This window comes from Mustela putorius, unplaced genomic scaffold, assembly GCF_011764305.1.
Source record: "Mustela putorius furo isolate JIRA1106 unplaced genomic scaffold, ASM1176430v1.1 tig00000585_pilon_pilon_pilon, whole genome shotgun sequence".
Lineage (NCBI taxonomy): Eukaryota > Metazoa > Chordata > Mammalia > Carnivora > Mustelidae > Mustela > Mustela putorius.
The window spans coordinates 12,260,419-12,332,245 of record NW_025421424.1 but is presented as its reverse complement, the minus strand read 5'-3'; the positions used below and the strand labels follow the sequence as shown (position 1 = coordinate 12,332,245).

Here is a 71,827-nt window from a genome sequence, read left to right as displayed (position 1 = left end):
TTTTCTAAACTGTGTATTTTAAGTATTAAACTCAGTCACTATTCATATTAATTTTGCTTTTGGTCCCTAGGGACCCAAGAAATAAAAACTGTAGGAAAAAAATTAAAGAGAAAAAGTCAAGACTATAGGAGAATAAAAATAGAGTAATTCAGATTTTTCTTTCAGAAAGTCATACTTGTGTTCTTTCTCTAAGCACACCATTTCTTGAAGTCGCAACTGCATAATTTGCAGGACCCAATAGAAAATGAAAATGAAGGGCCTTTTGTTAAATGACTAACATGTACAAGACAACCAAGAGCAATAAACCAAGTGTGAGGTTCTCCTCATTTGGGGTTCTGTGAGACTAAGTCGCACAGCCATGAAACCTACTACTTAGGTATTTTCCACATAATTGCTTCTGATTGTAAAATCACTTGTCAGTTCTTTGCCTTCTTCCATTTTAAAACCACACTAGCTCATATTAGAAAGCAGACAAATACTGATTAAAAACACTAAACGTGTTTTCAATTTTTGATGTGAAAGAAGAATAATGTTATAATACATTTAGTGAGTTTATTGGTTGGCAGATATATTCAAGAAAATTATCCTTGGTTAATTCCTTATAAATACTGGCTTAAGTAAAGTCAATGATGAACTTCCTAGTTGAACTGATGTAGGTTGCTCTATAATTGATTTATTTAGATAAAATCATTTAGCTCTTGTCTATTGCACTGAAGATAGTATTTTATCTAATATCACTGCAATGTGGACTAAGTTTTGTTAAATACTCACTGACAAATTGAGACCAATTAAATGTAATAAAGAAATGAACACTATAGTATTTATATGCTAACTGTTAAATTTGAGTACAGGCAGAACATGTGAGTAAATTGAGAGTGAGTAAAGGTCACTACTGAAAATGATAGATTTATTATAAATTAACACAGGAAAATTATCCCTTTATGGCCCATAATAAATTTCACCTATATTTGATGTATATCTATAATAAGTCATTAATTTCATAATTACAATTTCAAAAACAGACATGTATACAGTGCATTGATTTGGTTTTTTTTTTTGTATTTAATATACGAAGGGGATATGCATGGCACACAAAAAATGAGGGATCATAATTGAAAGCCAGAGTCCTAGCCAAGTCCAGTGCTAATTCTCACAAATCTGTTACCTCCATATCACTGAGTAACATGGTCCGTGTTGTTTATCTTTAGAAATTTTCTCAGGACTTGCTGCTAGGATGGCTAAGAGTGCAGATCAAATTCACCATCCTGTCACTATTCATATCATTTTAAATTTTTTACTTCTGTGATATTTAAAGGATACATGGTAACTTCTATTTTTTGTCCTTACTGGTTTACATGTTGCCTCTTGATTTGCCTCTAAGATGAAGAAAATTCCTTTGTCTACAGTTCTTTCTCCTTCCCATCAATCCTTTTCTGGCAGTTATAATCTTTGCTTTCATGTTGTCTAAGTTGATTAAAATGTACACTGCTGAATATTGAAGTTTCCAGACAAGATGAAAAACAATAAATGTTAAAATGCTATAACTTAGAACCATGCTACTTGCATAGGCACCAGTGTCCCAATGCCAAACCTGTTTCTCTGTGGGTCAGTGTCCTAGCTCTGAGCTGCCCAAGAATGGAACTCACATCTTGTTGAAATGGATTGTCTTCTTACTCATCATCAAGGTCTCAAAAGTGGTTTGTTACAGTTATTTTATATTCAAATCAGGTTTTTTTGTTTGTCTTTTTCCAGAATTTCTATTTCACCTTTATTCTGGTCCTTATTGACTGAAGTAGTGAGATTTCCTTAGCCTGGACTAGTTATTCCATACATATCTTTTTGGTATCTAATCGGTTGTTTTTCTTTTTTTCTTTTTTTTTTTAATTTTTTCAATTTATTTATTTTCAGAAAAACAGTATTCATTATTTTTTCACCACACCCAGTGCTCCATGCAATCCGTGCCCTCTATAATACCCACCACCTGATACCCCAACCTCCCACACCCCCGCCACTTCAAACCCCTCGATTGTTTTTCAGAGTCCATAGTCTCTCATGATTCACCTCCCCTTCCAATTTACCCCAACTCCCTTCTCCTCTCTAACACCCCTTGTCCTCCATGATATTTGTTATGCTCCACAAATAAGTGAAACCATATGATAATTGACTCTCTCTGCTTGCCTTATTTCACTCTGCATAATCTCTTCCAGTCCCATCCATGTTGCTACAAAAGTTGGGTATTCATCCTTTCTGATGGAGGCATAATACTCCATAGTGTAATCGGTTGCTTTTCTTAAAGACTATTTTTCCTTTAGATGTCACTCAACTTACGTTCTTATTCTAATGTTGTATTTCATGGGTCTCCTTAGGGCACATACCAAGTTACCATTTCCGTTTTGCTGGAACTCTAGGTGAACTTCACTGTTGTGGGTACAGCTTTTTTATTTTGCTTTTCACTTATATTGCCCTTATTAATATGTTCAGACAACATCCTTAAAAAGAAACAAAGATAGGAAAAGAGGCAGGCAGGCAGGAAGATACACAGAGCATGGAAGACACAGGAGGAGAGAAAACATAGGAAGTAAATTTCTGTCTGATGGTCTTGGTAAGTAGCAAATTTTAGGTTCAAGTCATATTTTAGAGTGAAAATGTTAAAGGTACACTACAATTTTATTTGTAGATTCCACTCTGATGAAAATCTGCTGCAGTTCTCCTGTACTTTCTCTCTAAAAACCTAATGTTCTGCACTTCAAAGTTATGTATCAAGGGGAAGATTTACTTAGTTATATTTTCTACTTATTCTCAAGGGCACTCAGGAGACCCTTTTATTGTGAAATTTGTGGGATTTTTTTCCTCCTCAGCTTTTATCAATGACTTCTCTGCCTGCTATAGGTATTTCTCCTTCTCCATTTTTTCCCCTCTTCTCTCAGCTCAAATTCATCCCATTCATATATAGACACTATTGAGATGCTGGATTAGGCTGCTTTTCTCTCAAAATCAATCTCTTTTAGGCTTTTTTAAACTCTGAATAAAATTTCCTTCTTTTTTTTTGCAATTTTTAATGTTTAAAAATTTTTAATTTACATAATGAGTATACAATTTTAAAACTCTTCGCCACCTCATCCTACTTTTTTGGTAGTTCATTTTGTGTAATATTTTGGCGTGATGTAACCAATACATTCTTGAGTCATTCTGAAAATAGGAATTTGAAATATTTAAATGTTCTCTTGAAGCCTGCAATTCTAATTGTTTTCATTCCTTTCATGCTATTAGTTCTTCCTCGTCATTCCTTATTCTGCTGCTGATTTCCATCATGTGTGTAGCAATAAGAAGACAATTTAGATTTTGGAAGCAGCATCTATCATAGGATCTCTAATTCTTTCAGGAATTGTGATAAATTTCTATTGAGGCATGTAGTTCTCCACTGACATGGGTAAAGTCTGTCCTCTGGATAATCTAAAATGGCCAGTTACAAGATACAGGATCAAGAGTGTGAGTGGAGAGGTATCACTGATTCCACTTATTTCATATATGGACTTCCTAGATACCACTCTCAATCCCGTCTCTTCTCCCACCCCCAAGCTTTCTGCCTCTTTTGCTTTTTTCCAGAGCTGGATCCAGGAGCCTTTCCAGATGACCTGCCTGGCCACTTCATCCTCTGTTTCATCATTAAAGAAGTGTCCCCCTTCTCTTATTCTCCCATAAATAGATTTAATTCTTTTACCCACTGTGCTCCATCCCCATCCCCAGCTCACTCATACATCCCCAAGTTTCTTGGCTGTGACAAGTACCTTTCATGACCCTCATTTTTAAGTGGGTCTAAAGATGGATACATGTCAATATATGTGCTCAGATCCCACTTCAACAATTATCTTTGTTCCTATTTTATCCATTCCTCTTTGGAATTTTCTTTTTCTATTTTTTTAAATTTCTTTTCAGTGTAATAGTATTCATTGTTTTTGCACCACACCCAGTGCTCCATGCAATACCCACCCTCCTTAATACCCACCACCTGGCTCCCCCATCCTCCTACCCCCCTGGCCCCTTAGAAACCCTCAGGTTTTTTTCAGAGTCCATAGTCTCTCATGGTTCACCTCCCCTTCCAATTTCCCTCAACTCCCATCTCCTCTCCATCTCCCCATGTCCCCCATGTTATTTGTTATGCTCCGCAAATAAGTGAAACCGTATGATAATTGACTCTCTCTGCTTGACTTATTTCACTCTGCATAATCTCTTCCAGTCCCATCCATGTTGCTACAAAAGTTGGGTATTCATCCTTTCTGATGAGGGCATAATACTCCATAGTGTATATGGACCACATCTTCCTGATCCATTCGTCCTTTGAAGGGCATCTTGGTTCTTTCCACAGTTCGACAACCATGGCCATTGCTGCTATAAACATTGGGGTACAGATGGCCCTTCTTTTCACTACATCTGTATCTTTGGGGTAAATACCCAGGAGTGCAATGGCAGGGTCATAGGGAAGTTCTATTTCTAATTTCTTGAGGAATCTCCACACTGTTCTCCAAAGTGGCTGCACCAACTTGCATTCCCACCAACAGTGGAAGAGGGTTCCCCTTTCTCCACATCCCCTCCAACACATGTTTTTTCCTGTCTTGCTAATTTTGGCCATTCCAACTGGTGAAAGGTGGTATCTCCATGTGGTTTTAATTTGAATCTCCCTGATGGCTAGTGATGATGAACATTTGTTTTTTTCCTTTGTCTGATAGCCATTTGTACGTCTTCATTGGAGAAGTGTCTGTTCATATCTTCTGTCCATTTTTTGATATGATTATCTGTTTTGTGTGTGTGGTGTTTGAAAAGTTCTTTATAGATCCTGGATATCAACCTTTTGTCTGTACTGTCATTTGCAAATATCTTCTCCCATTCCGTGGGTTGCCTCTTTGTTTTGTTGACTGTTTCCTTTGCTGTGCAGAAGCTTTTGATCTTGATGAAGTCCCAAAAATTCATTTTTGCTTTTGTTTCCTTTGCCTTTGGAGATATCTTGAAAGAAGTTGCTGTGGCTGATGTCAAAGAGGTTACTACCTATGTTCTCCTCTAGGATTCTGATAAATTCCTGTCTCATGTTGAGATCTTTTATCCATTTTGAGATAATCTTTGTGTATGGTGTAAGAGAATGTTTGAGTTTCCTTCTTCTACATATAGCTGTCCAGTTTTCCCAGCACCATTTATTGAAGAGACTGTCTTTTTTCCAGTGTATATTTTTTCCTGTTTTGTCAAAGATTATTTGACCATAGAGTTGAGGAACCATATCTGGGCTCTCTACTCTGTTCCAGTGGTCTATGTGTCTGTTTTTATGCCAGTACCATGCTGTCTTGGTGATCACTGCTTTGTAGTAAAGCTTGAAATCAGATAACGTGATGCCACCAGTTTTATTTTTGTTTTTCAATATATCCTTAGCAATTCGGGGTCTCTTCTGATTCCATACATATTTTAGGATTATTTGCTACAGCTCTTTGAAAAATACCAGTGGAATTTTGATTGGAATGGCATTAAAAGTATAGATTGCTCTAGGCAATATAGACATATTTTTTAAAATTTATTTTTTATTTATTTTCAGCATAACAGTATTCATTATTTTTTCACCACACCCAGTGCTCTATGCAATCCGTGCCCTCTCTAATACCCACTACCTGGTACCCCAACCTCCCATCCCTCTGCCACTTCAAACCCCTCAGATTTTTTTTTCAGAGTCCATAGTCCCTCATGGTTCACCTCCCTTTCCAATTTCCCCCAACTCCCTTCTCTCTAACTTCCCATGTCCTCCATGATACTTGTTATGCTCTGCAAATAAGTGAAACCATATGATAACTGCTTGACTTATTTCACTCAGCATAATCTCTTCCAGTCCCGTCCATGTTGCTACAAAAGTTGGGTATTCATCCTTTCTGAGGGAGGCAATATAGACATTTTAACAATGTTTATTCTTCCTATCCAAGAGCATGGAATAATCTTCCATCTTTTTGTGTCTTCTTCAAGTTCTTTTGTGAGTGTTCTGTAGTTCCTCGAGTACAGATGCTTTACCTCTTTGGTTAGGTTTATTCCCAGGTATCTTATGGTTCTGGGCAATGAAACTTATTATTTTGAAGCAACTGCCTATTTAGAAATAACACAGTAATTTTCAATTAAATAATTTTTTTAAAAAATTGTATTACTTGTTTTGTTACTATTTCTTCTTAAATCTCTTCTTTTCATTCTAGGCTTGGTTTTGTCTTGACATAAACTGTCAAGACAAAAAACTGTGCATAATACTTTCTACCATATTCTCCAGTAGTCAACTTGCTTTTGCATTCTTTTGTCTGAAAATGCTTTTTTTTCTTAGTCTTGAGTGATACCTGAGTGGCATATGAACACCTAAGTTGTTTTCACTGAGCACATGGGAAATGTTCTCTAGGGTCTGGTCTGTATTGTAAATGTGAATCCTGACATTGATCTAAATTTTTATCATGTTGTGTTTAGAATTACTACCCTTTCTCTCTACCTTAATATTATTTGCTTTAATTTTCTCCTTTTTTTCACTATAATGTACACATATAAGGAGTTCACCTGTGTGTGTGTACCTGTGTATGGAGAGAGAGAAAGAGACACATGTATCTCCATATGTATATATTTGTGGTGAGAATAACTTAAGCTTTCTTAATGTGAGGATTGATATTTTTCAAAAGTTCTAGAATATTATTATTTTTTTAATACTGCTTCTCAAAAATTTATTTCATTCTGTTGAATTTATACTATAGTTTTCCATTCTATTTTGGTGTCTCTTACCCTTTTTTCCTATTTTTTTATAGTTTTTGGAAATGATACTTATTAGATGTGATGGAACCACTAGCTAATAATACAGTTGTAACTGTGTTGAAATATATTAATGGATAAAATAAATATATATACACCTTAAACTTCTGCAATGTTGTATGTTGAATAAATGTAAATGAATCTGGGGGAATCCCTATGGGCTGTGCTGAGGTCAGTTAGTCCAGTGCTACTTACTTTCCAGACATTATAAAGATATTTTTCAGTTTTCCCTTTTTTCTAAGTATTCTGCTGAATTTGTAACTTACAAGAGCTACATTTTAACTTACAGAAATTCTAATGGTTATATTACCCATCTCCTTGCCAATTTCCCTGTTGTCTAACTTTTTAATATATTTTCTTTTTAAGGTTTGTAAGCTGAGTCATTGTAGAGTCTTCCAGATTTTCTCTTACTTTTTTTCAGTGTTCCAAAATTGATTGTTAATGACCCACCTTTTTTTTTTTTAAGTCTTTATTTTAATTTTAGCATAGTTCACACAATGTTAGATTAGTTTCAGGTGTACAATACAGTGAGCAGTTCAACAACTCTATACCTTACTCAGAGCTCATAGTGGTAAGTGCACCTTTTAATCCCATCACCTATGTCTCCCCTTCTCCCTGACCCACGTCCACTCTGGTAACCATCGGTTGGCTCTATATAGTTTGTTTCTTGGTTTGTCTCTCTCTCTCTCTCTCTATTTTTCCCCCTAGTTCATTTTGTTTTAAAATTCTACCTGTGAGAGAGCGCCTGGGGGGCTCAGTGGGTTCAGCCTCTGCCTTTGGCTCAGATAAGGATCTCAGGGTTCGGGGATGGAGCCCCACATCAGGCTCTCTGCTCTGCAGGGAGCCTGCTTATTCTGCCCCCTCTCTTGGCCTGCCTCTCTGTCTACTTGTGATCCCTGTCAAATAAATAAATAAAATCTTTAAAAAGCAAATTCTACTTGTGGGACATCTGGATGACTCAGTCAGTTAAGCATCTGCCTTCAGCTCAGCTTGTGTTGCCTGAGTCCTGTGACTGAGTCCTGCACTGGGCTCCTTGCTCAGCAGGGAGCTGCTTTTCCCTCCACCTGATGCTCCCCCACCCAGCTTGTGCATGTTTTCTCTCTCTCTGAAAAATAAATAAAATATTTAAAAAACTATTTAAATCATAAATTCTACCCATCAGTAACTATATGGTTACTGATCTTTGGTATTTGGTATATGGTATTGATCTTTCTCCAACTTCTTTCACTTAGCATTATATTCTCTAGCTCCATCCATGCTGTGCACATGGCAAGATTTCATTCTTTTTATGGATTAATAATAATCCATTGTGTGTAGTATGTACACACACATACAAACACACACACACAGCTTTTTTTTTTTTATCTATTCATCTATCTGCGGACACTGGATGCTTCCATAACTTGGCTATTATAAATAATGCTACAATAAACAAAGGAGTGCATGTATCCTTTTGAATTAGTGTTTTTGTATTCTGGGGGTAAATACCCAATAGTGTGATTACTAGATCATAAGGTAGTTCTGTCTTTAACTTTGTAGGGAAATTTCACACTCTTTTCCACAGTGGCTGCAGTACTTCACATTCCTACCAACAGTGTACCAAGTTTCCTTTCTTCCATATTGTGAGCAGCACATGTTGTTCCTTGGTTTTTGTTTTTAGTCCTTCTAACAGGGGTGAGGTGACATCTTACTGTGGTTTTGATATGCATTTTCCTGTTCATGAGTGATGTTGAGCATATTTTTAGAGGTCTGTTGGCCATCTAGCTGTCATCTTTGGAAAAATGTTCCTGTGTTCTGCCCATTTTTTAGCTGGATTGTTAACTTTTGTTTATGTATTTGACAGAGAGAGACACACAGCGAGAGAGGGAACCCAAGCAGGAGGCATGGCAGAAGGAGAAGCAGGCATCCCACTAAGCAGGGAGGCTGATGTGGGGCTCGATCCCAGGACCCTGAGATCCTGACCTGAACCAAAAGCAGACACTTAACCACTGAGCCACCCAAGTGCACACCATGGAGCTCTTTGGGGTGATTTCCCATGGCATGCTTGCATAGCTGATGTGACCACTTCTAGGAAATGCGCCCATATTAATCAATGGATTCTAAATTTGGTTCCTTAAATAGTTCTACACACATCAGATACACGCTCCTGAGCGCATGCCAGAGAGGGGCCTTCCCAGGGCTCACTAGTTTCCGGGTTGTCCGAACAGGATCTTCACTAGATGTTCACAAGGAAAACTGACCTGGGTACTTCCTCTTTCTTCTTTCTCTCTCTCTCTCTTTCTGTCTTTTTCTTTCTGTTTCTCCCTTCCACCATACTTCCCCTCTCCCTTCCTCCTTCCTTCCATTCTTACCTTTTCATTTTCTCTCTTCCTCCCTCTCTCCCTTCTCTTTCTCCCTTTCTTTTCTTCCTTCCATCCTCCCTTCCCTCCTTCTTTCCTTCTTCCTTTCCTTCTCTTCCTCTTTCTTTCTTTCTATCTGCCTTCTTTCTCCCTCTCCCTCTGACCAGCAACTTTCTTATAAACAATAAGCAAAGAAAGAAAGAAAGAAAGATCTTAAAAAAGAAGGCATAAAAAACGACACCAAGATTTGACATGAAACTAATACATGCTGCATGTTAAGAGCAGCAGATTTTTATTTTATTTTTTAATTATTTCAAGGGATACATTATGTGGCTACGGGCATCATTCAGGAGCAAAACAAAGAGTTGTTTCCCTCTCCAGGATCTTCAGAAACGTGGAGCCTGCTGAGTGTGAGCCCCTTCCGGCCACGCTCACACAGGTGCGCAGGCCAAAATCCACTTCCCGTCTCTTCCCGCTCAGGCTATTTTCTGGACTTCCCTTCTGGGAGAAAAACTGGCCCTGTTAGGAGACTTTCTCTGCTGAACAAAACATGTGCTAGGGCCAGCAAGGAGTCCATGATGTTCCTTATTGGATCAATCTGGTACAGTGAAACTGCCTAAGAAATGTTTTGTCCCTCAACCTTACGTGGACAGTAACAGCCTTTCCGCCCTAGGACTACCTTCTCCCGAGTTTCCCCGTCCTCCCCGAGGGCCAAAGAGACCAGGCATCCTCAGCATTACAGCAATTTGGGAGGCACAAATGAAACACACGGTTATTTAGCATTCTCCAAGGGGCAATAGAATCCAGATGAGTGGATGGACGGAAGGGCAGACAGAAATTGCAGATGAGAAGCTTCAAAAGGCTTCAGAGCTGGGAAAAGGCCCCATAAGTTGGCCCATGCTACCTTTCCGCAACTCCCTCTTCTAGGGGTACCTGAAGCCTCGAGGCTGAACTTCTTCCCACGTTCTTTGTTGCCACTACACATGGACAACTCCTTCTCCCAAGCCCTGAGAACTCTCCAGGAACTTCACTCTAGGCTCTCACACCAAGGTTACTATGAACAGAATGATAGGCATGAGCTACTGGGCCCATCTGAAGGCCCTGCGGACTCAGGGTGGTGATTTTCACCTCAGGGACTCTGCAGCCTGGTCACCTGCCAACCCAGCATCCTCAGGCTCAGAGACAATGGGGACATCTCCTTCATAGCCATGATGCCTGCTTTTGTACCTGCTCTCAGGGTGGTCTCACAGAGGGGCGGGGGCATCAGACATGGGTGTTCTGAGAGCACTCAGCTAAGGAGCCCTGGGATGGATCCCATTGAAATCTCTTCTCGCTTCAGCTCTGATGCAGTCTCCCTGTCATCAAGGGCCATCCAGTGGAAACTTGACTTTCCCAAGAGAACAGGTGCAAAGTTCCGGGGCACAGACACAGCCAAGCACCCCGGTGGCTGATTCCCTGCAACTGCAGCTGGACCAGCATTTGGACCGTGGTGACAACAGAGCCAGACTCAGCCTCTCCTCTGCCATCGGGAGCCTGGGCACTAACATGGGTTCTGGGGACCAACCGCCACTGCTCCGAGGTGAGAGGGAAGGCGACTAGGAAGCTCTAGGCCCTGTGTTGGTCATCACAGACTTGTGGCTACAGGTAGCACAAGTTGAGCCCCCACGATGGGGTTGAGCCCCCACGATGCTGCAATGCAGCAAGGTGAGCAAGAGCCTGGTGTTCAGTATCAGCTCTGAACCAGGTGCTGGCCTTGCCACTTCCTGGCTGTGTAACTGGTCAACGTCTGCCTCTTCTCATGCATTTTCCCTTCAGTCCACTTACTGAAAACCACGAAAAATGGGGTCTCCATCTCATTGTTCTTGGGAACATGAAATACAATTCATAGGGGCCCTGACGCAACAAAATTGCATGACAATATGTATGAATTTGTCACATCGAATCCTCAGATGCCTGTGGGGTTTCAACTCTTGGAAATGGTGTCAGGGCATTGTTTCATGTGGGGAAGAGCAGTTTTAGGCAGATCTACTATCGCCGGACCCCATCCTGCCTGCCTTTCTCAGAAAGGCTCATGCGCCCAGTTTTCTCTCCTTCAGCATCGTCAAGCCCATCTGCCCCGTTCGGTGCTCACAGACACTGTAGAAATACTGGCCTCGCAACACCGCGTACTACTGATTTTTGTTTTTTCCTTTTCTAAGCTGAGAAGGGTCCACTTTACCCCATGAAGTATACAAGTCACTCTCTCTTCTCTTTCCCAGAACTGTCCTCCATCTAGTCCATCTGCTCCCTTCATCTCCGGGGCCTCATGCCCAGCCTCCTGCTCATCAGGATCCACCTCTGCTCAGATGTCCTGAAGACTGAGCGTTTCCACCCTCCTCTGCATCCTGTCTTCCTTCCCCACCAGCACTCAGAGTCCCTTCCTGGAGCCTGGGGTGCCTTGGGGCTCCTTGGTCAGGAGCTGACCTCCCTGAGAATTGAGGAGATGCCGTTCCCAGGGGGAGGCCACATCAGTAGCAGCACTGTGACACCAGGGAGGGCCCTGGAGAAAGAGCTCAGTGAGTTCTCAGGGAAGCCCAGCTCGGACCAGGGCCTTAGAACTCACCTTCTTTACTGTCTTCTCCCTGAGGCTTGTCACTTCTTGGCGCCCACCGTCCTGCCCCGACCCGCTGGCCCTCTCCCTCCCTCTGTGACTCACCTCCCATGGAGGCCTGAGCAAAAAACAAAGCTCCATGCCAGCTCCTTGGTCTGCCCTGCTTATAATAACAAAAATGCCTCAGACAGGCTGACTTCTTAACAACAGAAATTGGTATCTCACCGTTCCGGAGGCGCGCCAGAACCACAATCAAACAGGGACACATTCGGGGCCTGGTGACACTGCCTTTCTGGCTCAGCGCCATGCCAGCGCCTTGGTCCGCTCTGCTTATAATAACAAAAATGCCTCAGACAGGCTGACTTCTTAACAACAGAAATCGGTATCTCACCGTTCCGGAGGCGCGCCAGAACCACAATCAAACAGGGACACATTCGGGGCCTGGTGACACTGCCTTCCTGGCTCAGAGGTGGCTGCCTTCTGGCTCTGTCCTCACAGTGCAGAGAGGCGACAGAACCCTGTGAGGTCTCTTTTATAGGGCGCGAATCCCTTCTAGGGGAGGAGCTGCCTCCCAAAGGCTCACCCCATCATACCATCACACTGGGGGATTAGGTTTCATCCTATAGGCTGGGGGTGAATACACAATTACACGCTGGGGCAGATGCTTTTACTCTGACTTGTTCCCACCGACTCCCCCATGGAACATGTCCATGGTCACCTGTTTCTCACCACTGCTTTTCTCGTTCTTTTGGATTCCGTGTCTTTTCTTTTACTCGATGCAGCTGAGCAGAGCGGGGGTAGAATGCTCTGGTCCTGTCCGCAAATCCCTCATTAATCACTGACTCCCTTATACATACATATATACATACAGACACAGACATTTCTATCTTAGGTCACACACATGTTGTCTATCCGGTGTGTATATTATACGTAGTGCACAATTATGAAACGCTGGCCATGTTGATGCATGTTGTATGCATTCCCCAACGTGCTCTTCCCTGGTTGACCCCGAAAGGCTTCCCTGCATCCTAGACTTTGCTGCGCTCTACAGTCTCTTCTCGACAAGAGTACAGCCTCTTTCCAGCACGATTTCCTTGTGTGTGGAAACTTCTCTTTCCCAGAACTGTTTCTTTTTACCGATCGTTTCTCGTGCTTTCACTTTTGTCCATTGGGAACCTGTTGGCCTCCTGGCCCAGTGAGCCTTACTTGAGTATGAGAGAGAGAGCCAAAACCGGAAGTAATCAAACTGTGTCCACGGGCCTGTGATCTGTCAGATGGCCTTTCTCATTCTGGCCACTGTCCTTCATTGACATCAATGTAGGTGGAGGTCCAGAAAGATCATGAATCACAGCGGATCCTGTCGATGTGCTTTTCCTTGCAGAACTGGCTTTGGATGCTTCCATGTGCATGAAGAACCCTCCCAAGCCGGAGCGTGATGCTGGTGAGGACTCGAGGGACAGACAGCATGGCTGTCAAATCCATGGCCACATGAAAGCCCTCCGTGTCATGAAACAGATGATTCCCAAGAGAATACTGCAGTTTGGCCAGTGGAGATTGGCATGCAGATTCCCTGGTCTTCAAGCTTAGGGCCCAGAGGTAATCATGCCTTTGGCCCTTGGGGCATGGACTCCTACTATTCTCCTGCTGATTAGAGCTCCACCTCTCCAACACCCCGACCAAACACACACTGTCTCTTCTCTTGCTCTGCCTCCTTTGGCCATTCCACAGCTGGTGCTTCCCCGGTTTCGCATGGGGGCTGCCACCCTGCCGGCCCTTGGTCTCCATCACCGGGATACAGCTCAACTCTGCTGTGTTCCTGCCGGGGCTGTCCTGGGAACCCTCTCCCCTCTCTCCACACCCATGGAGAAGGAGGCCCCACGGCCCTCCTCAGCAGAGTAGCATTATTACACCCATCAAACACTTAGAGCTCTGCCAGAAACCACACGCTTTTGTGGCTTCCTTGCCCTCCTTCCCTGCTTCTCCAATTCCAAGCCTCCTCCTCCCAGGACCATGGTCTGAATGAGTCACTTGCACAAGCACTCTCCTCTTGGGACGTTCAGGAAATTTGATCTAGGAGGACACAGAATCCTCACCCGGAACCCACCTAGTTTCAGGCCTCTGTTCAGCCCCTATAATACACAATACAATGAGGAAGGAATATTGACTGGAAACCCAGTGTCTAAAACATGATCACTTCCCTGATCGAGGTCGAGGAATTTCAGGTTTCTTGCTTCCTGTGGCAATCAAAATCATGGTTCACAAAGTCACTACGAAGACTTCCCAGCTCCCTGACAGGTCCACGACAGATTGAAAGAAAATAATCCTATGGTGTCATTATACAACATCTCAGGAAACAATCTCAGGACTCCTTCTCCTATCTATCCATTTGCAGGCCCATCAGAACACTGTGGAATCCATGAGGGACTTATGCTTATGGAAAGTTTGAGAAAGAAGGGATGAGAATCTAGAAGCAAACATGAATCCTTCTCCATGTGTGCTTTACACTTTGCTGAAGCCTTTACTTACTCAGACTATTCCTACAAATGCCCCAAGGTCTATCCTGTGTGATATAACATTCAGAGAACCTTGTTGTCCCTGAAGGAAAATGAAGTGTCCCTGATAACACCCAGGCTATCCTTTTGTGAATTCCCCTTGGGGTTTCTCCTTCCTGGGTTCTTCCTTCAGCACCTTGTGGCCTGTTCCTGGGAGGCCAAAAGTGACCAACAGTATCTACTGCCTGCCCACACCTGCAGATCAGGGGCTGTCCTCTTTCTCCCCACCACAGGTTTGCACAGTACGATTCTGACTTGGGGCTCTCAACTCCCCCTCTGCCTGGTGCGGCTCCCCCTGCAGCTGTTCCTCTGGAGAGGCCCTCAGCTTACTCCTGGCCTCTGTCACCAGGCCGCCACCCCTCCAGGCTCAGCCACCAGTAGCATCTGACCAAGACTCACATTTGATTTCTCTCACTCTTCCTCTATCAGATGCCAAAGACTGCAGAAACTAAGAAAAGAGAGGCCTGTGTGAATGAAAACACCATCCTGAAACTTCAATCTAAAACCCCTTCATTTTCCACTGGATGAAAGGAAATCTAAAGCAGCACATCAAATTAAAGCCCAAAGAGAGCACAGGAGGGACCCTTTGTTGAGAATCCACATCACAATCCCAAGCCATTCTCGATGATTTTTATTGCAAGAGACCCATTGGAGGAGAGAGTTTCTTGCCCTTCAGCTCCAGTTGTGATAAACCCCTCAGGAGACCAATGCCTGCCTAGATCACACCCCGATTCCAGTGACCTTCAGTCTTGCTGCTCTCAATTCCATCCTGCAGAGAACTGGAGTCAGCAGTACCACGGGAAGATGCCACATGTCACACTGGACATCCTGGGCCAAAAAATGGACTGTGCCAGAAGCACACAGCATTAACTATGCCGTGTTCTTCCTGGAGACGGTCAGCCTGAATTTGAGCACGAGGGAGTTATCAGACACCTTCAGGATGTGGACCACTGAACCAGATGACCGGTCTGTCCTTCTTCACAAATCCCTGTCACCACAAATAAGAGACAGCAACATGGAGGAGAGATAGGTTGGGTTCCAAAGGACGACAAGAATGTGTTGCTGTATTTTCTTATTCCTACGGAACCCAAAATATCTCCTCACTGTTAGGTGGGTGTCTCCGGTGGTGGTGACATTTCCTTGTTTGTAGGGGACAGGCCACATGTCTAGCTTAATGGCCTACATTCTGAAGTTGTCTGATCAGTTCCTCCTGATTAAATTCAGCCTGTGCCTTGGGCCAGGACACTCCACCGTTAATGCTGCATGTGTCCCAGCTCAGCCAACCCAGAGACTAAGAGGGTCCAGTTTGCCCATCACCATTCTGGTGAGAGCAGCTTTGGTTCCTTTGCTATGGAGCGCCTATCAGATAGATCTGTTTACAGCAACACACATACTTTGCTTTCTGAAATTAGGAATCTGGTACATGGTAGACCCTGAGGATGGGTGACGAACCTCATCTCTTAACCTCTTTTTCTAACATGTTGCCATCTTTTACTGCTCCCTGTGGTATCTCCTAACCCTATCTGTGTTTGTACATTGGAAGAATTCTAACGTTTGTATATCTATACAATGTGTATTGGATGGCACTGCACTGTGGAAAATAACATTCCGTCCTCCTTCTATGTCATTAAAGTTCTTGGTTCGGACAACCAGTATGAATTTGTGGGTTATTGACATTGGATGCTCTAATCTCTCACTATCATGGTGATTTGGAGGATGTGGACATAGGGTCATGGAAATGTGCTTGGTTCTCATCGTCAGAGTTATACTGAGACTGCATCACCTTCAGGCTCTACGTACCCTACCAGGAGGACATGTTTCTGTGTTTGTCTCTCTGTGGTATTTGTTTTCTTTTCTGCATGTGCACCTGTGCACCTATATGCCAGTCTGCTGTTTAGGATGGTTGTATACGTGGGGCTGAGCATTGCACCGAAACTCCGTGGACATGTTTGGTTCCCTATGAGCTTGCCAAACTTTTCCCATTCAGTTTCTAAGTGTGAAGGGATCTCTCGACCTCAAACTTTTGACATTATTACATTTTCCCTTTCCTTCTGTATCAACCTGACCTGGTATACTACTGTTTCCGCCCAGTGAAACAGATGTTATTTACATCCTATTTTCCCACCTACTCCACTCCCAGAGTTTTGTCATACAACTGCCATTAAGTCTATTCAACACTGACCAGCTGTTTGAAAGTCAAAGTTTCCTCTGACATCTCTCATCTGGGGAAGTTCACCTTCAAAGGACTCCTAGTGAGGGAATGAGGACTCTGTGAGGGTTTCATATTCAATACTCTTTCTTTACTGCCTCCATAAAGGACATCCTCGCTGAATAGAAAGTACTTGCACCACCAGTTTTACGGACTGTTTAAATAGAGTGCCATTTCAGGGAAATACAAACCAAACCACAGTGAGATACCACCTCACATCAGTCAGAATGCCCACAGTTAACAACTCAGGAAACAACAGATTGTGGCAAGAGTACAGCAAAAGGGGAACCCTCTGACACTCTCGGTGCCCGTGCAAACTTGTACAGCCACAGTGGAAAACAGTACGGAGGTTCCTCAAGAACTTAACATCCCTGACTCCTAGGTGACCCCTCTATGTGTACGTTGCTTTCCTTGCTGTTCTGATTATGTCATAGGGACCACATTTCACTGGCATCGAGTCCCACATCAGACTCCCTGCTCAGTGGGGAGCTTGCTTTCCTTTCTTCGACTCCTCCTGATTTATACTCTCTATCTCAAAGAAGCAGGTAAAATCTTAAAGCAAACAAACAAAAACCAAGCAACAGAAAGAACCAATGAGATATCCACTCACACCCGTAGAATGGCTAAAACCCAAAACATAAGAAACAGCAAGTGTGGGCAAGGCTGGGGAGTAAAGGGAACCTTCTTGCCCTAGTGCTGGGCACACAAACCGGGGGAGCCATTGTGGATGACGGTATGGAGGTTCCTCAAGAACGTAAAAACAGAATTCCCCTACAATCCAACAGTCCTACTACGGGATATTTATCTCAGAAATACATAAGCACTAATAAGCATGAATACATGCATAACCAAATTACAGAAAGAGCCCAGATGTCCATCCACATATGACCGTTGAAGACAATGTGGTATATTTATACCATGGAATATTACTCAGCCATAAAAAAGAATAAAATCTTGCCATTTGAAATGAGACATCGGCATCTAGAGTATATTGTACTAAATCAATTAAGTCTGTCCAAGATAGCTCGGACAGAGTGGAATACTGTAGGATTCCGCTCGTATGTGGAACGTAAGAAACAAAATATATAAGCAGAGCAAAAGAAAAGGGCGCCAGACAAACCAAGAAACAGACTCTTAACTAGAGAGAACAAACTGGTGGTAGCCAGAGGGGAGGGGGACCAGGGAATCGGGGAACGCGGTGGGGGTCAAGAGGTGCACGTGTGCGAATGAGCACTGAGCAATGTATGGAAATGTTCAATCACCACATTCTACTCTTGAAACTTATGTTAACACTGTAAGATAACTATACTGAAATTCAAGTTTCAGAGAGGTAAAAAGTTTCAGAAGATGAAGCACTGCTTGATAGATTCCTTTGACTTGACCTCATGCCATTCACCTGGCGTCGTATTCCTCTAACCAAACATGGAAACTGCACGAAGATTAAATGGGATCAGATGGGCCAGGTCGCCTTCCATTGCAGAGTCCTCCACCTTTTCTCCTCTGTCAGAGAGACTCGATTGAAAAGATCCTCTTTCTGCTATTCCCACTTTGCTGTTTTAGTGGAACATTATACGACTCAGTGTTCCCTACTCATATACTCATCACTGTATCAGAACAGCCTCGGAGATTAGTACAAATGCAAACTCCTCCTTTTGGTTTCTAGCAATTCTGATTCAGTGGGCTGACGTGGGGTCTTGAATCTTCTTATTAAAGTCCAGTGTTTAGTCAGTTTGGAAATTCCCTGAGATCATGGATGTCCCTTAGAGTTCTTGAGACTCATGATTTCCTACATATTAGCACTTCTAGTCTTCACAGTCCACTTGTTCATGGGAGCTTTCCTTTTTCCTGGTTCGCAGATGAAGAAACGAAGACACACAGAGTACCCAGTTCCCCTGTGACTGGCCCCAGAACCCCTTGCTATGGGGGCTGGAGGCAGGTCTCAGGGAGAGTCCTCTTCTACGCCAAACCCCACGCCCCCATTTGCCAATTCATGCCTATACCTTTCTGCAAAGGTGCTTTCTTTACCTAGACCTCATTTCTGCCCGAAACCTCCGGGAAAAATTCCATAACATGCTAAGAGCATCATGTGGTCAACACTGGCTACTGACGTGAGACACTGTGCTTGAAAAATATACTTTGGGGCACCTGGGTGGCTCAGGTAGTTGGGTATCTGCCATCGCCTCGGGTCATGAGCCCAGGGTCCTGGGATCGAGTCACATATCAGGCTCCCCGCTCATGGGGAAGCCTGCTTCTCCCTCTGCCTGCATCTCTCCCTGCCTGTGATCGCTCGCTCGCTCTCTTTTTCTCCAAGGAATGATACAATCCTTAAAAAAAAAAAAACAAAAAAAAAAAACTTTTACTTCTCCAACTAACATCGATATATAGTGCTAATTGGGTTTTAATGTTAACTTATTGTTAAGTAGATGTTCATTCATTCCAGTTACTTTTAGTGAAAGTCTTTGGTTATCCTGGTCAAGTGTACCAGTTACTTTATCTTAAAAATCAAACAAACACCCAGGGTTCCTGGGTGACTTAAAAGGTGGATCAAGCAACGTTTGTTTGCAGAGTTGTGGGTTTGAGCCCCATGTTGGATATAGTTAGGATTGAAAAATAATAAAAAAAAAAGTTTAAACATTGTATATGTGTATGGGGAAATTTTTTACTCAATACTCTCTCTACTTCATATATATATACATTGCGATTACTCACACCATAACGTCATGCATTAATGACCATAGCTTCATGGTGAGTTTTGACATGGAGTGAATTTCCCCAATTTAAGGTTTCATGGCCATGTTGCTAATCTCAGTACCACGATGTGCATATACATATTTTTTCATTTTAATTATTTATTTATTTTCAGCATAAGAGTATTCATTATTTTTGCACCACACCAGGGCTCCATGCAATCCATGCCCTCTCTAAAACCCACCACCTGGTTCCCACAACCTCCCACCCCACATTGCTTCAAACAAATTCATTTTTTTTCATTTATTTATTTTCAGCATAACATTATCATTATTTTTTCACCACACCCAGTGCTCCATGCATCCGTGCCCTCTATAATACCCACCACCTGGTATCCCGACCTTCCACCCCCCCGCCACTTCAAACCCCTCTGGTTTTTCAGAGTCCATAGTCTCTCATGATTCACCTCCCCTTCCAATTTACCCCAACCCCTTTGTCTCTAACTCCCCGTGTCTTCCATGCTTTTTGTTATGCTCCACAAATAATTGATTATGCTGAGTGAAATAAGTCAAGCAGAGAGAGTCAATTATCATATGGTTTCACTTATTTGTGGAGCATAACAAATATCATGGAGGACAACGGGTGTTAGAGAGGAGAAGGGAGTTGGGGTAAACTGGAAGGGGAGGTGAATCATGAGAGACTATGGACTCTGAAAAACAATCTGAGGGGTTTGAAGTGGTGGGGGCGTGGGAGGTTGGGGTACCAGGTGGTGGGTATTATAGAGGGCACGGATTGCATGGAGCACTGAGTGTGGTGAAAAAATAATGAATACTGATTTTCTGAAAATAAATAAATAAATTAAAAAAAAAATCAAACAAACACCCAGGGTTCCTGGGTGGCTCAATAGGTGCAGCAAGCGACCTTTGTCTGCAGAGTTGTGGGTATGAGCCCTATGTTGGATGTAGAGATGACTTAAAAATAATCCAAAAAAAAGTTTAAACATTGTATATGTGTTTGGGGAAATTTTTTACTCAATATTCTCTCTTGTTCATATATATATACATTGTGATTACTTACACCATAACGTAGTGCTTTAATGACCATAGCTTCATGATGAGCTTTGACATGGAGTGGATTTCTCCAGTTTAAGGCTTCATGGCCATCTTGCTAGTCTCAGTACCTCGATGTGCATATACATTTTTAGAATTAGCTTGCACATTTGCCCCCAATGTGTCTTCTCCCATGTGAATCCGAATGAAACTCATTTGGTATACCAATCACCTGGAGTCTCCTCATCTATGCATGGGATAGATGTCTTTCTATTCATTTAGATTGCCTTTAATTTACCCCAGCAATCGTTTCCAGGCCTCTCTGTTGTTTTTAGTTACTTGATCTACAATATGGCCACTATGCACATTTCTGGAAGCCTTCAATTACATTATTTGTCAGAGAGAGACACAGTGACAGAGGGAACACAAGCAGGGCCAGTGGGTGAGGGGGAAGCTGGCTCCCCAATGAGCAGGGAGCCCGAGGTGGGGTTCCATCCTAGGAACCTGGGATCAAGACCTGAACTAAAGGCAGAAGCTCAACGGCTGAGCCACCCGGGCACCCCTATTTACATGATTTTTATATGGAGAGAGAATACTGAAGTCTGGAAAGCACGGAAGTTCTCAGACACAAAGGCACAACATCACTGATCGTTAGGGCAAGGACACCCCTATTAGTATTTGTGAACTAACCTCGATTTCTCCATCTGGCCAAGACAGAGGCGGGAGCTACCGATACTAGCAGTTTCCTCCGGAGACCTGGGAAGTGTCGGCTGCTTTGGGACACCTTGGAACCCAGGTGTTGGCAGGCAGTGTCCCAAGGAGTGGAAATCTGGTTGCAGTCTAGGGTCCCTTTGCCAAGATAGGTCAAAAACACCGTGAGAGACTAGAACAACCACTGACATCATGCCCCAGACAGCACTGGCCACTTCCTCCTAGGAACTCACCACACTCCCACTTCTCATCACTTCTGCTTAGACTGAAAGCCCTGTGACAGTTGTGATGATGTTGTATTGACCTCTGTATTCAGCCCCAAGGACCAAGCCAAGCACTGGGGAAGCTCTCAGAGACATCCCTTCCCTGATCCAACAGAAGTGGTCGAAAATTTCGAATCTCAACTGCAGTCCTGGACCGAAAGCCCTCAGGAATGTTCTCTGCTTTCTCCCAGGAGGCAACAAATCCCCTTTCTTAAAGAGGAGCCGCAAAGCACACTCGATGTCCCGTGACATGCCATGGTGGTGCGCTCTGAAGAAGGGACTGTCCTCTTGGAGTCTTCTCAAAGGCCCACCCTGTTATTAGGATTCAAGGTACTTGGACTAGCCCCCATGACCTTTTACTGAGCAGGGAGCCAATTGCCCCACCCCCTCGCTATGGGACTTGATCCTGGGGACCTGGGATTAGGACATGAGTGGAAGGCAGACTCTCAAGGGACTGAGATACCCATGTGCTACAAGATTTTGTTTGCTTTCTACCACTCACTGCTTGACCTCCCCAGTGAAATCCGCCTGATGTCAGAATTCCATGTTCTTAACACTAAGGACTAAAACTAAGGAAAAGACCCTGAACATATAGACAAAATATATTGTGCATAAAGCCCTTTACCACCATACATTCCAAAGAATATTATTATATTTTTAAGATTTTATTTATTTATTTGACAGACAGAGATCACAAGCAGGCAGAGAGGCAGGCAGAGAGAGAGGGGAGGAAGCAGGCTCCCTGCGGAGCAGAGAGCCCAATGTGGGGCTCGATCCCAGGACCCTGGGATCATGACCTGATCCGAAGGCAGAGGCTTTACCCCACTGAGCCACCCAGGCGCCCCCAAAGAATATTATTGGTATCACTGTCTCAGAGGCAAGAGCCCCCTACTGTGGTCGTTTCTGACCATACAACAATAGTCTTCAGTAAGGGTGGACCTCTGCAACTCTAATTCAAATGCCCCTGATCCCCCGAAGCCCACACTTACTTTGAAGACATCCACCGTAAGGCAGCTCCAAGGTTGAAGCTCAGGATCTGGGGCACAGCCTCGTTGGCACCTCCTCCTCCTCTGGGAACTGGTACAGTTCTCCAGCAGTACAAATGAATCCCGATCCATCTTGTGGGGCTCTATGGCAGGGGCACAGACTCACTGGACTGTGACTCTCCAGGTCCTCCCCGCTCAGCTCACGCTGCTTCCGCTTGCATTCCTGGGTTTCCCTTCAGTTTTCTGGACTCCACTTGTGCTTATTATCCCCTCCTCTGGACACCACCTGCTCCACCATGGCCTTGTTCTTCTTTGCGATATTCTCATCTTCCAAACTTGCTGATATCCTGTCTTCCAGCTCCTCTCTCCATTCTCTGTCTTCAGTGTGGACTCAGCCCAGGCTCCTGTGGGAGACACACAGAGAATGGACCAAGTCAGGTCTCGGCTCCAGTCCCCAGGGCTCCATAACAGGCACCTCAGTCCCTTGTGCACGCGCTGACACTGACCAGAAAGGGACATGGGAGAATTTGAATATCAACTGTACCTTACACATGGGGAAACTGAGGCCCACAGAAATTAGGAGAATTTCCCCCACCAGCTGACAGCAGCAGAGCCCCCACCCAGGCCTTGGCTGCAAACTTCCCTGTCCAAGCTCCTCACTCCCCCTCCAGAAACCCACCTCTGAATATCATGGGACACTGGTCAATCAAGATTCCACCCTAAAACAAAAATGGCCAGAAGGAATTTCCTCTGGAATATGCTTTTGTTACAATTCTACAGTCCAACAGATTATACTCAGTTGGCCTATAATCCGGGTGATCTACAGTAAGTACACCCTCAAGATGGGAGAGCAGGAAGGCCTCGAGATGGGAAATGCATCGGGCAGTGTCTTTTCTTTTCCTGTCTCACAGATTATGGGTCATAGCTAAGGAGGTCTCAACTGAGGTTGTCTCCAGTCATCTAAGGAATTCAACCTACTGGTCAGTAAGGGCAGGCCAGGCCCTAACCCAGTTCATCCTGGACCTGTCATTGCAATCTGACCTCACTGGGGGACTGAAACCACCATGTAAAAATAACAAAGCTATAGGTGATTGGAGGACCCAGGCGGGACAGGAGAGCACATGCCTGTGCCTGCCGTTCTTGACCCGATAGCCCAGGATGGGTGGGAATCCACGAAAGCGCTGTGTACCACCATCTGGGCCTCTGGCTCTTATCAACCTTCCTCCCCTACCGATTTCACACCTGGGACAACCCAAGCAGGAACAGGTCCTTTTGAGCCATGGTGAATTGAGAAACTGAGATGCGGGAAACTCAAGACACTTAGTCAAAGTCACGCTTTCCCATCAAGTTTGCAGTTACAGCTAAAACGGTTAAGATCCGAGCTCTCCCTTTTTTCTTCTGTTTTAGGGATTTCTAGGGACAATCAACAAGGCCAGCATCTGATGCCTGCAACAGACACTTCCAGCCTATATTTTCTCATGTTTGGAAATAAATAGTCATGCTTGCTGAATATCAACCTCTGACAAAGCTGCTTGGAGAACTCGATAAAACAAGACAAAACAAGGCCATCAGGACAGACAAAAACAAAGTCACACTGCAACCTACATCCCAAACACCGTCTCTCTTCCTAGGGAAATGACTCTGACTTCTTGACTACAATCACAGAATTGCCAGTGCTAATAGTGTTAAGTAGAGATCAATCCCCGCCTCTTTTGCAGGCTCCCCCCACATCACCTCCCCATAGGCCAAATCCTAGGAAACGGCCTCTAACTGAGACCGTGGGGTGTGTTACTTTCCTTACACAAGGAGTAAAAAAGCTAGTGAGGTCAATGAGAAATGTGTTCCTGGAAATTCGACAGAAAGGAATGAACACCCACGTCCCAGGAATGAACAGCTCTCAAAACGCAGCAACAGCAATAAAGGTGATACGGTCTATGAGATGCCCAGGCTCTGGAAACACAGAAGTTGTTTTAATCCTTAAACAGAAACAAATTAAAATTGAAATAAAATAAAAGTAATAAAATTGAGATAAAATAAAATAAATAATATAATATACATTTAAATAAAATGAAATAATAAAAAGACCCTTTCTACCAACGCCATTAGTAACGAACATGAACCTCGGTGTTCAGGCAGATTTCCCCAGCCCTGGCTGACACAGAGACTGCTCTGGATCTCAGGGTTGAGAGCTGGAGCCACACGTTGGGTACAGAGATCACTTCAACGTAAAATCTTGACAAAATGTTTAAAAATATGCAGCACCCTGCAGGCTGAGCCAGTTAAGCCTCCTACTCATGGTTCTGTTCAGGTCATGATCTCAGGGTCCCCACAGGGCCCAGTGAAAGGACCTCTTCAGATTCTCTCCCTTGCCCTTGCCCTTGGCCTATGCCCACTGTTTGCAGGCTTGCTCTGGGGCTCCGTCTCGCTCTCTGTCTCAAGTAAATGAAGAAAATCTTTTAAACGTGACAGAAGAATAAAAACAAAATAGCCACTGAGGATAAGTTAGGAAAGAAGCTAGCTAAGAGAGAACGGGCAGCACAGTATAGCTTAAGAAGGCCTGGGATTAGCTCCCAGCTGGGCTGAGAGCTCCAGCCCTCCCCGTAAAAGAAGAGTGAGCTCTCTGATGACCCAACCAGAGGCAGGCACTGGTGCTCTCTGCCGTCTCTAGCCCCAAGCTGCCACGCTCGACTCCTCCTCCTTGACTAAGTGCATCAGCTCAGCAGACACTGAGCTCAAAAATCAAATCAGGCAAACGACAGCCACGTGCTGTCATAGAACCGGGAGCTTGAGTGGGCGGCACGAGGACAGGCTGCAGAAGGAAACGCTCTATTTGCTTCAGGGATCAGTCAGTCTCAAGAGCTCACCACCCCGCCCTATTGAACTGTATGGGGCCCCCACTGCATGCCTCAGGAATCGGGGCCAAAGGCCGAGCTCCCAGAGTTCATGGCGCCTGGCGCCGCCAAGGCATCCAGGACTCCGCGGGCTCTTGGGGTCTCCTTTCAGGCCCTCCCTTCGCTCCCTCCCTCTTCCCACGACCCTGTGGGATGCTGGTCCCCACGCCGTCCCCCTGCTGAGCGGGACACCTGCATCCCATCTCTTGTGCCGCTGCAAACCGTCTTCCTCACACCTGGACCTACCACACACACCTTCGGGCGCTATCTGTCTTCTCCATTTGTTCTCTTACAATTTGGGCTCTGATTCCCAGCTTCTACCCTTCGCGTTATTCCACCAGGCTTTCGGTCGTTGTTCTTCTTCCTACTATTACAGCTTTCATTTTCTAGAGCTAGTTTTCCACGCCCCGCTCCCAGTGAGGCCTCAGAAGCCACAGGAGGCCCAAACCTTGGCGGCTGTCCACATCACTTCTGGCCTGGCCGCCGGCTGGCCATTGGCCAGGAGGGTGCGATGGGCGGGGCAAGCTGTGGGCCTGGAGGAGGGCTTGGAGAAGGGAAAAGGTAACAAGGGAGGGCTCCGCCTATTGCACCTGTCTGGTTGGTTGCTTGCATGCTTTACCAACTAGAAGCATTACTTTTATTAGTTATAGTGAAGGGTGGAAAAATTCTCATAACCTCGTACTTACCATTGCAAATATTTTTCACAGATTTGTTCAGGTATAATAAGCACATAAAACTACATATATTGAAAGTGTACAATCTGATGACTTATAGTACATATTCCTTATAAAATGATTACTGCAAGCAAATTAATGAGCACATCACCTCACAATCACCTGAAAATTTTTCTTTCTTTTCTTTTCTTTTCTTTTTTTTTTTTTGGTAAGCAAGTTTAAGATCTATTTCCTTAGCAAGTTTCGAGAGCACAATACAGTATTATAACTACAGTCACCGTGCTATACCTTAGACCCTCATAACTTATTCATCTTATAACTGAATGTTCTTCTCCTTACACCAATATCTCTCCATGTGCCCCACGACCCAGCCACTGGTAACCATCATCCTACTATTTGTTTCTGTGAGTTGACTTCTTTATTTTTATTAAGTCCATGGATAGATGATAGCACCCAGTATTTGTCTTTCTCTTTCTGGCTTTTTTCACTGAATATAATGTCCTGCAGTTACATCCATGTTGACACAAATAGCAGAATTTCCTTCTTTTCCATGACCAAATAACATTCACATTTTCTCTAACATTAAAGTATAATGCACATACAATCTTATATTAGTTTCAGGTGTACGGCACAGTTATGTGACAATTACATACACTACTCAGTATTACACAATAAGTGTAATCATCATGTCTCACTATACTGTGGTATTACAATATCATTGACTATATTCTTTTTGCTAGACTTTTCATGTCCATGACCCACATAATCTTCACCCATGCAACACTTAGGTTGTTTCAGTGTCTTGGCAACAGTGCGCAATGCTGAAGTGAACATGGGGTGCAGATGTCTCTTTGAGATCCTGTTTCATTTCCTTTGGATATACACCCCAAACTGGGATTGCTGCATCACAGGGTAATTTTAGAGTCATTCTTTTTGAAAAAAAAAAAAAATGGCTGTATCAGTTTACCTTTCTACCAGTGCACAGGGGTTCCATGGTCCCCACAACCTTGCCAACACTGGTTTTCTTTTTTTCTCTCCTATAGTAGCAATCTTAACTGTGACATAATAATATTTCACTGTGGTTTTGACTTGTATTTCCATTATCCTGTGGAAAGATATCCACTCAGGTCCTTTATCCATTTTTAAATATTTTTTATTTTTTATTAACATACAATGTACTATTAGCCCAAGGGATACAGGTCTCTGAATCGCCAGGTTTACAGACTTCACAGCACTCACCATGGCACATGCCCTCCCCTATGTCCATCACCCAACCACCCTCTCCCTGCAACCCTCATCCCTTCAACCCTCAGTTTCTTTTGTGAGATTAAGAGTCTCTTATGGTTGGACTCCCTCCTGATCCCATCTTGTTTCATTCTTTCCTTCCCTACTCCCCAAAACCACCCACACTGCCTCAAATGCCTTCCATCAGGGAGATCATATGATACCTGTCGTTCTCTGACTGACTTATTTTGCTCAACATAATACCGTCTAGTTCCATCCATGTCCTGGCAAATGGCAAGATTTCATTTCTTTTGATGGCTGCATAGTATTCCACGGTGAGGGTGTGTGTGTGTGTGTGTGTGTGTGTGTGTGTGTACACAAATATACATACAAATACCAACTCTTCCTCTTCCATTCATCTGTTGATGGGCATCAAGTTTCTTTCCATAGTTTCACTATTGTGAGCACTGCTGCTATAAACATTCGGGTGCACATGCCCATTCAGATCACGACATTTTTAGTGTTAGGGTCAATACCCAGGAGTGCAATTGCTGGGTCACAGGGTAGCTCTATTTTCAACATGCCCATTCAGATCACATTTTTATCCTTAGGGTAAATACCCAGGAGTGCAATTGCTGGGTCACAGGGTAGCTCTATTTTCAACTCCTGCTATTTTCCAGAGTGGCTCCACCAGATTGCATTCTCACCAAACCCGTGGGAGGGTTCCCCTTTCTCCACATCCTGGCCAACATGCATCATTTCCTGACATGTTTCTTTTAGCCATTCTGATAGGCGTGAGGTGGATCACATTCTGGCTTGGATTTGAGTTTCCCTGATGCTGAGTGACATGGAGCCCTTTTGCATGTGCCTGCTTTCCATCTGGATGTCCTCTTTGAGAAAAGTCTGTTCACATCCTCTGCCCATTCCTTGATGGGATTATTTGTCTTTGGCAGTTGAGTTTGATAAGTTCTTTAGATTATGGATACTAGCCCTTCATCGGATATATCGTTTCAAAGTATCTTCTTCCAGATTCTCATCCTGAATATATTTCTTTCCTTGGCCAGCCCCACTGAAGGGAACTCATAACACCTAAAAGGAACACAGTTTCTCCTCTCTTCCCCAAGTTGTCTAGGGGGAGTTTTCAGGCATAGCGGATAGATCAGCAGGAATTCAAGTATTTCCTGACAAAGGGTACACCGGTTTCTCCCAGCATTGCTCTTTCATCAGGGCCAGATTTCTGACAGAGAGCTATGCATATTGTTAGAGGAAATAGCATGCTCCTCTCTGCAACCCACCCACTTATGAGCATGCTTTCTTGTTGCTGGATCCCCATCCCCCCATTTCCCCTTCTTACCTACTGGAACAACATGCTTCCCCCAGAGACACACCCAGCTCAGAGGGACTGCTTAACCTGTGGGCTGGGGCGGGGGAGAGCCTACACCAAGAACACACATACCCAGAAAGGGACTGCATTCACAGTCAGCCATAATGTGGCAACGTGCAGTCTGAAGACCGCCTAGAGCACCATGAGGATATTGTACCACCCAATTAGGCCGTGTGGGTTTTGTACACCTTTTCTGATATGAACTTCTTACACATATGTTTAGATTCATGCCTGGCATCAGACAAAATGGAAGAAAAAACCATGTGAAGAGGAAAAGATATTACGGTGCTCAATTATACTGAGTTGTGTAATCGCAGTCTCCATTAACCCCTCCTACCCTTGGGCATAGCCCACAAAACTGTTCAGTAGCATTTCCACATGGCCTCACATAGAGTCTAAGGATACAGTAACTTGAACTGTTACCCCAACGATACACTTTTTTCTCCCCATCCTCTACTGAATGCAAGGTCTTTTGAGTGCCCCTTCCCATTTTCAGAGAGAGACTGCCGTGAGGGCAGAGAATAATGTGGTCATCCAGGGAATATTCTCTTTCTTGGTCTACTTCTGTACTTAGTGTGCCACCTTTTGTTGGCAAGGGGACTTCTGACCACACACGGGAACCTGAACAAATCCAAAGTAATGGGTGACCTGGTTGATCTTGGCAAGTGTTGGCCAACATTTAGAATTCTCTCAGGGCTAAGAAAGGCTCTTGATCTGCAAGGACCAAAATCATTCCCCTATCCATTCCTGAGGGAGGAACTCCAGATTCCTGATCCAGCACCTTATGATTTCCAAGGCAATACACAGACACACGCAGTAGCACACACACAACCTCCTCTATTTTCTTTTTCCTCATCTTTTTTTAAAGATTTTATTTGAGAGATCACAAGTAGGCAGAGAGAGAGAGAGAGGAGGAGGAAGTAGGCTCCCTGCCGAGCACAGAGCCTGATGTGGTACTCAATCCCATGACCCTGACATCACTTGTGTTTCTATGCACTACCCCGGAAAAAACTGAGCAGGAAATTAAGAAAGCAATGCCACTTACAGTGGCACCAAAAACAGTAAAATATTCAGGCATCAGTTCATTGTAGGAGAAGTAAGACTTGTTCACTGAAAAGTATAAAACACTGCTGTAGGCGAGTAAAGACCGCATGGGAAAAGCCCCTGTGTGCATGTATGGATGATTTACTGTAGTTCCTACCGCAATACTACAGAGAGACCTACAGAGTCAATACGGTCCTATCAATAGTCTTACTCTGCATCTTCTAATGCTGTCAATCGCTTCCAGTACACTGCCTTTCACACATCATCGTTTTCCTCTCTTAAAGATACATAGGGCCTTGTTCATATTTCCATTGATCTATTTTTCATTTTCAAGTGATGGAAAACTATTACAATAATTGGTTTCATCTCCTTATCAGGAGGTTCTCACATCTGTGTGCGCTCTGCCATCTGTCTGCTTATTAGGGGTCATTTCTCCTGTGAGAGCGCCAGACCCTGTTCCCTCTGCTGCCTTCCAAGAAGTGCCCCTGAGTTGCAGACCCTGCCTGTGGAAACTGTGCCAAACAAGATACCGAGTTATGAAAGATGAGGTTTGGGATTTAGTAAGAGCTGAGGGGGTGCCTGTGTGGCTCAGTCAGTTAAGCGTCTGGCCTCAGCTGACATCATGACCCCTGGGTCCTGGGATCGAGCCCCGCATTGTGCTCCCTGCTCAGCACGGAGCCTGCTTCTCCCTCTCCCTTGCTGCTCCCCTCCTTTGATTCTCTCTCTCTCTGTCACTGTCAACTACATAAATCAAAACTTAAAGAAGAGATTGAGAGCTCTTATGCTCCTGAACCTCCAGGGAATTGATGGCAAGGTCCACAAAGGAGCAGGCCAATATGCCTTGGGGCTTTACAAGTTGCAAATGGGCACATGCAAAGGCATGATACATGGTTTTGGAAGCTACCTCAGCAACAGATTTGGCCATCACGGCCCCAAAATCCATGATCCACCGTCACTCTGTGCACACATTATCCTGCTTTAACTGTGGCTGATGCAAATTACTGCAAGAAACATCAGAGCATTCCATAAGAACACATCCAACAAATATGGGAATGACATAAAGGGGTGTATTCCTAAACCGGTCCCCCAAATCATAAATCATACACAATATCACGTTTTTACTCACATTTTCAAGGATCAAATTCTGAGGTACCAGCAAAGCACCTGAGATCCTGGCTACACTAACTGCAGGAACCTGCTTCCCACAGGATGACATGCTCTGACCCACACAAGAATGTATGATATCTGAGTTTTCTTCTTTTAAGTTTTTTTTTTTAAAGATTTTATTTATTTATTTGACAGACAGAGATCACAAGTAGGCAGAGAGGCAGGCAGAGAGAGAGAGAGAGAGAGGGAAGCAGGCTTCCTGCGGAGCAGGGAGCCCGATGGGGGCTCGATCCCAGGACCCTGAGATCATGACCCGAGCAGCCCAAACCACTGAGCCACCCAGGCGCCCCTCTTCTTTTACCTTTTGTTTATGTATTTGACAGAGAGAGACACACAGCGAGAGAGGGAACCCAAGCAGGAGGCATGGCAGAAGGAGAAGCAGGCATCCCACTAAGCAGGGAGGCTGATGTGGGGCTCGATCCCAGGACCCTGAGATCCTGACCTGAACCAAAAGCAGACACTTAACCACTGAGCCACCCACGTGCACACCATGGAGCTCTTTGGGGTGATTTCCCATGGCCATGCTTGCATAGCTGATGTGACCACTTCTAGGAAATGCGGCCGTATTAATCAATGGATTCTAAATTTGGTTCCTTAAATAGTTCTACACACATCAGATACACCCTCTTGAGCGCATGCCAGAGAAGGGCCTTCCCAGGGCTCACTAGTTTCCGGGTTGTCCGAACAGAATCTTCACTAGATGTTCACAAGGAAAACTGACCTGGGTACTTCCTCTTTCTTCTTTCTCTCTTTCTTTCTCACTCTCTCTCTCTCTCTCTTTCTGTCTTTTTCTTTCTGTTTCTCCCTTCCACCACACTTCCCCTCTCCCTTCCTCCTTCCTTCCATTCTTACCTTTTCATTTTCTCTCTTCCTCCCTCTCTCCCTTCTCTTTCTCCCTTTCTTTTCTTCCTTCCATCCTCCCTTCCCTCCTTCTTTCCTTCTTCCTTTCCTTCTCTTCCTCTTTCTTTCTATCTGCCTTCTTTCTCCCTCTCCCAATGCCCAGCAACCTTCTGATACACAATAAGCAAATAAAGAAAGAGGAAAAGAAAGAAAGAAAGAAGGAAAGAAAGAAAGGAGGAAAGAAGATCTTAAAAAAGAAGACATAAAATTCAACACCAAGATTTGACATGAAACTAATACACGCTGCATGTTAAGTGCAGCAGATTTTTTTTTTTTTTTAATTATTTCAAGTGATACCCGGGAGGCTCATTTGTTTAAGTTCAATCTCTGGCTCAGGTCAGGATCCCAGGGTCCTGGGATAGGTCCCATGTCGAGCTGCCTGCTCAGTGGTGACTCTGCTTGTCCTTCTCACCCACCCTCCCCCTGGCCACCACTCCTGCTCTCTCAAGCACTCTCTCTCAAATGAGGAAATTACATGCTTTTTAAAAACACTGAGTGAGCCTGGCCGTGGGTATTATGGAGGCCACATATTGCATGAAGCACCGGGTGTGGTACATAAACAATGAATTTTGGAACACTGAAAGGAAATGAAAAAAATAAATAAAAACTTCTAAACAAAACCAACAACAATGCAATTGTCCTCTCTGGAATCAACCAGCTTAGGGGCCTACTTTCCTGTTCCTGTTGCCTAGACCACCCTCCATTTCTCTTCACTACCTACCTGACCTACATCCTTCCGCAGGAATGGAGACAGCTCTGAGGTACTGCACCCTGGAGGTGGGGCCAGAGAGAAGTCTACACATGGTACAATGGGCTGCCTTTGGAGTCAGCCATAACGTAGCTACAGGCACTTAGAAATGGACCCGATGTACCATTAGGTATGAGCACTGTGACATTCGGGGGTACAGATTTTACGTATGGTATTGACATCATCTTCCTTGCACAAATATGTGTAGACTCAAGCAGGAGACCATGGGATCAAAAGATTGAAAGAAAACCATGTCAATGGAAAGATACTAAGTTACCAAAGTTACTCTGATGTGTAGATCTGTTTTCTGTGTTAGCAGAAAAGTTTACTTCTCCACCACAGAAGTAAAAAAATGTTCAACAGGGTTTCCACTTGCCTTCAGATTCAATCTGAGAATACAGTAATTTATTTATTTATTTATTTATTAAGATTCTATTTATTTATTTGACAGACAAAGATCACAAGTATGCAGAGAGGCAGGCAGAGAGAGAGGAGGAAGCAGGCTCTCCGCTGAGCAGAGAGCCCGATGTGGGGCTCGATCCCAGGACCCCAAGATCATGACCTGAGCCGAAGGCAGCGGCTTAACCACTGAGCCACACAGGTGCCCTGAGAATATAGTAATTTAAACTGTGAACCCAAACCTTCCATTTTTTCTCCTAACCTGTGTTGAATACCAGGGATTTCAATTGCCCTTTCCCATTTCCAGTGAGAGTCCAGTGAGGACAGACAATAATGTGGTGCATCCAGGGAACATTCTGTTTCTTGATCTCCTTCTGTTCTTAGTGTGCCAACTTTAATCTGCCAGTACACTTCTGAGTGCACATGGAAAACCCAGCAATTACTCAAAGGGTAGGGTCTCTGGGTTTCTCTTCGGAAATGCAGAGCAATAATCAGGATTCCCCACAGGCTCAAAATGGCTCTTGATCTGCAAGGACCAAGGTTCCCCATTCATTCATTCTTTCTTTCTTTCTTTCATTCTTTCTTTGGTTCTTTCTGTCTGTCTGTGTTCCTTCCTTCCTTCCTTCCTGTCTTTTATTTTTTAAAAGGTTATATTTACATTTTTGAGAGACAGACAGCACAAGTAAGCAGAGTGTCAGGCAGAGGGAGAGAGAGGGAAGCAGGCTCTCTGCCAAAGAAGGTCTCCATGTGAGGCTTGATCCCAGGATCCTGCAATCATGACCTGAGCTAGAGGCAGCTGCTTTAGTAACTGAGCCTCCCATCATCCTGACCACATCCTTTCCTTCCTTGGAAGGGGGGAGCATGGGGGTATTTCTGGATTCCTGATGCACGCACCTATTTATTTATTTATTTTTTGATTTTTTTGTGTGTGTATTGATTTTTCAATGTTTGTCATTGTTTTTGTTTTTTAGCTAGTCTCCATCACCAACGTGAGGTCTCTGAGGTGAAGAGTTGAGCCCGCCATGTGTCCTTTCATACACATTTGATATCCAGGCACATATCATGATTTTCATGTGGCAAAAATAGATCAGACTCTGGGAATTGCCTTCCATCTGCCCTACTTCCTCTGGGCATGTTTCCTGAGTAGCTGGTGTTTGGGAGTCCTATTTCCCACCCCTCTGAAGGAAGACCCTATAGGAACCATACCACATCCCCTGGGATCTCTGATCCTTTCCGTGTAATCCTCTCTGGCTCTCAGTGTGTCTGTGCTCCTAAAGACGCCTCTGACTAGGACGCCCCGGGCTCCTGGAGCTACATTGGACCCAGTTACCCAGTCCGAGAGAATGGGGTGTAAGTGCCGAATATGACCACTAGGCCCACTGAACTCCCCTCCCCAAAGGCACTCAGATGCCCATTAAGAGGTACAGGAGGGCGACATCCCCTTTCCTAGCCTGGAGGAGACTAACTCAGGAACACAAGTTACCTCGCGGTTCTCCTGCCCCTGTCAGGACAAACTTCCCCTACAGTGGTTGTTGAAAACCACCCCTTTCGCAGCCATGAACTCAAAATGGCCACAGACTTAAGGAGAAGAGCCATAGCAATCATTCAAGATGATTACGCAACAGAAAATGGTCAGGACTTTGCATTTAGTGAAGAGTTCTGTCACTGTAGCAAGAGTAAAATATGTAACAAGAAAACATAAGATGAACAACCTTGCTGCATCCAACATTACCACTGAGAAAAGGAACAGAGAAGACACTGATAAAGAGACACTATTTGCACATAAATACCCAATGAGGACTCCCATACGCAAGACATAAGGGTACTCTGAACTCACTGAATGGGCAGAAGGAACACGCTGCTAATAAAAAGCGAGCATAAGACTCGGATACACATGTTCCCAAAGAAGACACATGCACGGTTCATAAGCCCATAAAACGGTCATCAATGTGACTAGTCTGCAGGGCAATGTATGCCAAACCAGGGACCATTTTGCACGAATGAGTGTGATTCTGTACAAAAGACAATGCCAGATGTTGCTGAGAAGCATTTGTATTCTTTTTTTTCCTTTTTTTTTAGATTTTATTTATTTATGGAGCAGAGTGAGAGAGCACAAACAGGGTAGAAGCACTGGGAAAGGGAGGAGCAGGCTCCCTGCTGAACAAGGAGCCCAATGCAGGGCTGGATCCCAGACCCCGGAATCATGTCCTGAGCCAAAGGCAGACACTTCACCAACTGAGTCACCTAGGAGGCACTGGCCATTGATTTCTTAGATATGATACCAAAAATCTCACTGTGAAAGAACAAATTGATCTACTGGAGTGTAACACCATTTAAAATATTGGTGTTTCAGAGGACATTGGTGAGAGAACGCAAAGCCATGTCACACATAGAGAGAAACTAGGTGTAATTTCCATACCTGCTGAAGGTCTCCTAATAGAACACTGAATGTACGCTCAAAAGTCTGAGTGAAATAATCCAGCAGAGAGAGTCAATTATCATATGGTTTTTCACTTATTTGTGGAGCATAACAAAAAGCATTGAGGACATGGGGAGTTAGAGAGGAAAAGGGAGTTGGGGGAAATTGGAAGGGTAGGTGAATCATGAGAGACTATGGACCCTGAAAAACAATCTGAGGGGTTTGAAGGGGCAGGGGGGATTGGAGGTCGGGGTACCAGGTGGTGGATATTATAGACGGCATGGATAGCATGGAGCACTGGGTGTGGTGAAAAAATAATGAATACTGTTATGCTGAAAATAAATTAATTAATTAATTTTTTTTAAAAAAAGTCAATAGGAAAAAGACAAACAATCCAATCTTAAACGGGTCAAAGAAAAGGGCCTGGGTGCCTCAGTTGGTGAAGTGGCTGCTCTGGCTCAGGTCACCATCTTAGGGTCGTGGGGTCTAACCCCCGCCCCCTTCATCACTCTTCCCACTGAGCAGGGAGTGTGCTTCTCCTCTCCCTCTGACCTCCTCAGCCTGCCCCACAGCCCCGCTCTTGCTCCCCTTCCCTCTCTTGCAAATAAATAAATAAAACCTTTCAAAAAGGACATAAAATAAAATGGATTCAAAGATTTGTGAAAACACTTTAGCAAAGAATACACATGGAAGAAATGGAAGAATAGCGCACGACCTACATCATTAGTTATTAGGAAAATGGAAATTTAAACCACTATCTGTCAATGAAAATGGCAAAAATGAATGGAATCTCCATTCTGAGCCATAGCAAGGAGTCATAGCTAGGAGCAAAGTCACCTCCTTGGTAAGATTTCTCATACACTGTGCATGGAAATTTTAAATTCTACAACCACTGCAGAAATAGTTTGGAAATTCATTTTTTTTTTTTATCGTTGATTGACTAAAGACTGAGTGACTAAAAGTGAGTGGAGGGAGGGGCAGAGAGAGAGGGAGAGGCACAGAAGCTCAAAAAGACTCCCACTGACCATAGAGCCCTACCTGGGGCTCTGTCTCACCACCAATGAGATCATGACTTGAGCCAGAATCAATGTCAGATGCTTAACTGACTCAGTCACCCAGGCACCCAAACAGTCCAGAAATTCTTCAAAATATTAAACCTATACCTACCATAGACCATCCCCATTCCACTCAAATGAAAAAAGAAATGGTACATTCCAAAAAAGCTACTGACTATTTCTAATTGTCATTCATCTCTATCCACAGAGGAATGACCACCACAAATTGTGACATATCCAGCTCATGGAATACTATGCGGTTTCGCAGAGTAATCTCGTCGCTTACATAACACTATGGGAAGACATGTTCTTTTGCTCTGATAATACCTCAGAGCCAGAAAACATCAAAACAAAATAATTTACATAGCATACGATGGTGTTAAGAGAAAACCTTAGAAATTGCAAATAATTCTACTGTAACAGAAAGCCAATCAATGCTTTCCTGACGTGCAAATGGGAGGGAGGAAATGCTAGAAGGACAAGGAAACTTGTGGGGGCGATAGATGCCTCCACTACCGGGGTGATGCATATATATGCTCAAACTTAATAGACGTAGTACTTTAATTACATACACTTTACTGCATGGAAATTATATCTCAGCATCCCTGTAGAAATGCTTTAAAATACAAAAAAGACCTTTCATACCCTGAAACTCAATAAGTGGTTTTGATATTTCCCCAAAAAATCAACCATATGATTTGCAAGCTCAAAGGAGGCAATGCATCATTTCTTGGGATACAAAAATGAATTTATCTATCTTCATCTCAACCTCAAGAGAATATAAATGGAAGGCACAGTGTAGAAGCATGTTTCTCTCTGACAAAGGACTTTTTTCCAGATTTGGGTATCATCTAGTCTGAGAAGATCATCAAAAGAATAAAAGAAATGGCCAAAAGACTCGAAATGAAACTTCACAAAACAAGACGTATCACTGGTTCTAATACCAGCCCACAAAGAGACACAACTCTTTAGTCGTGAGGGAAAGAAATCAGTATACAACGAGATACCATAGCATATGGTAATTGCTTCATAAGCATAGGAAAACCCAATGGGATACCTGCTACACTGGTTTCTTTTTTCTTTTCTTTTTATCTTTTCTTCTTTTTTTTTAAGCAGGACCCAACATGGGGTTCCAGTCCTGAAATTGAGACTTGAACAGGGATTAAGACTTGCATGCTGATCTGTCTGAGCCAAACAGGTGCCTCCAGAAAAGGTTTCGAATGCTCGCTCCTCACTTCACTACAGCTGTGACCTGGGACCGGTGACAAAGATCTTGGGAAGCTTGGTGTTCTTTGTATTTTTTTTTCTCATCAGGAAACGATACCATCTGAGTTACAAGATAGTTCCTAATATTAAGTATGATCACCTGATACTGTACAGGAACTATACTTTTTGCATACAAGATAGTTGACCTGGAATTCTCCTTGACACGTTTTGAAAAGCACAGACAGAACACTGACAAAGAACAGACAGGCTGTTTTGAAATAAATATCCTTTCCCCTTTTCCAGAAAGAAATCATGTACACATTAAAAAAAAAAAAAAAAAAAAAAAAAAAAAGGAGATGAACCAACGTGCATGGAACAACGTTCCCAAAACCCTGAAGCAGGTCTACTTTCCACTCAGTAGACCCGAGATGAAAGTCTTGACGAGGTCCAATCCTGGCAGTCTTCTCCGTGTGGAGGCCACTGAGAAAGTCCACTCTGGCCCTACATGATCTGGACTAGCACACAAGTGTTCCTCAGAAAGATCAACAATGACTCAGCTCAAAACGGCCTGAGCAATTTGTACAAATGTGCTTGAGTTTAAGACCAGCTCCACTGCAGAACCAGGATTCACCCCTGAATATAAGCCAGGATATTCACAGATATCATTTCCAAAATCTCTGTTACAGGCCTTGGCACGCTCCACAGGTGGGAAAACAGGCACAAGACTATCCATTGAGAGAAATATCAATCAACACTCAAGAGGCATTACTAAATAATGTCCAGCAACTACTAAAATTCAGGCAAGTTCTCTTTCAAAAGCTATGTTTTGAGGAACCAGACTTCTACATCTTCATGATTTGGGGTTGGAAGCTGGTTGCAAAACCACACCAGCAACCCAAGAATAAACAGATAAACTAGAATTCCTCATCTTAAAAGCTTTTTGTTTCAAGGGTCACTATCGAGGAAGTGAAGTGAAAAGTGAGGTCTGCTATCTACAATGCATGTAAAGAACCCTCCTATAACTAAGCAGTCGGTAAAAAGACAGCCAATATAGGAATGGGGAACCGATCTTGAGTAGACTTTCTCGAAAGGACAATACCATTGCAACAATGAACACATGAAAAGATGCTCAATTTCATTAGTCCCTAGGGAAATACAAATCTAAAGCACAGTGAGATCCCACGTCACCCCCACTACCATGACTTCAAGCAAAGAGACAATCAATACATGTGTCGGGAAGCTTGTAGAGAAATGGAATTCTTACATATTCCTGGTGGGAATGTAAAAGAGTGTCCCTGTTCTGCTTTGGAAAACAGGCTGGCAGTTCCTCAAAAAGTTAAACACAGGGTCCCTTATGACGCAGCAATCCCACTCTTAGGTAAATAGCTAAGGAAACGGAAATGAAATATCCACCTAATGGGAAAACAAGTCTACCTAACACAGACTTGCAGTAAGAAGAATACTGGCAGACTTGGGACAGGAAACCGTTTTCTTCCCTTTCTTTTCCTCCTTTTGTAAGACTTTATCTATTTATGTATTGGAGGGGAGCGGAGCGTGCCACAGAGAGTGAGAAAGAGCACGAGAGGGGAGAAGGCCAGAGGGAGAAGCGGACTCCACATGGAGCTGGGAGCCTGATGCCACACTTGGTCCTGGGCCTCTGGGATCACCACCAGAGCCAAAGGCAGTCGCTTAACCAGATGAGCCCCCAGGGGCCCCAGAAACAGTTTGCAAGTTTCATTGCATACACTAAGTCTGGGTTCTGTTTTGTTTTCGTGGGGGCTTTTTATATTCATCTGTCTGGGGCTCTTTCATCGTTGTTTTCTGCTTTCTTTTGTTTAGTTTTTGCTGTAAAGAAAGCTTTATTTACTACATACATGCTAAGAAAGTATTGTAATTGGAGGAAGGCCGAATACTATGAAAACCTTTTCAAATACAAAGCAACTAAAGATGGCTAAACTGCTAGCATGTTTCTCTTGTGTTTTAATGGCTAGAGAAAAAACCTAGAGAAGACCTGGAGAAGAACATCCAGATCGGCTTTGACTTTAGACATTTCCCTCACTAGAAAAGCCTTAAGATCTGTTGAACCGCTGTTGAGAATTGGGATGAATTCATGAGAGCCCTTAAGAACACCTGTTGGGAAGGGCGCCTAGTGATTCCTTTGGTTGACCATCTGACTCTTGGTTTAGGATCGGGTCAAGGTCTCACGGGTTCTGACACCGAGCCCCTTATCACATACTCTCCCTCTACCCAGGCCCCCCTTCTCTCTACAAGAATTAAAGAGAAAGAAAAAAAGAAAAAGAACAAAGAAAACTCCGTGGGACGCTATTTCTGCCTGAAGTTATTCTACACACATAAGAGAACGAATAATGATCCCTATGCTGAGACACTGTTTTAGAAAGAGAGGGAAACTGTGGTATCAGCACAAGGGTAGAAAACGACTGACAGTGGCCACTGAGGGGTGGGCCCCATCAGGGGTCACCTTCACGGGACCAGGCAGCCTTGTGTATCAGCATGGCCCCTCAGTATCTGGAAGGCAGGGGCTCCCCAGGTTCCACTGACACCCTAGACATTCTATTCAGTTAGTGCTGGTGCAGACCAGTAGCTGGCATTCAGGGTGCTCCCTCCGTCATTCCGGTTGGAGTCGGAGATACGAGCAGTGCCTTAGGCTCCCACCTCTGGCATCTTGAACCTTGGTTGTCTCTCAAGTGCTGTGGGCTGTTGCTCCAATTGTTCCCAACAGTAAGTAAAGGATTCCTGTAATCTCACCCCTCAGTCCTGATTAAACCAACATGATGTCACTGGTTTTTAACCCACCGGTTTCTTGTTTTCGGTCTCCAGTTCTACCTCTTCTGCCACGGGGCGCCATGGCAGCCCATCCTGGCCCTCTGTCCGAGGCAGGGGCAAAAAGCAGCCTCCAGAACGTCAACTGGCAGCTTCGGTCACAGCTGGAGAAAACCAGCCAGGACTTCCTAGACCTCAAGGAAAAATTCCTTGTATCCGTTGTGACGGCCTACTCCCTGGCCAACCAACTGCGGAAATACAGTAAGTCCTGCCAAGTCTTGGTCCCCAAAGCCATAGCTGGGTGTTCTCCTTCTGAGAAATGCAAAGCCTCTCCAGATGCTCTCTCCCCCATTTCCGGTGACAACACAAATTTCATTCTGACCACAGTCCATGAAAGGTGAAGTGGGAATTTGCCCTCTGTTTGCTGAGGATGGGAAAACCAAAGACAAGTATGTTAGCATTCTCCCCAGGTTAGCAGTGACCTATACGGTGGCTTAGAGTTTCCATCCCAGTTCCTGACTCCTGGTGTAGACCCAGAGATGATTGGTCTTGTGAGGACCCTGTTTGTCCTGTAGCAGTCCTTCATCTCAGTTGCCGTAGACTAAGGAACTCCATCAGGTCTCGGCTCTCCGATGTCGCACCGGCAAAGCACCGAGCTGGCTGCACTGAGGAAATATGCTGATGGTCAAGGCGGCACCGGGCTCGTGGGGAGGAGGCAAGCGGCAGACACGTTGCCTGAGAAGCTCAGGTAAGGAGGGCCCTGTGTGGGAGGCTGGAGGGATGCTGTGGGCCCCTCTGACTGGTGGCAGCAACAAGTCTGGGCCCAGAGAAGGGCAGAAACCATCATGGCAGGCACATTATACAGATATATCTAAGACGATTTAGACCACAGTGATTGGTAAACGATGGACTCCAGTGACTCAGAGCCTCATTCTCTCTTTTTTTTAAAAAGCAATTCAATCCGAGGGGTTGAAGTGGCGAAGGGGTGGGAGGTGGGGTACCAGGTGGTGGGTATTAAAGAGGGCACGGATTACATGGAGCACTGGGTGTGGTGAAAAAATAATGAAGACTGTTAGGCTAAAAAATAAATTAAAAATTAAAAACTTTTTAAAAAAGGATATCAACATCACCAAATTCAAGAGGCAAGGGACCATTTGTGACCTTTGGCACAGTGAGCACATGAACAATCTTACGAGACCAACACTTGCTTTACCTTTCACATGGTCAGCCCTGGCTGATGACAGCCTACCATCCTCTCTTCCCACAAATGCTGTCTTTTGGACCCTGCCATTCTCCTGGCACACCAGTTAAACCAGCCAAACTGTCCACGCTTCTGGGTCTGGCACTGTGTCCATTCACAGCACGCTGCCCCCTAGGGAGTTTTCCAGGGAAATGCGTGTGCCCCGAGTGAGCAGCTGAAGGGGCATGTCTCTGAAGCGTGCTCTGGAGGTCAGGAGGAAAGATACACGGGATGTCCAGGGCATGAACAGGAGCACACTCTGATCCAGAGCAAGGCTGGATTAACCTTCTCCTTTCTCAGCCACAGACACGTCACCACACAGGCCAGAATCCAGCTTTGAGGGCTCATTGGGAAATTCTGCTAGAAATCTCTATGAAAGCTCTTATCTATTGTTCACACCTTTGCATTTTAGAACATTCTCTGTGTTCTCCCAACTTAGGCTATGTCATCTGCTGATTCAAGACCAAGCGAAAGAACTGACCTGCTTATATAAGAAACTGTGGGAAGGGGAAGAGGTTACCCAGCTGCTCCTTCAGCACATGGAAGCCCTCCTCATCCATGATGGCGCTGAGCATTCCCAAGGGCAGGGCTTGCGAGGGCAACTGGCTGAGGGACACAGGCTGGCCAAGTGCCTTGCCCGAAAGCTCAGCCCAGGTGAGACGGCCACGGACCCCTGACTGCCCTGTGCTGCTCCGAGTCCCTGGGCTGCCAAGAGACTCCCCGCCTGCCCTCACTCTTGGCGGCGGCTGTTCTGGGTTCCCCACCCCACGTGGGGCCCTGAGAGGACCAGGACTGGGAGGTGGTAGCAGAGAGGAGCAATGCTCGGGGGGGCACATCGCCCTGGTCCACCTGTCTGCTGCCTCCCTGAGGGGACACAGCCTTTCCGGTAGGAGGAAGCATCGGCCAGTGTTAGAGCCCGGAAAGGGGAATGTGACAGGAGGAATCCTTGTTAGCGTGCAAGGATCCCTGCAGAAGTGGGAGCTTCCCAGACTCAGCCCGGTCTGTATTAAGCCTAGGGGAGAGAGTGAGTTTTCCTTTCTCCATAGCTGTCCCCTCATCTGGCATGTACTTCAAACAAACTTGTTGCCACTGTAGTCACCAGATGGGAAAATTACTGAACGCACTTCACACCTAAAAGAAAGGCCCTGACAGTGTGAAGTTGGATGAGGTACTGGATGCAGTAGGACTTGGAGGTGGGAACCCAGTTGAGACTGGAACACTTTTCATAGACAGAGTCCCCTTGAGACACCAAAGCCCACATGGCTATCCATGAAATCCCCGGTGGAGGGATGGGGGACAGGGGGTGGTCCTGTCATGAAGACAATGAAGAGGCTCCGTGTGACAGCCGTGAATGCACAGAGTCTGTGCGTGCGGTGGGACTGGGGGCACGCTGCACGACACGATTTGCCGAAGTCAAGATTGAACCTGGACGAGCATCCCCTGATATGGACAACAAGAGACAGTAGAAATAGTTGCCCAGGTTCAGTGGTGCTGATCCTCCAAATCAGAGACACCTGTCTGATGGATCAGACCCAGGTCACAGCAATTCCTAATGACACTGCCCTCAACTCAGAAGACTCTCTAGTTGTGCAAAGTCACTTCTGTCTCTCAGGCCATTGGAGCCGCAGGGCTTAGAGCAGTGATGTGGGAAATAGCTGAAGGGACAATTCTGGATTTCTTTACAGAAAATTATGACCACGAAGGGGACGACGACGACAACGATGACGAAGAAGAAGAAGCAGGAGAAGAAGAAACAACACTGACCATCGTACAGTGTATGTTTCTCTGAAGCAAGGCAGGATCCTGAAACTTCCCTACCCCATACACAGCCCGTTTCTTTGCAGCTTGGAAGATTATTCTGGTTTGATGCTGGGTAGATTTCATTCATTCCTTTAATCTCAATGGCTGATTCCGTTAAACCACTGACCTACAGCATTTCAGGTGGAAAAAGCCTAAATACCGCAACAACCCTCTAGGAAGCAGCCAGGGACTTCCCCCACAATCTCAGGGAAGAAGAATCAGTTTGTTGTTTGCACAGACTCAAGACAGGATGCTGTGAGGATGGCCTGGCACGTCAGGGACATTTGTCGAATGACTCAAGAGAGCAAACCCAGTGACAGGGCCCTACCTAAGCTCTGTGGGATGATTTGTCTCACACTTGCCTGTAATTACGCTGCTTGTAGTTCTGCCCTGGGCTACATGGGACATAGGAGTGGGCATCTGTGAAGGGGAATCTTCTAACTGTATCTCCTCTTTGTTTATTTGCAGACAACCAAATGGATCAGGAGGGGCTGAAAGGCCAGGACTCCGTTGCCCCTAGGTAATTCTGAATACTTAGGGGCTATGAATTCCAAAGTGGCAACCAGGGAAAAGCAGAAAGTGCTCGAGAGAGATAGCTCTTTTACCCATTGGGTCAATGAGAAATGATCCGTTTTCACCACGTTTTCGGTCTTCATTGTGATATTTGGATTGCTCCCCATTTCTGAAGTACTTCTCTAGTTGAGGAACCCATAGTCAGCTGACCCAGCCGAACCAATACGTCAGAGAGTTCACTGTCCTCGCTCATTATCCACTTTGTGCTTTAGACAGACCTGCATGTCTACTTTCTGCCTGTTGGATCTAGCATGCCGACATGTGTGCATAGCATGAAAATATCATAGCCACGAGACAACATCCTCTATCACGCCACAATATTGAGAGAAAGAGGCCTTTGAGGCCCGAGGTTCCGGGGACGGCCTCCTAACCCCCGGAGCAGCCACCGCTTGGCCACTATGTGCCGAACTCAAAGCAATTTGAATGAAGGGTTGGGAAAGCCACCATGCTGGGACTCTGTACGTAGTGAGTCATGGCTGGGCGGCACAGAGATCATTCAGTCTCTTTCTTCACAAGCTTGGTGGCTTGTATAACGAGCACTTATTGTCCTTCCTATCTGCTACCCCTGTGACAATCACACCTTGCCGCACAAACACAAGAAGATTTCTTTCTGTCTTTCATGGCTCAACCTCTCTGCTTTCCGGACCACTCCCTTCTGCTTTCTGGCAAAGCCAGACAGGACATAGCATTCAGACCCCTCTGAGGTTAATGTTCAGTTTTCCCCACCCTGCAGGCTCACCACACAGCTGCTAGAGCAGGACACCTCACGGGACACTACGGATGAACGCTGCCTGACATACTCAGTGCTTCCCGACATGTCTGACTCCTACTGACCTTACAGGAGCTCCTCCATCTTCTCACTGGAGAACCCACAAGTCTGTTCCTCTCTGCAAGTGGCCAGTGAGTACTCCATTGTCAAGGTGATAAAGCTCCAACTGGACATGACACACACACAGATCACCTATTCTTTGTACCCCGGACCTCTGCTGTGCCCAGAGAGGTCATCCCTGTGGGCAGGCCCCGCAGAGACGTACTGCCCTTAGCTGGGCTCTAGAACTGAGTTTTAAGCCCAGACATCAGGTGGGTCTGGGGATATTGCTCACTTCCTACTCCCAGGGCATGCCCATGTTTCCCTGGCTTCTCCATCGGGTCCCGGGGCCCACATCAGGCACCACACACTCAACTCACGTCAGCAAGAGGACAAGAGAAGGTATCTGTCAGACCTCATTTGGATGAAATTTCTTTTCTCACCTTTAATAACCTGTCCATTTCATCTCTGAGCCAGGTCCTTGAGGAACCCAAGCCTGAAGCAGTCAATTGCCATTCTTGTCCAAGGTTAACTACTTTTGCTCTCCTCAGCCCCATTCTCCTGCTCCTTTAGGATGGCTTGCCTTCCAAAACGGTTCTCTGAAAACCCACCACAAGCACTCCCTGAGGCCTCCTGGCGGACCTCTTCCATGCCTTCCTCTGCCCCGCTAAGGATTATTATCTCCACATGGTAGTTGTAGTAGATGCTTGGTTTTAATGTACAAGTGGTAATCTGTGCAAATGACTGGCCCTGTCTCTCTCCATTTCTAGGAAGACCTAATGATCTTTTTGAGGAAGAGGACCAAGACCCCCTAGGCCCCAGGTCATTCTGAAGAACCCTGGCTTCGTTCAGTGGTGAATTGAAGGACTATTCCAAGGAACAAATAGAAACTGACAAACCTATCACTTTCATCCCTTCTCCAAACACAAACCCTCTCCTTGAACCATGATGTGTGTCTTCCCTGTGTTACACGTCTCCGTTCCTTTAATGGACCTCCCATTTCAGTCACCTGTAGTCACTTGAACTGCATGAATTGACTAGTCAGTGGGATTCTCAGCATTGCCCTCTTCTCTTCTATCACTAAATCCACAGAGAGAGGCAGAGCTGTGTCTCTCTCCTTGGTCTTACTGCCTTAAGGATACACTGTAGAAAAAGAATTCCTAGGAAACATGTCACGTCACGTCATATCACATCACCGTACTTAAGAGAAAGAGGCTCTGAGGACACGAGATCGCTCCAGGCTGAGGATGCCTTTGAAAAGGCATCCTGGGTTCACTAGGTCCCTGAAGGTAACGGCCACAGAATTTATGCAAAAGTGTCGAAGCCACCTTTCAAACACTCGATGCATACTCTGAGCCACGACTTCTATTCTACCATCCTTCAGTTTGTTACTCAGAAGCTTAGATCTGTAGCCTCTACCCTGAGACCCTTCTGTTGTCTGGCTATATGTACATCCCCCTAGCACCCATACCCTCCTCCTGAAACAGGGCGGTAGTTTCTGTGGGGAGGCGTTCCTTTCTCACAACTCTACTACTCGGCCTCCCATTAACAGCGGTAGGATACTGGGGTGTCTCCTTTCCTTGATTTCACGGTCAGATCTCCCAACCCTCCCAGGCCCAGCAGAAAGCTTCCAGAGGTGGAAGAGCAGGACGCCCAAGGAGACTCACTGGATGAATGCTATCTGAATTACTCGGCCCTTCCTGACCTGGCTGACCTGCAAGGGACCTCTACGAGGGCTGGCATAAACTCATTTGACGACATGGACAACCCTTCTGCTCTGGCAGTAGCTAGTGAATCCTCCATGGTCCAGCTGACAAGCCTCCTAATCAACCCCCAGGCCAACACACTAGGTTTGCTATCCCAGCCTCCGCTTATGCTGACAGGTGTCACCGCTGTGTCAGAGGGCGGTAGACATGGGATCAGAGTCAGGCTCTGGGATACCCTTTTCAGCAAAGACCTCAGCTGAGAAATGCACCTGCCCTTTGTTCCTCATCCCAGGCCCTGCTTAGGGCTTCTGACACAAGTTGGGACATTGCAATCAAGGCAGATGTGACAACTCACACTCCCTTCTGCTGTTTAGGCTGAGGTGTCTGTCTTCATTCCTTATTTCCATTAAATGTCTCTCCTCATCTGCCACGCTCTCCTTTTCATTCCCATACAATGTCCCTTGAATTGTCGGGCCCATCCTGAGATGCCGTCAGCCTTGCCTAGGTCTTGGGATTTATCCTTTCCCTGGTTTGACTGCTCTCATCCCCACTGTGTGTGTGCTCTGTGTGGCCGTCTTCACGGAGTCAACGTCGCTGTATGCGGCCATCAACACCTCTGCCATCAGCTGGCTTACATGCTTCCTGCGAGTGAAGCGGAGCCTGGGCTTTGCCTCTCCCCGTGCACGGCTCCTATGTGTGTGGGGCGCAAAGGATTGTACACAAAAGATTCCGTTCGGCTAGTGGGTTTGCAGATTTGATCCGTCAGTCTGGTCTCTGTCTAAATGACCTTAAACAATCACACCTAGAGTATCTCATGGGGTGAGGTAATGAGAGAAGATTGCAATAAGGTTTTAGAATCGAGGGAAGCTGTTCCCCAGTACCTGTGGGAAAACACATGTGTCACTCTGTACGGAGACCCTTTGTCTCTGGCCTGACCGCAACGGGGAGCTCGGGGCCGAAGGCTGCGGAAAGCGTGCTGTAGCAAATTCCCAAGACACTCCCTGAGGCCTCCTGGAGGACTTCTTCCATTCCTTCCTCTGCCCCTCTAATGATTATTCTCCCAACATGGTAGTTGTAGTAGACCCTTGGTTTTAATGTACAAGTGGTGATCTGTGCAAATGACTGGTCCTGTCTCTCTCCATTTCTAGGAAGACCTAATGATCTTTTTGAGGAAGAGGACCAAGACCCCCTAGGCTCCAGGTCATTCTGAAGAACCCTGGCTTCGTTCAGTGGTGAATTGAAGGACTATTCCAAGGAACAAATAGAAACTGACAAACCTATCACTTTCATCCCTTCTCCAAACACAAACCCTCTCCTTGAACCATGATGTGTGTCTTCCCTGTGTTACACGTCTCCGTTCCTTTAATGGACTCCTCCATTTCAGTCACCTGCAGTCACTTGAACTGCATGAATTGACAGGTCAGTGGGATTCTCAGCATTGCCCTCTTCCGTTATTTCATTAAATCCACAGAGAGAGGCAGAGCTGTGTCTTTCTCCTCAGTCTTACTGCATTAAGGATACACTGTAGAAAAAGAATTCCTAGGAAACATGTCACGTCACGTCATATCACGGTCATTAGAGTAAGAGGGTCTGAGGACACGAGATCGCTCCAGGCTGAGGATGCTTTTGAAAAGGCATCCTGTGTTCACTAGGTCCCTGAAGGTAACAGCCACAGAATTTATGCAAAAGTGTCGAAGCCACCTTTCAAAAGCTCGATGCACACTCTGAACCACAACTTCTATTCTACCATCCTTCAGTTTGTTACTCAGAAGCTTAGATCTGTAGCCTCTACCCTGAGACCCTACTGTTGTCTGGCTATCTGTACAACCCACTAGCAGCCATAGCCTGCCCCAGAAACATGAGGGTAGTTTCCCTGGTGAGTAATGGCTGCGTTTCTCACGACTCTACTACTTGTCTCCCATTAACAGCGGTAGGATGCTGGGGTGTCATCCTTTCCTTGTTTTCACGGTCAGATCTCCACACCCTAGGCCCAGCACAAAGCTTCCAGAGGTGGAAGAGCCGGATGCCCAAGGAGACTCACTGGATGAATGCTATCTGACTTACTCGGCTCTTCCTGACCTGGCTGACCTGCAAGGGACCTCTACGAGGGCTGGCATAAACTCATTTGACGACATGGACAACCCTTCTGCTCTGGAAGTAGCTAGTGAATCCTCCATGGTCCAGCTGACAAGCCTCCTAATCAACCCCCAGGCCAACACACTAGGTTTGCTATCCCAGCCTCCGCTTATGCTGACAGGTGTCACCGCTGTGTCAGAGGGCGGTAGACATGGGGATCAGAGTCAGGCTCTGGGATACCCTTTTCAGCAAAGACCTCAGCTGAGAAATGCACCTGCCCTTTGTTCCTCATCCCAGGCCCTGCTTAGGGCTTCTGACACAAGTTGGGACATTGCAATCAAGGCAGATGTGACAACTCACACTCCCTTCTGCTGCGTAGGCTGAGGTGTCTGTCTTCGTTCCTCATTTCCATTAAATGTCTCTCCTCATCTGCCACACTCTCCTTTTCATTCCCATACAATGTCCCTTGAATTGTCGTGCCCGTCCAGAGATGCCGTCAGCCTTGCCTAGGTCTTGGGATTTATCCTTTCCCTGGTTTGACTGCTCTCATCCCCACTGTGTGTGTGCTCTGTGTGGCCGTCTTCACGGAGTCAACGTCGCTGTATGCGGCCATCAACACCTCTGCCATCAGCTGACGTAGATGCTTCCCGGGAGTAAAGCGGAGCCTGGGATTTGCCTCTCCCCGTGGATGCCTCCTATATCTGTGGAGCGCAAAGGATTGTACACAAAAGATTTCGATCAGCTTGTGGGTTTGCAGATTTGATCCGTCAGTCTGGTCTCTGTCTAAATGACCTTAAACAATCACACCTAGAGTATCTCATGGGGTGAGGTAATGAGAGAAGGTTGCAATAAGGTTTTAGAATCGAGGGAAGCTGTTCCCCAGTACCTGTGGGAAAACACATGTGTCACTGTCTACAGAAAACCTTTGTCTGTGGCCTGACCACAATGGGGAGTTCGGGCCTGTAGGCTGCAGAAAGCACACTGTGGCAAATTCCCAAGACACTCCCCGAGGTCTCCTGGAGGACTTTTTCCATGCTTTCCTCTGCCCCGCTAAGGATTATTCTCCACACATGGTAGTTGTAGTAGACCCTTGGTTTTAATGTACAAGTGGTGATCTGTGCAAAGTGACTGGCCCTGTCTCTCTGAATTTCTAGAAAGTCCTAATGATCTTTTTGAGGAAGAGGACCAAGACCCCCTAGGCCCCAAGTAAATCTGAAGAACCGTGGCTTCGTTCAGTGGTGAATTGAAGGACTATTTCAAGGAACAAAGAGAAACTGACAAACCTATCTCTTTCATCCCTTCTCCCATCACAAACCCTCTCCTTGAACCATGATGTGTCTCTTCCCTGTGTTACACGTCTCCGTTCCTTTAATGGACTCCTCCATTTCAGTCACCTGCACTCACTTGACCTGCATGAATTGACTAGTCAGTGGGATTCTCAGCATTACACTCCTCTCTTCTTTTTCTAAATCCTCAGAGAGAGGAAGAGCTGTTTCTCCCACCTCGACCTTACCACAGGGAGGATACACTGTACAAAAAGAATACCTAGGAAACATGTCACGTCACGTCATATCACGTCACCGTACTTAGAGAAGGAGGCACTGAGGACACGAGATCACTCCAGGCTGAGGATGCCTTTGAAAATGCATCCTGGGTTCACTAGGTCCCTAAAGGTAACAGCCACAGAATTTATGCAAAAGTGTCGAAGCCACCTTTAAAATGGTCGATGCATACTCTGAGCCTCGACTTCTATTCCACCATGGTTCAGAGTTTGATCCTCAGAAGCTTAGATCTGTCGCCTCTACCCTGAGATCCTTCTGTTCTCTGGCTATCTGTACTTCCCCCTACCACCCATACTCTGTCCCTGAAACAGCAGGGTAGTTTCTGAGGTGAGTAGTGGCTGTGCTCCTTTCTTATGACTCTACTTCTCGGCCTGCCATCTGAAAGAGTAGTTTTATGGGATGTCTCTTTTTCTTGTTTTCATGTTCTGATCTCCCCACCCTCCCAGGCCCAGTCTGTGTCTGCCAGAGGTGGAAGAGCACGGTCCCCCATGGGACTCCCTGGATCAATGCTATTTGACTCACTCAGCCTTTCGTGACCTGGCTGACCTGCATGGGACCTCTACGAGGGCTGACAGAAACTCCTTCGATGATATGGACAGTTCTTCTGCTCTGGAAGTAGCTAGTGAGTCCTCCGTTATCAAGCTGAGAAAGCTCCAACTCGACGCCCTCGCTGACCCCTTATGTTTGCTATTCCAACCTCTGCTTACGCTCAGATGTGTCATTGCTGTGTAGGAGTTGGGTAGATATAGGGATCCCAGTAAGGCTCTAGGCCAGTCTTTACAGCACAGATATCACATGAGGCAAAGACCTGCCCTTCATTCCTCATCCCAGGCTCTGTTTATGTCTTTGATATACGTTAGGACATTGGAGTCAAGGTAGATGTCACAACCCACACTCATTTGTGATGCAACGCCGCAGGTGTCTTTGCTCCTGATTTCCATTAACTGTCTCTCCTCATCTCCAGGGCTCTTGTTTTTATACCCATACAATGGACCTTGTTTTTTTTGTCCCTTTTCAAAGATGCTGTCAGCTTTACCTGCATCTTTGGCTTTGTCGTTTCCCTGGTTTCACTGCTCTGATTCAGTGAGTCATCACAGCCGTATCAGGACATCCACACCTCTGCCATCAGCTTGCTTGAATGGTTCCCTGAGCAAGGCTGAGCCCGGCCATTCCCCCTCCCCATGCATGGCTCCCACGTCTGTGTACTCGAAGGAATTGTACACACAAGATCCCTCTTGATTTGAGGGTTTGTAGATTCAATCCATCAGTCTGGTCTCTGTGTCTAAATGCCTTTCACCCATAACCCTAGAGCATCTCATGAGATAAGGTAAGGTGAGAAGTACACAGTACATTTTTAAAACTCAGACAAGCTCTCCCCCAGAATCTATGGTAAAACACACGTATCACTCTACACAGACTCTTTCCATGTGGCCCCACCACATCAGGGAGCTCGTGCCCGAGGCCTAAGGAAAGCAAACCGTGACACATTACCAAGGCACTCCCGGAGGCCTCCTGGAGGGTTTCTCTCATTCTACCCACTGCCCCATTAAGGAAAATTATGCCCGAGTGTTAGCTGCAGCGGATATTTTATTTTAACGTACCGATGCCATTCCGTTTAATGTGACTGACCCTGTCTCTCTTTAGTTGTAGAAAATCACAATGATCTTTTGGAGGTAGAAGACCAAGACCCGATATGCCCCAGGTAACTCTGAAGATTCATGGGCTTTAATTCAATGGTGACATCTGGTGATCTAGGCAAATCTAGAAATTGCTAAATATGCCTCTCTCACCCATTCTCACATGCACAAAACGGGCCATTAGCAATGGTTTCTGCTTTTCTGGGGCACTACTATAAGACCCTTTCTCAATACCTCCCAAGCCTGGAATCTGCAGTCCCCTGATGCAAGTATATGAAGCACACAGGACTTCTTACCTTCTCACGGTCACGCATTCATCCAAATCAGGCCAAAGATGCCATCTACCTCTGCTGCTTTTGTATTATGACGTGGGTAGGAATTCATGGCAAGACAACTGTTTAGAAAAAAAATAAAATTCGTGGGACACATAAGCATTCTAGGAATCCCCAATGCTGCCATAGCCTTCCTGTAACTCGAGGCTCTGCACGGAGCTGCCCGTGGTAGAAGAGAATGACGTCCCTAGGACTCCCTGGATGAATGTCATTTGACTTCTTCAATTGGCCATCACCTGCCAGACACCTGGAGGCCTTGTACAAGTGCCTCATCCACACGTGACAAGGAGGAAACCTTCGAGGGTCTGGATGTAGATGGTAAGTAACCCCATTGTGAGGGGCACAAACTTCCTGGGAAGGGAGGGTCCCAGGAAGCCTGTCTTCTCTGTATACAACAACATAAATAGGCTGAGAGATGCAGCCCTGCCAACAGGCCCTGTAGACCCATACTGGTTTGAATATGCTCTTGGATTTTATTTTCAAAACACTGGGACACCCGGGGGTTAAGCCTCCAGCTCTTGATCTGCGCTCAGGTCCTCCTCTCAGGGTTCTGAGTTCAAGCCCCACGTTCTGATCCACACTGGATGTGGAGCCTACTTCAAAAGAAAAGGCATCATGTGGGTCAGACAAGTTCCCTTTCCTTCTGTCCCACACTATCCTGTGTCACCTGCCCCCTCACAAGCAGCAGGCTGTTGGGACCAAGTAAGGTGAGAGAGGAGAAATGGAGAGAAAGGGACAAAAACTCAGCCACGCTATCTCACCTGGAGGTATCTTTGTAACAGGCCTCTTATTTCCAAGAAGAGACTTTTTAGACCCAAGAAATTCTATGGCCACTTGTACGTCCTGTGTATCTTCTTGCAAGCTCTCTGGTCTCCACACTGCTATGCGGCTGCTCCCTATGGGCAGCGTCTGTGCTGTTTCTGCTGAGCTCAAATTTCATTCTCCCCGGGTGTTGGTCTTCCTCTGGAGCATTTACATGGAAGATCCTGAGCACCCAGTCCTGTCTGTCCCCTGTCCCATGGATTCAGTGAAGCCAAAGCTCTAGTCCCGCTTTTCCTCCCCCGTGGATGGTGGGCTTTTCACCCTCTGTGCAGCATCAGTGATATTTTCCCAGCTTGGATACGGTTTCTGTCACGTGTCCACTCTTGGTGGCATAATGCCCTCTAAATGAGCAGCAGCCTGTGCACCTTACGTGGCTACGGGCATCATTCAGGGGCAAAGCAAAGAGTTGTTTCCCTCTCCAGGATCTTCAGAAACGTGGAGCCTGCTGAGTGTGACCCCCTTCCGGCCACGCTCACACAGGTGCGCAGGCCAAAATCCACTTCCCGTCTCTTCCCGCTCAGGCTATTTTCTGGACTTCCCTTCTGGGAGAAAAACTGGCCCTGTTAGGAGACTTTCTCTGCTGAACAAAACATGTGCTAGGGCCAGCAAGGAGTCCATGATGTTCCTTATTGGATCAATCTGGTACAGTGAAACTGCCTAAGAAATGTTTTGTCCCTCAACCTTACGTGGACAGTAACAGCCTTTCCGCCCTAGGACTACCTTCTCCCGAGTTTCCCCGTCCTCCCCGAGGGCCAAAGAGACCAGGCATCCTCAGCATTAAAGCAATTTGGGAGGCACAAATGAAACACACGGTTATTTAGCATTCTCCAAGGGGCAATAGAATCCAGATGAGTGGACGGACGGAAGGGCAGACAGAAATTGCAGATGAGAAGCTTCAAAAGGCTTCAGAGCTGGGAAAAGGCCCCATAAGTTGGCCCGTGCTACCTTTCCGCAACTCCCTCTTCTAGGGGTACCTGAAGCCTCGAGGCTGAACTTCTTCCCACGTTCTTTGTTGCCACTACACATGGACAACTCCTTCTCCCAAGCCCTGAGAACTCTCCAGGAACTTCTCTCTAGGCTCTCACACGAAGGTTAACTATGAACAGAATGATAGGCATGAGCTATTGGGCCCATCCGAAGGCCCTGCGGAGTCAGGGGGTGATTTTCACCTCAGGGACTCTGCAGCCTGGTCACCGGCCAACACAGCATCCATAGGCTCAGAGACAATGGGGACATCTCCTTCATAGCCATGATGCCAGCCTTTGTACCTGCTCCCAGGGTGGTCTCACAGAGCGGCAGGGGCATCAGACATGGGTGTTCTGAGAGCACTCAGCTAAGGAGCCCTGGGATGGATCCCATTGAAATCTCTTCTCGCTTCAGCTCCGATGCAGTCTCCCTGTCACCAAGGGCCATCCAGTGGAAACTTGACTTTCCCAAGAGCACAGGTGCAAAGTTCCGGGGCACAGACACAGCCAAGCACCCCGGTGGCTGATTCCCTGCAACTGCAGCTGGACCAGCATTTGGACCGTGGTGACAACAGAGCCAGACTCAGCCTCTCCTCTGCCATCGGGAGCCTGGGCACCAACATGGGTTGTGGGGACCAACCGCCACTGCTCCGAGGTGAGAGGGAAGGTGACTAGGAAGCTCTAGACCCTCTGTTGGTCATCACAGACTTGTGGCTACAGGTAGCAATGGGATGAGGTTGAGCCCCCACGATGCTGCAATACAGCAAGGTGACCAAGAGCCTGGTGTTCAGTATCAGCTCTGAATCAGGTACTGGCCTTGCCAATTCCTGGCTGTATAACTGGTCAACTTCCGCCTCTTCTCATGCATTTTCCCTTCAGTCCGCTTACTGAAAACCACAAAAAATGGGGTCTCCGTCTCATTGTTCTTGGGAACATGAAACACAATTCATAGGGGCCCTGATGCAACAAAATTGCATGACAATATGTATGAATTTGTCACATCGAATCCTCAGATGCCTGTGGGGTTTCAACTCTTGGAAATGGTGTCAGGGCATTGTTTCATGTGGGGAAGAGCAGTTTTAGGCAGATCTACTATCGCCGGACCCCATCCTGCCTGCCTTTCTCAGAAAGGCTCATGCGCCCAGTTTTCTCTCCTTCAGCATTGTCAAGCCCATCTGCCCTGTTCGGTGCTCACAGACACTGTAGAAATACTGGCCTTGCAACACCGCGTACTACTGATTTTTGTTTTTTCCTTTTCTAAGCTGAGAAGGGTCCACTATACCCCATGAAGTATACATGTCACTCTCTCTTCGGGTCCTCCATCTAGTCCATCTGCTCCCTTCATCTCCGGGGCCTCATGCCCAGCCTCCTGCTCATCAGGATCCACCTCTACTCAGATGTCCTGAAGACTGAGCGTTTCCACCCTCCTCTGCATCCTGTCTTCCTTCCCCACCAGCACTCAGAGTCCCTTCCTGGAGACTGGGGTGCCTTGGGGCTCCTCGGTCAGGAGCTGACCTCCCTGAGAATTGAGGAGATGCCGTTCCCAAGGGGAGGCCACATCAGTAGCAGCACTGTGGCACCAGGGAGGGCCCTGGAGAAAGAGCTCAGTGAGTGCTCGGGGAAGCCCAGCGCGGACCAGGGTCTTAGAACTCACCCTCCTTACTGTCTTCTCCCTGCGGCCTGTCACTTCTCCTTGGCGCCCACCGTCCTGCCCCGACCCATTGGCCCCCTCCCTCTCTCTGTGACTCACCTCCCATGGAGGCCTGAGCAAGAAGAAAAGCTCCATGCCAGCGCCTTGGTCCGCTCTGCTTATAATAACAAAAATGCCTCAGACAGGCTGACTTCTTAACAACAGAAATCGGTATCTCACCGTTCCGGAGGCGCGCCAGAACCACAATCAAATAGGGACACATTCGGGGCCTGGTGACACTGCCTTCCTGGCTCAGAGGTGGCTGCCTTCTGGCTCTGTCCTCACAGTGCAGAGAGGCGACAGAACCCTGTGAGGTCTCTTTCATAGGGCGCGAATCCCTTCTAGGGGAGGAGCTGCCTCCCAAAGGCTCACCCCATCATACCATCACACTGGGGGATTAGGTTTCATCCTATAGGCTGGGGGTGAATACACAATTACACGCTGGGGCAGATGCTTTTACTCTGACTTGTTCCCACCGACTCCCCCATGGAACATGTCCATGGTCACCTGTTTCTCACCACTGCTTTTCTCGTTCTTTTGGATTCCGTGTCTTTTCTTTTACTCGATGCAGCTGAGCAGAGCGGGGGTAGAATGCTCTGGTCCTGTCCGCAAATCCCTCATTAATCACTGACTCCCTTATACATACATATATACATACAGACACAGACATTTCTACCTTAGGTCACACACATGTTGTCTATTCGGTGTGTATATTATACGTAGTGCACAGGTATGAAACGCTGGCCATGTTGATGCATGTTCTATGCATTCCCCAGCGTGCTCTTCCCTGGTTGACCCCGAAAGGCTTCCCTGCAACCTAGACTTTGCTGCGCTCTACAGTCTCTTCTCGACAAGAGTACAGCCTCTTTCCAGCACGATTTCCTTGTGTGTGGAAACTTCTCTTTCCCAGAACTGTTTCTTTTTACCGATCGTTTCTCGTGCTTTCACTTTTGTCCATTGGGAACCTGTTGGCCTCCTGGCCCAGTGAGCCTTACTTGAGTATGAGAGAGAGAGCCAAAACCGGAAGTAATCAAACTGTGTCCACGGCCCTGTGATCTGTCAGATGGCCTTTCTCATTCTGGCCACTGTCCTTCTTTGACATCAATGTAGGTGGAGGTCCAGAAAGATCATGAATCACAGCGGATCCTGTCGATGTGCTTTTCCTTGCAGAACTGGCTTTGGATGCTTCCATGTGCATGAAGAACCCTCCCAAGCCGGAGCGTGATGCTGGTGAGGACTCGAGGGACAGACAGCATGGCTGTCAAATCCATGGCCACATGAAAGCCCTCCGTGTCATGAAACAGAAGATTCCCAAGAGAATACTGCAGTTTGGCCAGTGGAGACTGGCATGCAGATTCCCTGGTCTTCAAGCTTAGGGCCCAGAGGTAATCATGCCTTTGGCCCTTGGGGCATGGACTCTTACTGTTCTCCTGCTGATTAGAGCTCCACCCCCCCCAACACCCCCGACCAAACACACACTGTCTCTTCACTTGCTCTCCCTCCTTCGGCCATTCCCACAGCTGGCGCTTCCCCGGTTTCGCATGGGGGCTGCCACCCTGCCGGCCCTTGTTCTCCATCACCGGGATGCAGCTCAACTCTGCTGTGTTCCTGCCGGGGCTGTCCTGGGATTCGCTCTCCCTTCTCTCCATGCCCAGGGCAAAGCAGGCCCCATGGCCCTCCTCAGCAGAGCAGCATTATTACACCCATCAAACACTTAGAGCTCTGCCAGAAACCACACGCTTTCTTGGCTTCCTTGCCCTCCTTCCCTGCTTCTCCAATTCCAAGCCTCCTCCTCCCAGGTCCGAGGTCTCAATGAGTCACTGGCACAAGCACTCTTCTCTTGGGACGTTCAGGAAATCTGAGCTAGGTGAACACAGAACCCTCACCTGGGACCCAGCTGGTGTCAAGCTTCTCCTCAGCCCCTGTAATACACGATACAATGAGGAAGGAATATTGCCTGGAAACCCAGTGTCTAAAACATGATCCCTTCCCTGATCGAGGTTGAGGAATTTCAGGTTTCTTGCTTCCTGTGGCAATCAAAACCATGGTTCACAAAGTCACTACGAGGACTTCCCAGCTCCCTGACAGGTCCACGACAGATTGAAAGAAAATAATCCTATGGTGTCATTATACAACATCTCAGGAAACAAGCTCAGGACTCCTTCTCCTATCTATCCATTTGCAGGCCCATCAGAACACCCCTGGAATCCATGAGAGGCTCTACGCTTATGGAAAGTTGGGGAAAGAAGGGATGAGAATCTAGAAAGCAAACATGAATCCTTCTCCATGTGCGCTTTACACTTTGCTGAAGCTTATACCTACTCAGACTATTCCTACAAATGCCCCAAGGTTTATCCTGTGTGAGATAACATTCACAGACCCTTGTTGTCCCTGAGGGAAAATGAAGTGTCCCTGATAACACCCAGGCTGTCCTTTGTGAATTCCCCTTGGGGTTTCTCCTCCCCGGGCTCTTCCCTCAGCACCTTTGGGCTTGTTCCTGGGAGGCCAAAAGTGACCAACAGTATCTACTGCCTGCCCACACCTGCAGATCAGGGGCTGTCCTCTCCCTCCCCACCACAGGTTTGCACAGGGCCTGAGCCTGGCTTTCAGCCCAGGCTTTTCAGTCACAGGTCACATGGCTTTCAGGGGTCCTTAGCCCCTGGGGCCACAGCTCCTCCTCTGCACAGGGCAGAAAAGAAGTTGGAGATACTCACAGGCCCCTGTGGGCTGTCCCAGTCTAGGACTCATTCCAAAGCCTGGCCTCCTTTTCAGAAGACTGGGACAAGGGTGAAAAGGGGATGTGTTTGGCTGCCACGGGTCCCCTGCTTCCTGCAGCAGCCTGTCTCGGAACGCACGTGGTGCGTGCTAGGTGCCCACCTCCCCGGGAGGCGTCGGCAAGCCATCACTTGGCTTCTGATGGAGGGGCTCAAGGGGGAAGTGGCTGCAGAGGAGGAGGTAGTTGGGATCTGGCAAAAGCTCACAGCAGCTTTGAGCTGGGACATCACTAGCCCCCTGCTGGGGGAGCCCAGGGGCCCCTGCATCCTCCAACACAGGCTGCCTATCGGTTTCGTGAAGGTATGACTTCTGACTTGGGGCTCTCAACTCCCCCTCTGCCTGGGTGCAGCTCCCCCTGCAGCTGCTCCTCTGGAGAGGCCTTCAGCTTGCTCCTGGCCTCTGTCACCTGGCCGCCACCCCTCCAGGCTCAGCCACCAGTAGCATCTGACCAAGACTCACATTTGATTTCTCTCACACTTCCTCTCTCAGATGCCAAAGACTGCAGAAATTAAGAAAAGAGAGGCCTGTGTGAATGAAAACCCCATCCTGAAACTTCATCCTAAAACCCCTTCTTTTTCCACTGGATGAAAGCAAATCTAAAGCAGCACATCAAGTTAAAGCCCAAAGAGAGCACGCGAGAGACACTTTGCTGAGAATCCACATCACAATGCCAAGCCATGCTCGATGATTTTTACTGCAAGAGACCCATTGGAGGAGAGAGTTTCTTGCCCTTCATCTCCAGTTGTGATAAACCCCTCAGGAGTCCAATGCCTGCCTACATCACACCCCGTTTCCAGAGACCTTCAGTCTTGCTGCTCTCAATTCCATCCTGCAGAGAACCAGAGTCAGCAGCACCACGGGAAGAGGCCACATGTCACACTGGACATTCTGGGCCACCAACTGGGCTATGCCAGAAGCACACAGCATTGACTACACCGTGTTCTTCCTGGAGACATTCAGCCTGAATTTGAGCACGAGGGAGTTATCAGACACCTTCAGGATGTGGACCATTGAACCAGATGACCGGTCTGTCTTTCTTCACAAATCCCTGTCACCACAAATAAGAGACAGCAACATGGAGGAGAGATAGTTTGGGTTCCAAAGGACGACAAGAATGTGTTGCTGTATTTTCTTACTCCTTCAGAACCCAAAATATCTCCTCACCGTTCGGTGGCTGTCTCCGGTGGTGGTGACATTTCCTTGTTTGTAGGGGACAGGCCACATGTCTAGCTTAATGGCCTACATTCTGAAGTTGTCTGATCAGTTCCTCCTGATTAAATTCAGCCTGTGCCTTGGGCCAGGACACTCCATCGTTAATGCTGCATGTGACCCGGCTAGCCTACCCGGAGAGCAAGAAGGTCCAGTGTGCCCATCACCACTCCTGTGAGAGCAGCTTTGGTTGCATTGCAATAGAGTACCTATCAGATTGATCTGTTTACAGCAAGACACATGCTCTGCTTTCTGGAATTGGGAATCTGGTACGCGGTGGATCCTGAGGATGGGTGACGAGCCTCTCCTCTTAACCACTTTCTCTTACATGTTGCCATCTTTTACTGCTCCCTGTGGTATCTCCTAACCCTATCTGTGTTTCTACATTGGAAGAATTCTGACGTTTGGATATCTATACAATGTGTATTGGATGGCACTGCACTGTGGAAAAGAACATTCTGTCCCCCTTCTATGTCATTAAAGTTTTTGGTTCAGACAACCACTATGAACTTGTGGGTTATTGACATTGGATGCTCTAAGCTCTCCCTATCATGGTGATTTGGAGGATCGGGACACATGCTCATGGAAATGTGCTTGGTTCTCATCATCACAGTTATACTGAGTCTCCCTCACCTTTAGGCTCTACGTACCCTACCGGGAGGACATGTTACTGTGTTTAGCTCTCTGTGGTATTTCTTTTCTTTTCTGCATGTGCACCTGTGTGCCTATAGGAATGTCTGCTGTTTAGGAAGGTCGTATACGTAGGGCTGAGCATTACACCGAAAGTCCGTGGACATGTTTGGTTCCCTATGAGCTTGCCAAACTTCTCCCCTTCAGTTTGTCAGTGTGAAGGGATCTCTCGACCTCAAACTTTTGACATTATTGTATTTTCCCTTTCCTTCTGTAACAACCTGACCTGATATACTACTGTTTCCGCCCAGTGAAACAGATGTTATTTACATCCTATTTTTCCCACCTACTCCATTCCCAGAGTTGTGTTGTACAAATGCCAGTAAGTCTATTCAACAGTGACCAGCTGTTTGAAAGTCAAAGTCTCCTCTGTCATCTCTCATCCGGGGAAGTTCACTTCAAAGGACTCCTAGTGAGGGAATGAGGACTCTGTGAGGGTTGCATATTCAATACTCTTTCTCTACTGCCTGCATACGAGGACATCCTCACTGAATAGAAAGTACTTGCACCACCCGTTTTACGGAGTGTTGAAAGTAAGAGTGCCATACCAGGGAAATACAAACCACACCACGGTGAGATACCACCTCACATCAGTCAGAATGCCTACAGTTAACAACTCAGGAAACAACAGATTGTGGCAAGAGTACAGCGAAAGGGGAACCCTCTGACACTCTCGGTGCCCATGCAAACTGGTGCAGCCACTCTAGAAAACAGTACGGAGGTTCCTCAAGAACTTAACATCCCTGACTCCTAGATGACCCCTCTATGTGTACGTTGCTTTCCTTGCTCTTCTGATTATGTCATAGGGACCACGTTTGACTGGCATAGAGTCCCACATCAGACTCCCTGCTCAGTGGGAAGCTTGCTACCCCTTCTTCGACTCCTCCCCATTTATACTCTCTATCTCAAAGAAGCAGGTAAAATCTTAAACAAACAAACAAACAAAAAACAAGCAACAGAAAGAACCAATGAGATATGCACTCACCCCCGTCAGAATGGCTAAAACCCAAAACATAAGAAACAGCAAGTGTGGGCAAGGCTGTGGAGAAAAGGGAACCCTATTGCCCTAGTGCTGGGCACACAAACCGGGGGAGCCATTGTGGACGATGGTATGGAGGTTCCTCAAGAACGTAACAACAGAACCCCCCTACGATCCAACAGTCCTACTATGGGATATTTACTCTCAGAAATACATAAGCACTAGTAAGCACGAATACATGCATAACCAAATTCTGCAAAGAGCCCAGACGTCCGTCCATAGATGACCGGTGAAGACAATGCGGTATATTTATACCACGGAATATTACTCAGACATAGAAAAGAATAAAATCTTGCCCTTTGAAATGAGACAGGGGCATCTAAAGTATATTGTACTAAGTCAATTAAGTCTGTCCGAGATAGCTCAATACCGTAGGATTCCACTTGTATGTGGAACTAAGAAACAAAATATATAAGCAGAGCAAAAGAAAAGGGCGCCAGACAAACCAAGAAACAGACGCTTAACTAGAGAAAACAAACTGGTGGTAGCCAGAGGGGAGGGGGACCAGGGAATCGGGGAATGCAGAGGGCGTCAAGAAGTGCACTTGTGCGAATGAGCACTGAGCAATGTATGGAAATGTTCAATCACCACATTCTACTCTTGAAACATATGTTAACACTGTAAGATAACTATACTGAAATTCAAGTTTCAGAAAGGTAAAAACAAGTTTCAGAAGATGGAGCACTGCTTGATAGATTCCTTTGACTTGACCCCATGCCATTCATCTGGCGGCCTGTTTCTAATAAAACATGGAAACTGCGCAAAGATTAAATGGGGTCAGATGGGCCAGGTCTCCTTCCATTGCAGAGTCCTCCTCCTTTTCTCCTCTGGCGAAGAGACTCGAATGAAAAGATCCTCGTTCTGCTATTCCCACTTTGCTGTTTTAGAGGAACGTTATATGACTCAGTGTTCCCTACTCATATACTCATCACTGTATCAGAACAGCCTCAGAGAGTTTGTACGAATGCAACCTCGTCCTTTTGGTTTCTAGCAATTCTAATTCAGTGCCTTGACGTGGGGTCTGGAATCTTATTAAAGTCCGGTGTTTGGTCAGTTTGGAAACTCCCTGAGATCATGGACGTCCCTTAGAGTTCTTGAGACGCATGATTTCCTACATATTAGCACTTCTAGTCTTCACAGTCCACTTGTTCATGGGAGCTTTCCTTTTTCCTGATTCGCAGATGAAGAAACAAAGGCACACGGAGGACCCAGTTCCCCTGTGATTGGCCCAAGAACCCCTTGCTATGGGGGCTGGAGACAGGTCTCAGGGAGAGTCCTCTTCTACGCCAAACCCCACGCTCCCATTTGCCAATTCGTGCCTATACCTTTCTGCAAAGGTGCTTTCTTTACCTAGACCTCATTCCTGCCCGAAACCTCCAAGAAAAATTCCATCACAACAGGCTAAGGGCATCATGTTGTCAACACTGGCTACTGACGTGAGACCCTGTGCTTGAAAATTATACTTTGAGGCACCTGGGTGGCTCAGGCAGTTGGGTATCTGACGTGGCCTCGGGTCATAAGCCCAGGGTCCTGGGATCAAGTCACATATCGGGCTCCCCGTTCAGGGGGATACCTGCTTCTCCCTCTGCCTGCATCTCTCCCTGCCTGTGATTGCTTGCTCTCTCTCTTTATCTCCAACAAATAAGTAATAAAATCTTTAACAAAAAAAAAAACTTTTACTTTTACTTCTCCAACTACCATCGATATATAGTGCTAAGTAGGTTTTTCATGTTAACATATTATGAAGTAGATATTCATTCCAGTTACTTTTAGTAAAAGTCTTTGGTTATCCTGGTCAAGTGTACCAGTGGCTTTATTTTAAAAAATCAAAAGCTTCTGCACAGCAAAGGAAACAGTCAACAAAACAAAGAGGCAACCCACGGAATGGGAGACGATATTTGCAAATGACAGTACAGACAAAAGGTTGATATCTAGGATCTATAATGAACTCCTCAAACTCAACACACACGAAACAGGCAAACATATCAAAACATGGGCAGAAGATATGAACAGACACTTCTCCAATCAAGACATACAAATGGTTATCAGACTTATGAAAAAATGTTCATCATCACTAGCCCTCGGGGAGTTTCAAGTTAAAACCACATTGAGATATCACCTTACACCAGTTAGAATGGCCAAAATTAACAAAACAGGAAACAACATGTGTTGGAGGGGATGTGGAGAAAGGGGAACCCTCTTCCACTGTTGGTGGGAATGCAAGTTGGTGCAGCCTCTTTGGAGAACAGTGTGGAGATTCCTCAAGAAATTAAAAATAGAACTTCCCTATGACCCTGCCATTGCACTCCTGCGTATATACCCCAAAGATACAGATGTTGTGAAAAGAAGGGCCATCTGTACCCCAATGTTTATAGCAGCAATGGCCACGGTCGCCAAACTATGGAAAGAACCAAGATGCCCTCCGGCGGACGAATGTATAAGGCAGATGGGGTCCATATAAACTATGGAGTATTATGCCGCCATCAGAAAGGATGAATACCCAACTTTTGTAGCAACATGGACGGGACTGGAAGAGATTATGCTGAGTGAAATAAGGCAAGCAGAGAGAGTCAATTATCATATGGTTTCACTTATTTGTGGAGCATAACAAATATCATGGAGGACAAGGGGTGTTAGAGAGGAGAAGGGAGTTGGGCTAAATTGGAAGGGGAGGTGAATCATGAGAGACTATGGACTCTGAAAAACAATCTGAGGGGTTTGAAGTGGCGGGGGCGTGGGGGTACCAGGTGGTGGGTATTATAGAGGGCACGGATTGCATGGAGCACTGGGTGTGGTGAAAAAATAATGAATACTGTTTTTCTGAAAATAAATAAATAATTAAAAAAAAAATCAAACAAACACCCAGGGTTCCTGGGTGGCTCAATGGGTGCAGCAAGCGGCCTTTGTCTGCAGAGTTGTGGGTTTGCACCCCAGGTTGGATGTCGAGATGACTTAGAAATAATCCAAAAACAAGTTTAAACATTGTATATGTGTATGGGGAAATTTTGTACTCAATAGTCCCTCTTGTTCATATATATATACATTGTGATTACTTATACCATAACGTAGTGCTTTAATGACCATAGCTTCATGATGAGCTTTGACATGGAGTGGATTTCTCCAGATTAAGGCTTCATGGCCATCTTGCTAGTCTCAGTACCTCGATGTGCATATACATTTTTAGAATTAGCTTGCACATTTGCCCCCAATGTGTCTTCTCCCATGTGAGTCCGAATGAAACTCATTTGGTAGTCCAAACACCTGGAGTCTCCTAATCTATGCATGGGATAGATGTCTTTCTATTCATTTAGATTACCTTTAATTTACACCAGCAATCGTTTCCAGGCCTCTCTCTTGTTTTTAGTTACTTGATCTACAATATGGCCACTATGCACATTTCTGGAAGCCTTCAATTACATTATTTGTCAGAGAGAGACACAGTGACAGAGGGAACACAAGCCCGGCCAGTGGGTGAGGGAGAAGCAGGCTCCCCACTGAGGAGAGAGCCCGAGGTGGGGTTCCATCCCAGGAACCTGGGATCAAGACCTGAACTGAAGGCAGAGGCTCAACGACTGAGCCACCCGGGCGCCCCTATTTACAGGATTTTTATATGGAGAGAGAATACTGAAGTCTGGAAAGCACGGAAGTTCTCAGACACAAAGGCACAACATCACTGATCCTTAGGACAAGGACACCCCTATTAGACTTTGTGAACTTGCCTCGATTTCTCCAGCTGGCCAAGTCAGAGGCAGGAGGTACTGATACCAGCAGTTTCCTCCGGAGACCTGGGAAGTGTCGGCTGCTTTGGGCCACCTTGGAACCAGGTGTTGGCAGGCAGTACCCAAGGAGCGGAAAACTGGTCCCAGTCTAGGGTCCCTGGGCCAAGGTAGGTCAAAAACACCGTGAGAGACTGGAACAACCACTGACATCATGCCCCAGACAGCACTGGCCACTTCCTCCCAGGAACTCACCCCAACCCCGCTTCTCATCACTTCTGCTTACTCGACTAAAAGCCCTGTGACAGTTGCGATGATGTTGTATTGACCTCTGTATTCACGGCTCCAAGGACCAAGCCAAGCACTGAGGAAGCTCTCAGAGAGATCCCTTCCCCGATCCAACAGAAGTGGTCGAAAATCTCGAATCTCAACTGCAGTCCTAGACCGAATGTCCTGCAGGAATGCTCTCTGCTTTCTCCCAGAAGGCAACAAATCCCCTTCCTTAAAGAGGAGCCGCAACACACTCGATGTCCCGTGACATGCCCTTGCGGTGCGCTCTGATGAAGAAGGGACTGCCCTCTTGGAGTCTTCTCAAAGGCCCACCCTGTCATTAGGATTCGAGGTGCTTGGCCTACCCCTGCACCCTTTTGCTGTCAGGGAGCCCCCTGTCCCGCCCCCTCACCATGAGACTTGATCCCGGGGACCTGGGATAGGACATGAGCAGAAGGCAGACTCTCAAGGGACTGAGACACCCACATGCTACAAGATCTTGTTTGCATTCTCCCACTCACTGCTTGACCTCCCCAGTGAAATCCTCTTGATGTCAGAATTCCACGCTCTTAACACTAAGGACTAAGACTAAGGAAAAATGAGACCCTGAACATATAGACAAAGTATATAGTGCATAAAGCCCTTTACCACCATACATTCCAAAGAATATTATTGGTATCACTGTCTCAGAGGCAAGAGCCCCCTACTGTGGTCGTTTCTGACCTTACAACAATAGACTGCAGGAAAGGTGGACCTCTGCAACTCTAATTCAAATGCCCCTGATCCCCCTAGGCCCACACTTACTTGGAAACATCCACCGTAAGGGCAGCTCCAAGGTTGAAGCTCGTGGGCACCTCCTCCTCCTCTGGGAACTAACTGGTTCAGTTCTCCAGCAGTACAAGCGAATCCCGATCCATCCTGTGGGGCTCCGTCCCAGGGGCACGGGCTCACTGTGGACTGTGTGACTCTCCGAGTCATCCCCCTCAGCTCATGCTGCCTCATGCATTCCTCGGTTTCCCTTCAGTTTTCTGGACTCCGCCTGGGCTTATTCTTCCCTCCTCGGGCAACCACCTGCACCACCATGGCCTTGTTCTTCTTTGCGATATTCTCGTCTTCCAGACTTGCTGATATCCTGTCTTCCAGCTCCTCTCTCCATTCTCTGTCTTCAGTGTGGACTCAGCCCAGGCTCCTGTGGGAGACACACAGAGAAGGGACCGAGTCAGGTCCCGGGTCCAGTCCCCAGGACTCCATAACAGGCACCTCAGTCCCTCGTGAACGTGCAGACACTGGAGCAGGAAGGGACTTGGGAGAATTTGAATATCAACTGTAATTTACACATGGGGAAACTGAGGCCCACAGAAATTAGGAGAATTTCCCCCACCAGCTGACAGCAGCAGAGCCCCCACCCAGGCCTTGGCTGCAAACTCCCCTGTCCAGGCTCCTCACTCCCCCTCCAGAAACCCACGTCTGAATATCAGGGGACAAAGGGGAATCAAGATTCCACCCTGAAAACAAAAATGGCCAGAAAGAATTTCTCCTGGAATATGCTTTTGTCACAATTCTACACCCCTACAGGTTATACTCAGTTGGCTTACAATCCGGATGATCTACAGTAAGTACACCATCAAGATGGGAGAGCAGGAAGGCCTCAAAATGGCAAATGCATTGGGCTGAGCAGTGTCTTTTCTTTTCCTGTCTCACAGAGTATGGGTCATAGCTAAGGTGGTCTCAGCTGACGTTGTCTCCAGTCATCTAAGGAACTCAACCTACTGGTCAGTAAGGGCAGGCCGGGCCCTAACCCAGTTCTTCCTGGACCTGTCATTGCAATCTGACCCCACTGGGGGACTGAAACCACCATGTAAATATAACAAAGCCATAGGTGATTGGGGGACCCAGGCTGGACAGGAGAGCACATGCCTGTGCCTGCCGTTCTTGACCCGATAGCCCCGGAGGGGTGGGAATCCACGAAAGCGCTGTGTACCACCATCCGGGCCTCTGGACTTATCAACCTTCCTCCCCTATCGATATCACACCTGGGACAACCCATGCAGGAACAAGTCCCTTTGAGCCATTGTGAATGGAGAAACTGAGACACAGGAATCTCAAGACACAGCCAAAGTCATACTTTCCCATCAGGTTTGCAGCTACAGCTACAACTGTTAAGATCCGAGCTCTCTCTTTTTTTCTTCTGCTTTAGGGATTTCTATGGACAACGAACAAGGCCAGCCTCTCACACCGCAACGGACACTCCCAGCCTGTATTTTCTGTATTTTCAAATGTTTGTAAATAAATAATCATGCTTGCAGAATATCAACCTCCGACAAAGCTGCTTGGAGACCTTGATAAAACAAGACAAAACAAGGCCATCTGACAATATTGCTCAGGACAGATAAAAACAAGGTCACAACGCAACCCACAACCCAAACACCGTCTCTCTTCCTAGGAAAATGACTATGACTTCTTGACTACAATCATAGAATTGCCAGTGCTAATAGTGTTCAGTAGAGATCAAACCCCGCCTCTTTTCCAGGCTCCCCCCACATCAACTCCCCAAAGTCCAAATCCTAGGAAACGGCCTCTGAGTCCGTGTGGTGTGTCACTTTCTGTCCGCAAGGAATAAAAAAGCTAGTGAGGTCAATGAGAAATGCGTTCCTGGAAATTCGACAGAAAGGAATGAACACCCACGTCCCAGGAATGAACAGCTCTCAAAACCCAGCATCAGCAATAAAGGTGATACGGTCTATGAGATGCCCAGGCTCTGGAAACACAAAAGTTGTTTTAATCCTTAAACAGAAACAAATTAAAATTGAAATAAAATAAAAGTAATAAAATTGAGATAAAATAAAATAAATAATATAATATACATTTAAATAAAATGAAATAATAAAAAGACCCTTTCTACCAACGCCATTAGTAACGAACATGAACCTCGGTGTTCAGGCAGATTTCCCCAGCCCTGGCTGACACAGAGACTGCTCCGGATCTCAGGGTTGAGAGCTGGAGCCACACGTTGGGTACAGAGATCACTTCAACGTAAAATCTTGACAAAATGTTTAAAAATATGCAGCACCCTGCAGGCTGAGCCAGTTAAGCCTCCTACTCATGGTTCTGTTCAGGTCATGATCTCAGGGTCCCCACAGGGCCCAGTGAAAGGACCTCTTCAGATTCTCTCCCTTGCCCTTGCCCTTGGCCTATGCCCACTGTTTGCAGGCTTGCTCTGGGGCTCCGTCTCGCTCTCTCTGTCTCAAGTAAATGAAGAAAATCTTTTAAACATGACAGAAGAAAAAACAAAATAGCCACTGAGGATAAGTTAGGAAAGAAGCTAGCTAAGAGAGAACGGGCAGCACAGTATAGCTTAAGAAGGCCTGGGATTAGCTCCCAGCTGGGCTGAGAGCTCCAGCCCTCCCCGTAAAAGAAGAGTGAGCTCTCTGATGACCCAACCAGAGGCAGGCACTGGTGCTCTCTGCCGTCTCTAGCCCCAAGCTGCCACGCTGGACTCCCCCTCCTTGTCTAAGTGCATCAGCTCAGCAGACACTGAGCTCAAAAATCAAATCAGGCAAACGACAGCCACGTGCTGTCATAGAACCGGGAGCTTGAGTGGGCGGCACGAGGACAGGCTGCAGAAGGAAACGCTCTATTTGCTTCAGGGATCAGTCAGTCTCAAGAGCTCACCACCCCGCCCTATTGAACTGTATGGGGCCCCCACTGCATGCCTCAGGAATCGGGGCCAAAGGCCGAGCTCCCAGGGTTCATGGCGCCTGGCGCCGCCAAGGCATCCAGGACTCCGCGGGCTCTTGGGGTCTCCTTTCAGGCCCTCCCTTCGCTCCCTCCCTCTTCCCACGACCCTGTGGGATGCTGGTCCCCACGCCGTCCCCCTGCTGAGCGGGACACCTGCATCCCATCTCTTGTGCCGCTGCAAACCGTCTTCCTCACACCTGGACCTACCACACACACCTTCGGGCGCTATCTGTCTTCTCCATTTGTTCTCTTACAATTTGGGCTCTGATTCCCAGCTTCTACCCTTCGCGTTATTCCACCAGGCTTTCGGTCGTTGTTCTTCTTCCTACTATTACAGCTTTCATTTTCTAGAGCTAGTTTTCCACGCCCCGCTCCCAGTGAGGCCTCAGAAGCCACAGGAGGCCCAAACCTTGGCGGCTGTCCACATCACTTCCGGCCTGGCCGCCGGCTGGCCATTGGCCAGGAGGGTGCGATGGGCGGGGCAAGCTGTGGGCCTGGAGGAGGGCTTGGAGAAGGGAAAAGGTAACAAGGGAGGGCTCCGCCTATTGCACCTGTCTGGTTGGTTGCTTGCATGCTTTACCAACTAGAAGCATTACTTTTATTAGTTATAGTGAAGGGTGGAAAAATTCTCATAACCTCGTATTTACCATTGCAAATATTTTTCGCAGATTTTTTCAGGTATAATAAGCACATAAAACTACATATATTGAAAGTGTACAATCTGATGACTTATAGTACATATTCCTTATAAAATGATTACTGCAAGCAAATTAATGAGCACATCACCTCACAATCACCTGAAAATTTTTCTTTCTTCCTTTCCTTTTTTTTTTTTTTTTTGGTAAGCAAGCTTAAGATCTATTTCCTTAGCAAGTTTCGAGAGCATAATACAGTATTATAACTACAGTCACCATGCTATACCTTAGACCCTCATAACTTATTCTTCTTATAACTGAATGTTCTTCTCCTTATACCAATATCTCTCCATGTGCCCCACGTCCCAGCCACTGGTAACCATCATCCTACTATTTGTTTCTGTGAGTTGACTTCTTTATTTTTATTAAGTCCATGGATAGATGATAGCACCCAGTGTTTGTCTTTCTCTTTCTGGCTTTTTTCACTGAATATAATGTCCTGCAGTTACATCCATGTTGACACAAATAGCAGAATTTCCTTCTTTTCCATGACCAAATAACATACACATTTTCTCTAACATTAAAGTATAATGCACATACAATCTTATATTAGTTTCAGGTGTAAGGCACAGTTATTTGACAATTACATACACTACTCAGTATTACACAGTAAGTGTAATCATCATCTCTCACTATACTGTGGTATTACAATATCATTGACTGTATTCTTTTTGCTAGACTTTTCATGTCCATGACCCACATAATCTTCACCCATGCAACACTTAGGTTGTTGCAGTGTCTTGGCAAGTGTGCGCAATGCTGAAGTGAACATGGGGTGCAGAAGTCTCTTTGAGATCCTGTTTCATTTCCTTTGGATATACACCCCAAACTGGGATTGCTGCATCACAGGGTAATTATAGTTTCATTCTTTTTTGAGAAAAAAAAAATGGCTGTATCAGTTTACCTTTCTACCAGTGCACAAGGGTTCCATGGTCCCCATAACCTTGCCAGCACCGGTTTTCTTTTTTCTCTCCTATAGTAGCAATCGTAACTGTGACATAATAATATTTCACTGTGGTTTTGACTTGTATTTCATGATCCTGTGGAAAGATATCCACTCAGGTCCTTTATCCATTTTTAATATTAAATTTTTTTATTATTTTTAACATACAATGTACTATTAGCCCCAGAGATACAGGTCTCTGAATCGCCAGGTTTACAGACTTCACAGCACTCACCATGGCACATGCCCTCCCCTATGTCCATCACCCAACCACCCTCTCCCTACAACCCTCATCCCTGCAACCCTCAGTTTCTTTTGTGAGATTAAGAGTCTCTTATGATTGGACTCCCTCCTGATCCCATCTTGTTTCATTCTTTCCTTCCCTACTCCCCAAACCCACCCACACTGCCTCTCAAGTGCCTTCTATCAGGGAGATCATATGATAACTGTCGTTCTCTGACTGACTTATTTTTCTCAACATAATACCGTCTAGTTCCATCCATGTCCTGGCAAATGGCAAGATTTCATTTCTTTTGATGGCTGCATAGTATTCCATGGTGAGGGTGTGTGTGTGTGTGTGTGTGTGTGTGTATGTGTATACACAAATATACATACAAATACCAACTCTTCCTCTTCCATTCATCTGTTGATGGGCATCAAGGTTCTTTCCATAGTTTCACTATTGCGAGGACAGCTGCTATGTTTATATGTTTTTCAGGTGCACATGCCCCTTGAGATCACGACATTTTTATCTTTAGGGTGAATACCCAGGAGTGTGATTGCTAGGTCACAGGGTAGCTCTATTTTCAACTTTTTGAGGAACCTCCATGCTGTTTTCCAGAGTGGCTGCACCAGATTGCATACTCACCAAACCCGTGGGAGGGTTCCCCGTTCTCCACATCCTGGCCAGCATCCATCATTTCCTGACTTGTTTCTTTTAGCCATTCTGACTGGTGTGAGGTGGATCACATTCTGACTTGGGTTAGAGTTTCCCTGATGCTGAGTGACGTGGAGCCCTTAAGCATGTGCCTGATGGCCATCTGGATGTCCTCTTTGAGAAAAGTCTGTTCACATCCTCTGCCCATTCCTTGATGGGATTATTTGTCCTTTGGCTGTTGAGTTTGATAAGTTCTTTCTCGATTATGGATACTAGCCCTTCATCGGATATATCGTTTCAAAGTATCTTCTCCCATATTCTCACCCTGAATAGATTTCTTTCCCTGGCCAGCCCCGCTGAAGGGAAATCATAACACCTAAAAGGAACACAGTTTCTCCTCTCTTCCCCAAGTGGTCTAGGGGGAGTTTTTAGGCACAGCGGATAGATCAGCAGGAATTCAAGTATTTCCTGACAAAGGGTACACCGGTTTCTCCCAGCATTGCTCTTTCATCAGGGCCAGATTTCTGACAGAGAGCTATGCATATTGTTAGAGGAAATAGCATGCTCCTCTCTGC

At 46.2% G+C, this 71,827-nt stretch overlaps 1 protein-coding gene and 3 long non-coding RNA genes across 5 annotated transcripts; 3 read left to right on the top strand and 1 right to left on the bottom strand.

Annotated features, from left to right (window-relative positions):
• Nucleotides 1-20,938: 20,938 nt before the first annotated feature.
• LOC123392550 lies at nt 20,939-25,530 on the bottom strand. 2 transcript variants are annotated; one of them, XR_006607303.1, is made up of 3 exons: nt 25,335-25,530; nt 22,201-22,601; nt 20,939-21,086 (listed from the first exon to the last, which is right to left on the bottom strand). It is a non-coding gene; the product is annotated as an uncharacterized LOC123392550 (long non-coding RNA). The 2 variants fall into 2 exon arrangements; XR_006607304.1 differs by having other exon boundaries at nt 25,344-25,530.
• A 14,641-nt stretch (nt 25,531-40,171) lies between these two features.
• LOC101671353 (putative neuroblastoma breakpoint family member 5) lies at nt 40,172-43,118 on the top strand. The gene is made up of 3 exons (XM_004782494.3): nt 40,172-40,837; nt 41,769-41,983; nt 43,015-43,118. The coding sequence occupies exons 1-3, from the start codon at nt 40,722-40,724 to the stop codon at nt 43,116-43,118; spliced, it is 435 nt and encodes a 144-aa protein (XP_004782551.2). The 5' UTR covers nt 40,172-40,721.
• A 2,394-nt stretch (nt 43,119-45,512) lies between these two features.
• Nucleotides 45,513-48,975, top strand: LOC123392538. Its single transcript, XR_006607299.1, has 3 exons — nt 45,513-46,360; nt 47,365-47,635; nt 48,205-48,975. It is a non-coding gene; the product is annotated as an uncharacterized LOC123392538 (long non-coding RNA).
• Nucleotides 48,976-50,304: 1,329 nt separating this feature from the next.
• Nucleotides 50,305-59,817, top strand: LOC101687827. Its single transcript, XR_006607298.1, has 5 exons — nt 50,305-50,476; nt 51,499-52,141; nt 54,026-54,265; nt 56,471-56,685; nt 58,565-59,817. It is a non-coding gene; the product is annotated as an uncharacterized LOC101687827 (long non-coding RNA).
• Nucleotides 59,818-71,827: the final 12,010 nt, after the last annotated feature.

Bases quoted from the DNA above. Each gene is read 5' to 3' on its own strand.
- LOC101671353 (XM_004782494.3), top strand. From the start codon at position 40,722: ATGTCGCACCGGCAAAGCACCGAGCTGGCTGCACTGAGGAAATATGCT. The intron at 40,838-41,768 runs GTAAGGAGGGCC...CTCCCAACTTAG, and splicing joins ACGTTGCCTGAGAAGCTCAG to GCTATGTCATCTGCTGATTC. The intron at 41,984-43,014 runs GTGAGACGGCCA...ATTTCTTTACAG, and splicing joins TGCCCGAAAGCTCAGCCCAG to AAAATTATGACCACGAAGGG.